At 42.9% G+C, this 58908-nt stretch overlaps 2 protein-coding genes and 1 long non-coding RNA gene across 4 annotated transcripts in view; 2 read left to right on the forward strand and 1 right to left on the reverse strand.

Annotated features, from left to right (window-relative positions):
• gtf2h3 (general transcription factor IIH, polypeptide 3) overlaps positions 1-10886 on the forward strand; it is a 24542-nt gene extending 13656 nt beyond the window's left edge. Inside the window, exons 9-13 of the mRNA XM_068006248.1 lie at positions 2037-2090; positions 8430-8498; positions 10109-10244; positions 10337-10373; positions 10470-10886. Of these exons, the coding sequence (XP_067862349.1) occupies positions 2037-2090; positions 8430-8498; positions 10109-10244; positions 10337-10373; positions 10470-10557 (384 nt within the window). The 3' untranslated portion in view covers positions 10558-10886. The remainder of the gene's footprint in view (positions 1-2036; positions 2091-8429; positions 8499-10108; positions 10245-10336; positions 10374-10469) is intronic.
• A 1085-nt stretch (positions 10887-11971) lies between these two features.
• On the reverse strand, positions 11972-15808 carry LOC137342420 (uncharacterized). Its single transcript, XR_010967258.1, has 3 exons — positions 15472-15808; positions 13183-13467; positions 11972-12471 (listed from the first exon to the last, which is right to left on the reverse strand). It is a non-coding gene; the product is annotated as an uncharacterized lncRNA (long non-coding RNA).
• A 2546-nt stretch (positions 15809-18354) lies between these two features.
• On the forward strand, positions 18355-54651 carry tctn2 (tectonic family member 2). 2 transcript variants are annotated; one of them, XM_068006249.1, is made up of 18 exons: positions 18355-18473; positions 20845-20955; positions 21827-21897; positions 22267-22477; positions 24887-24987; positions 32268-32464; positions 33915-34035; positions 36725-36866; positions 38488-38625; positions 40564-40713; positions 40913-40996; positions 42383-42466; positions 43341-43458; positions 45611-45717; positions 47062-47212; positions 48066-48209; positions 49304-49392; positions 54009-54651. In XM_068006249.1, the coding sequence occupies exons 1-18, from the start codon at positions 18392-18394 to the stop codon at positions 54131-54133; spliced, it is 2226 nt and encodes a 741-aa protein (XP_067862350.1). In that variant the 5' UTR covers positions 18355-18391; the 3' UTR covers positions 54134-54651. The 2 variants fall into 2 exon arrangements, with proteins under 2 accessions (XP_067862350.1, XP_067862351.1); XM_068006250.1 differs by having other exon boundaries at positions 33918-34035.
• The last annotated feature ends 4257 nt before the right edge of the window (positions 54652-58908 follow it).

Genomic DNA, 58908 nt, shown 5'->3' on the forward strand with positions numbered 1-58908 from the left:
TTGAAGGATAAATACTAAGCCAGGACACTTTGAATAGTGCCACTGGATCTTTCACATCCACCTGGGAGGGCAGACGGGGCCCCGGTTTAACGACACATTTGAAAGATGGCGCCTCCGACAGTGCAGCACTCCCTCAGTACTGTACTGAGAGTGTCAGCCTAGATTATGTGGTCAAGTCTCTGTAGTGGGGCTCAAACCCTCAATCTTCTGACTCAGAGACGAGAGTGCTACCCATTGAGCAAGGGCTGACACCCAGTAAATAGACAAGATTTGCTTTTGTTACTTACAAAAATGAATCAAACATTTGCAGATTATTTTCACCCTCCTGCTGTGCTTAGGGAAGCAGGAGGAAGTCGTAGAGGTGCAGCTCAAACATAAATTCTCTCAGCACAGACTAGGAATCCAACACAGGAAGCTGCTGGTCGTGTAGATCAGTACCACAGTGCCTGGTGCATTTACACATTCAGCCCCCAAGGGGAATTTACAAGCTCTGTTTTATAGCTAATTACCGCCGTTGGAAACATTAGCTGTTATTATGTTTTTAAAAAAAAAACATAATTCCTTTTTTTCGTTGCAGACCCCTTGTTAATTATACCTCAGAAAACCCCAGTAAACAATGAATGACTTCCTGTTTTGGGTGGGGGCTTCTCCTGGGTACTAATAACGCGATGTACACCAGCCCATGGGTACCATGCTGTTCTCCCTTATTTATACAATTGACCTGTAGAGTTTGTACCTCAGACTGTGGAGTGCATTCTTTCTTTCTTTATTCATTCATATAATAAAATATGAATAGCTAGCATTTATTGCCCATCCCTAATTTTACATTTTATTTGTGTGATGTAATGAGTGTGAATAAATGAGATCAGATATATGGACAAATTGCTTATTCTATCTTTAGTGTTGTTTTATTTATCATACCCCCACCCACACTTTTAAAAATCCCCTTCCAGTTATGCTTAAATCCTACAAATCATACTTGGATAGAATTTTAAATGCTCAAGGCTTCACTCAGGGGCAGCAGAACAAAGTGCAGACTATGAATGGAGAGAAGTTAAGCTTAGTATCTTCATTGAAAAGGGAGGTGGAGATTATCAAGTGGAGTCTTATGATGTTTAGGGAGAGCCCGTTGCTCCTGCACATACTGTTCATGCTGGTTGGGGGAGGGAGTGTTTAGTGCAGGATAGTGCCTCGATTCCCCCTGGGCTCTAACAACAAAAGCAACACTCTCCACCTCTTACTTTTCTTTCCTGGTTTGAGCTGGTGTCTTATTTCAGTTGAGTGTATGAGGGAGGGGGAGGGCTGGAAACCAAAGAGATGGCTTTGTCCTTGTGGTCATTTTTACTCTTTTCATTCCCATGATTACAAGTCCCTCCTCCCCCAAGGTAGCTCCTTACTCAGTGTTTATTTGAATGGGTTATAAGATTCTGATTTTAAGTTTTTGTTCTCCTTATTCTCACCAATTGAGAAGGTGGTGGTGAGCCACCTTCTTGAACCGCTGCAGTCCGTGTGGTGAACTGAACTGAATGGAACCTCTTTATCCGAAAGGAGGCTTGAATGACATCCCTATGAATCTGAGACACTGTTTCGGTGCTGAAGTCACTTTCACTTTTAGGTCGATAATCTGACCCATTCCTTGTTGCCCTTGAGAAGGTGGTGGTGAGCCGCCTTGTCGAACCGCTGCAGTCCGTGTGGTGAAGGTTCTCCCACAGTGCTGTTAGGAAGGGAGTTCCAGGATTTTGACTCTGCGACGATGAAGGAACGGCGATATATTTCCAAGTCGGGATGGTGTGTGACTTGGAGGGGAACGTGCAGGTGGTGTTGTTCCCATGCACCTGCTGCCCTTCTCCTTCTAGGTGGTAGAGGTCGCGGATTTGGGAGGTGCTGCCAATGAAGTCTTGGCGAGTTGCTGCAGTGCATCCTGCAGATGGAACACACTGCAGCCACGGTGCGCTGGTGGTGGAGGGAGTGGATAGTTAGGTTAGTGTATATTCCTGTAATATTGCAATATGAAATATTTGGTCACTTTTTTTCAGAACATTCTGATTGACGCATGTGTTTTGGACTCTGATTCTGGGTTACTGCAGCAAGTAAGTAATCACGCACATCACTAGACTAAAAGCTTTCTGCATCACAGCACGACATATAAACACCAATAGTCATTTCATTTATGTACACTTGGAAAAATGCCGTTCCTCATTTGTGTCAACAGTAACTGATTGAATAATCTAACAGTTGTATCAGAACAGTCTGTCAAGGCATTTTTATGTTTGACATGCAGTGCTGGGTACTCTCAAACGGAGACTCGTGTTCTCACTGCGCTGCTCTCCCCCATTCAATGCTGCTGTTTCTGAAAAAGTCTTAGTATTGAAAGTTAAGTGGAGATAGGCAGCAACTCGCAGGACTCATCGATTGTGGATCTCTGTTGGCTTGGGATCTCTGGACATCGCCAGCTTCACGCGGAGCCAGCCTTAGGCTAAATGTTAGCATTCCCACCTCAGATCAGAAGGTGCCGGGTACGCACCCTCACTCCGGGCGGTCCCGGCGCGCGGAGGCCGGAGCTCCGGACCTGAATTCTCGGTGGACGTCCAGCGGGATACTTGTGTGAGTCGTATGGATTGTGGGTGCCCACAAATGACTTAACCCCCTTATCGGCTGGTACAAAGATGGTAATGGCCATGGAAGGAATGTTCACATAGAATCATAGAACGGTTAAGGCATGGAAGGAGGCCATTCGGCCCGTTGAGTCCATGCCGGCTCTAAGCAAGAGCAATCCAGCTAGTCCCACTCCCTCGCCGTTTTCCCGTTGCCCTGCAAATTATTTCCCTTCAGTTATTTATCCAATTCCCTTTTGAAAGCCATGATTGAATCTGTCTCCACCACCCCCTCAGGCAGCGCATTCCAGATCTTAACCTCTGGCAGTGTAAAAGGTTTTTCCTCATATCGCCTTTGGTTCTTTTGCCAATCACCTTAAATCTGTCCTCTGGTTCTTGACCATTCCGCCAATGGGAACAGTTTCTCTCTATCTACCCAGCAACTATAGGCCAGCCAGTTTAACCTCCGTGGTGGGGAAACCTTTAGAAACGATAATCCGGGACAGAATTAACAGTCACTTGGACAGTGTGGATTGATTAGGGAAAGCCAGCACGGATTTGTTAAAGGCAAGTTGTGTTTAACTAACTTGATAGAATTTTTTGATGAGGTAACAGAGAGGGTCGATGAGGGCAATGCAGTTGATGTGGTGTATATGGACTTTCATAAAGTGCCGCACAATAGGCTTATCATCAAGATTGAAGCCCATGGAATAAAGGGGCAGTAGCAGCATGGATACAGAATTGGCTAAGGGACAGGAAACAGAGAGTAGTGGTGAACGGTTGTTTTTCGGACTGGAGGGAGGTGTACAGTGGTGTTCCCCGGGGGTCGGTGCTGGCACCACTGCTTTTCTTGATATATATTAATGACTTGGATTTGGGTGTACAGGGCACAATTTCCAAATTTGCAGATGACACAAAATTTGGAAGTGTAGTAAACAGTGAGGAGGACAGTGATAGACTTCAAGGGGATATAGACAGGCTGGTGGCATGGGCGGACACCTGGCAGATGAAATTTAATGCAAAAAATGCAACGTGATACGTTTTGACAGGAAGAACGAGGAGAGGCAATATAAACTAGAGGGCACAATTCTAAAGGGAGTACAGGAACAGAGAGATCTAGGGGTATATGTGCACAATCACTGAAGGTGGCAGGGCAGGTTGAGAAAGTGGTTAAAAAAGCATACGGGATCCTGGGCTTTATAAATAGAGGCATAGAGTACAAAAGCAAGGAAGTCATGATGAACCTTTATAAAACACTGGTTCGGCCACAACTGGAGTATTGTGTCCAGTTCTGGGCACCGCACTTTAGGAAAGATGTGAAGGCCTTAGAGAGGGTGCAGAAGTGATTTACTGGAATGATTCCAGGGATGAGGGACTTTAGTTACGTGGATAGACTGGAGAAGCTGGGATTGTTCTCCTTGGAACAGAGAAGGTTGAGAGGAGATTTGATAGAATTATAGAATCATAGAAAGTTATGGCACAGAAGGCCATTCGGCCCATCGTGTCTGGCGGCCAAAAAAAAGCTTTCCAGCTTAATCCCACTTTCCAACACTTGGTCCGTAGCCCTGTAGGTTACGGCACTTCAAGTACACATCCAAGTACTTTTTAAATGTAATGAAGGTTTCTGCCTCTGCCACCCTCTCAGGCAGCGAGTTCCAGACCCCCACCACCCTCTGGGTGAAAAAATTTCTCTTCAGCTTCCCTCTAATCCTTCTACCAATTACTTTAAATCTATGCCCCCTGATCACTGACCCCTCTGCTAAGGGAAATAGGTCCTCCCTTCCACTGTATCTAGTCCTGTCATAATTTTATATACCTCAACTAAATCTCCCCTGAGCCTCATGTTCCAAAGAAAACAACCCCAGCCTATCCAATCTTTTCTCATAGCTAAAATTCTCCAGCCCTGGCAACATCCTCGTAAATCTCCTCTGCACCCTCTAGTACAATCACACCTTTCCTGTAATGGAGTTTAGAAGAATGAGAAGTGATCTCATTGAAACATAAAAGATTATTAGAGGACTTGACAGGTAGATGCTGAGAGATTGTTTCCCTTAGGTAGACAGTCTAGAACGAGGGGGCATAGTCGCAGGATAAGGGGTCGGCCATTCAAGACTGAGATGAGGAGGAATTTCTTCACTCAGAGGGTTGTGAATCTTTGGAATTCTCTACCCCAGAGGGCTGTGGATGCTGAGTAGTTGAGTATATTCAAGGCTGCGATGGATAGATTTTTGGACTCTAGGGGAATCGAGGGATATGGGGATCGGGCGGGAAAGTGGAGTTGAGGTCGAAGATCAGCCATGATCTGATTGAATGGCGGAGCAGGCTCGAGGGGCCATGTGGCCTACTCCTGCTCCTATTTCTTAATTTGGTGTCCAGAACTGTATGCAGTACTCGAGCTGTGCTTCTAGCATAACCTCCCTGCTCTTATATTCAATGCCTCGGCTAATAAGGGAAAGTATCCCGTATGCCTTTTTAACCACCTTATCTACCTGTCCTGCTACCTTCAGGGATCTGTGGACATGCACTCCAAGGTCCCTTTGTTCCTCTACACCTCTCAGTATCCTCACATTTATTGTGTTCTCTCTTGCCTTATTTGCCCTCCCCAAATGCATTACCTCACATTTCTCTGGATTGAATTCCATTTGCCACTTTTCTGCCCACCTGACCAGTCCTTTGATACCTTCCTGCAGTCTACAGCTTTCCTCCTCGCTATTAACTACACAGCCAATTTTTGTATAATCTGCAAACTTCTTGATCAAGCCCCCCCACATTCAAGTCCAGATCATTAATATATACCACAAAAAGCAAGGGACCTGGTACTGAGCCTTGCGGAACCCCACTGGAAACAGCCTTCCAGTCGCAAAAACAACAGTCAACCATTACCTTTTACTTCCTGCCACTGAGCCAATTTTGGATCCAACAAGCCACTTTCCCTTGGATCCCATGGGCTTTCACTTTTTTGACCAGTCGGCCATGTGGGACCTTGTCAAAAGCCTTGCTAAAATCCATGCATACTTCATCAAACACGTTACCCTCATCGACCCTCCTTGTTACCTCCTCAAAAAATTCAATCAAGTTAGTCAGACACGACCTTCCCTTAACAAATTCATGCTGACTGTCCTTTATTAATCCGTGCCTTTCTAAATGATGATTTATGCTGTCCCTCAGAATTGATTCCAATAATTTGCCCACCACTGAGGTTAGACTGACTGGCCTGTAATTACTCGGTCTATCCCTTTCTCCGTTTTTAGACAACGGTACAATGTTAGCTGTCCTCCAATCTACTTATCGACTTTCAAAGCTAGAGGTATTCAAAATCATGAAGGGTCTGGACAGAGTAGATAGAGAGAAACTGTTCCCAATGGTGGAAGGGTGAAGAACCAGAGGACACAGATTTAAGGTGATTGGCAAAAGAACCAAAGGTAATATGAGGAAAAACTTTTTTACACAGCGAGTGGTTAGGATCTGGAATGCACTGCCCGAGGGGGTGGTGGAGGCAGATTCAATCATGGCCTTCAAAAGGGAACTGGATAAGAACTTGAAAGTAAAAAATTTGCAGGGGGATGGGGTGGGGTGGGGGAGTGGGACTAGCTGGATTGCTCTTGCACAGAGCCAGCGCGGACTTGATGGGCCGAATGGCCTCCTTCCGTGCTGTAACCTTTCTATGATTCAATGATATTCTGTCTAGACCCTTCATGATTTTGAATACCTCTATCACATCTCCTCTCAACCTTCTCTGTTCCAAGGAGAACAACCCCAGCTTCTCCAGTCTATCCACGTAACTAAAGTTCCTCATCCCTGCAATCATTCTAGTAAGTCTTTTCTGCACCCTCTCTAAGGCCTTCACATCTTTCCTAACGTGCGGTGCCCAGAACTGGTCACAATACTCCAGTTGTGGCCGAACCAGTGTTTTATAAAGGTTCATCATGACTTCCATACTTTTGTACTCTGTGCCTCTATTTATAAAGCCCAGGATCCCATTTGCTTTTTTAACCGCTTTCTCAACCTGCCCTGCCACCTTCAACGATTTGTGTACATGTACCCCCAGATCTCTCTGTTTCTATATACCCCTTTTAGAATTGTGCCCTTCAGTTATATTGTCTCTCCACGTTCTTCCTACCGAACTGTATCACTTTGCAATTTTTGGTTAAATTTCATCTGTCACGTGTCTGCCCGTTCCACCAGCCTCCTCACTGTTCACTACACTTCCAAGTTTTGTGTCATCTGCAAATTTGGAAATTGTGCCCTGTACACCCAAGTCCAAGTCATTAATATATATCAAGAAAAGCAATGGTCTTAATACCGACCCCTGAGGAACACCACTGTATATCTACTTCCAGTCCGAAAAACAACCGTTCATCACTATTCTCTGTTTCCTGTTACTTTGCCAGTTTTGTATCCATGCTGTCACTGCCCCTTTTATTCAACTTTGATGACAAGCCTGTCATGCGGCACTTTATCAAATACACCATGTCAACCGCATTGCCCTCATCAACCCCCTCTGTTACTTCATCAAAAAACTCAATCAAGTTAGTTAAACACTATTTGCCTTTAAAAAATCCCGTGCTGGCTTTCCTTAATTAATCCACACTTGTCCAATTGACTGTTAATTTTGTCCCGGATTGTCGTTCCTAAAAGTTTTCCCACCACCGAGGTTAAACTGACTGGCCTGTAGTTGCTGGGTTTATCCGTACACCCTTTTTTGAACAAGGGTGTAACATTTGCAATTCTCCAGACCTCTGGCACCATCCCCGTATCTAAGGATGGTTAGAAGATTATGGCCAGTACCTCTGCAATTTCCACCCTTGCTTCCCTCAGCAACCTCGGATGCATCCCATCCGGACCGGGTGATTTATCTACTTTAAGTACAGCCTGCCTTTCTAATACCTCCTCATTATCAATTTTTGGCCCATCCAGTATCTCAACTACCTCCTCTTTACTGTCATGGCCTGTCAGACTGTTAATCAGCCTGTGAATCCTTCACACTGTTCTCCAAGGGAAGAGCGTAAAGACAAGAAAACAATAACAGCCAAGCAAAGCATGCGCCTATTGTTAATGGCTCTCTTTAAGATTGTTTAAGTTGCTTCTTTCCTTCATCTAGTGGGTTTACAACCAGATCTACAGTTGTGAATCATCACTTGGTCACTGCCTGTGTTTGTGTAACTTTGAAGTAATTATTCACAGATTAAGCTTGCTCAACTGATTGTGTTAAAATTGGTCGTGCTTGTGACTTAACCAGGAAGAAACATTTTTACTGTGTTTCACTAATAACTAACTGGTAATAGTATATTTTTTAAAATATAAGGCTAGGTTCTGCCATTTCAGTCAGTGAATGGAAAATCTGGCTCATTCATACTTGTTAGTTGTTCTACAATTGATGTATAAACGTAAAATGCTGTAAATACACAGCAGGCCTGATAGCATCTGAAAAGGCAGGTTAACATTTCATCGAAACAAAGCTACAGACTCTGCCACAGCCGAAACATTACCCTGTCTTCTCTTTCTAATGCTGACACATCTGTGTATTTCTAGCATTTTCTGTTTTGATTTCAGATTTTCAGTTTTTTTTATCTCTGCTACAACTGATCAAATCTAAAGTCCATAAAAACTGGCCTCAAATTACATCCAGGGTTTGCAATCTGTAACCAAAATGACCATTTAGCTGCTCCAGTTACTGTTTCTGAGAGGTTGTGTACCATCAATACTGAATGCTGGAATCTGGTTTGATACAGATCAATCTGGAATATAATAATGCAGTAACTGGGATGTGCAGGCATCAGGGTTTTTTAAACCTTTTATTGAACAGTTTTATTGTTCTCCTGTTTTTGTCTACAGGCTTGTGATATAACTGGAGGATTATATTTAAAAATACCACATATGCTATCACTTGCACAATATCTGCTGGTAAGTTATAGCCACTTAAAAACAGTATTTGCTTCTTTATGATTTGTTTAGAGCTGCTGTACATGGATAGGTGAGGGGATAGGACACCTGAACATTTTGCTATTTAGGACTCCCAACATTGAAAATAAAATATCTAGATTGCAAGAATCGTTGTGACTTCCTCAGGACATTGGGCCAAATCTCGCTGGAAAAATAACGGTGTGTTAACAACGCACGGCGTCATTAATCCGCAAACCGGCCAGCGAGTTCAGGGGAAGAAGAGACACACCGTGAGTTGTGACTCTACAGAACCTGCTGGTCGATTTTCGCCGCTCAAACGGCATCTCACCCTCAACCTCCCTGTTACTTTGAAGAACTTGCTGGATTTGTACGTTAGTTGTTCCATTAAACTCGCCACAGAAAGTCGGAGCTGGTACTTAACCGCATAAATACCCTTTTAACGATGTGATAATTTTTAATGCAATGTCAAGCAACCTCTCTGGCCCAGAAAGGGAACAGTTTAAACTGTGGAGCCTCATTCCTGCGGGTGGAAAATTGTTGTTACAGATTTTAAAAAATTTTACATTTTTAATTCTTTTTCCTTCTTTTCCTTTCTGTTTTTTTCTCTCTCTTAATCCAACCTTTCTTTCCCTCTCTTTATTTCTCTTTCTGTACCTGATTTGACTCTAATTTACCCTCCTTCTCCGCTGTTCCACTGTTTCTTTCTTGATCCTTAAATCTCATTGGTTAAGGAGATAGACTGTTGGTCCTGTTGTTCACTAAGCCTCCGTTGCCCTCGCCGAGCCATTTTCAGCTCTCACTTCCAGCAAGTTAAAGGGCAAAAAACTTTTGAGCCGAAGGGTGCAGGAAAAAGTCTAACTAACGGGGTAGGTCGCGAGATGCCCCACTCCAGCAAATTCTGGGCCAATCTTTTTGTGATTCCTCCTTACGTCAGCATCCGATGCCTCCACATTGTGTCAATTTGTTCTAGAGTAGCTGACCCATTTAGGGGCCGTTAGACTGCCTGTCTGGGTGGATCACAGGGAGTAAGGTGGTGTGGTGGTGAAAGTCCTGGACCAGTAACCCAGAGGCTGAGAGTTCAAATCCCACCAAAGCCAGTTGTGAATTTGAACTTAATAAACCTGGAAAAATATCCCACAGACCCACACTCAGACCCCCACCATTGCACTTACTCGGAGCCATTGGGTTTGGGGTGGCAATAGGATTGTTCAGAATCTGAGTATTATGTTTGTGCCAATTGAATTAAAGCTGAGGTTAGTTGATGGGCCTGAGTCAGTTTTGTGACGCCTGATGAAAAAACGTTGGTCCCAAATGAAACTTTGTGTGCACAGCTGTACCTCCTACAGCATTTTGTGTGTAATTTGATGAACATAGGAACAGGAGGAAGCTATTCAGCCCTTCGAGCCTGTTCCACCATTCAATTAGATCATGGCTGATCTGTATCTCAATTCCATTTTCCCCACCTATGATCCATTTTCCTTTATATTCTTACCCAACAAAAATCTAATGACGTTGTGAAGGCTTCATTGTCTCACTTTTAAGTGAGGTTTTTGCGGGCTTTTAAAAATTGTAATCTTCGAACTGTTCAGACTATTTGTTTTTCCCCTCAGTGGGTGTTTTTACCAGACCCAGAGCAGAGGTGCCAGTTGGTCCTCCCACCTCCGGTTCATGTTGATTACAGAGCCGCCTGCTTCTGCCACCGGAATCTGATTGAAATCGGTTACGTTTGTTCAGTCTGTTTATCAAGTGAGTTTCACTACAGCTTCTCGGTTTTGATTTTTAAAAAATTTTGATTGCCCAGTGATTAGTTTTTAATGAATTTCTCTTTTAATTATCAGTATTTTGCAACTTTAGCCCCATCTGCACCACGTGCGAGTGAGTAATATTCAATGTTCAGTTGCTCAATTCTTTTTGAATGCTTGCTCATTATGATTTATATGATTTCGTGATGATGTTTTGTTTTAAATTCAGGACTGCTTTCAGAATTGCTTTGCCACCTGTCCTGAAAGCCAAGAAGAAGAAGCCAAAACTCCCACCACTGAACTACTTGACGAGCTGACACCAACTTGTGAACAGGAATCATTCAGTGGGACCTTTTTCCATTGGAATCTCTTCCTCTTACCTGCCTCAGGCTTCCACTGGAATCGCTGCAATAATCGAGATGCTGGTGAGAAAATTCACACTTTTTTCTTCTGCAGCCAATCTAAGGGCACGAGGAGCGAGTTCAGACAGGAGCAGGGTGTTAAACTCTTTATGTATTGCGCTGTGGTTGAAATATGCACAGATTTGGAAAATATTTTTTTTATATCAAAGTTCTTTGACAGATTTGTTGTATCACTTTTTGTAAATACTCACATTGGTTTGAGAATAAACACACAGTGCCGTTAATGCTCTGGAAAATCCGTTATTTGAATCAGAAATCCACAGCTCCCACATCATGGTTCAGAATTATTTCTGTTCCCTGTTTCAGCTCCTTCCCCAGCTTGTTTTTTAAAAAATACATTCTTTTAGATTTTCCCCTGTGCCACAAACTAGAGAGGGAGCAGGAATCTCACCCCCTGAAGCTTGCTGAGGCTGTGCAGCAGTGAGATGCTAAGTGACTAGGGATCCTCTCTCTGTCCAGCATCACTTCCCAACTCAAACTGGCACTTTGAGGTGTGGGTATTTGAACCTGGTTTCGTTTGTTTTCTTTTGGGAAATTTCTGTCCCCTCGTGTTAGGAACTGAAGAGAGAGAATTCTAAGCTACCATGTATTTTATTAAAGTTCTGGATCCAGGTGCTGAGTGCTGTTCCATTTAATGGTTAATAGATCAGTTTACAGCCATAATTCACCATTCACAAGCTCTTGCATCATAGGTGAGAGGAAAGGAGCTGCCCAATGGAGGCAATGTGTAAATAGTCCCCCACCGCACACCTCCCAGCCTCTCCACTCTCATCCAGGGAATGGTGTCTGGCACAGGAAGAATCTTAAAAACAGGGAGAAAAAGAATGGGAAAGAGGAAAGATATTAACTGCAGATGTTAAGAAAATCCTTTTGGACTGAATTGGGAACGTCCTTCACTGAGTTCCATTAGCATTTTTTTTTTTAAAAAGCCGGATAGATAGAGGGTCAAACTGAACAGGTGCAGAAAGAAACTGGTTATAAACTTCCAGTGAAGCTATTGTATCCAGTCATTTCCTAAACAGAAGTGGAGTTCATCACGTGACTTTAGTTTGGTCTCTCCAGTGTTGAATACTGCTGGACAAGTCCAGATCTTATTGCAGTGTTGTCCAATAGGAATCGCTGACTAGTCACAGGTGTTGCTATGGCGACACTGTTTCAGCCCCATGCACTAATTTTAGTCGATTACGCCGTACACACAATCCAGGTAAATGTACTTCACATCTGTATTTACTGAACAAACCTCTGCCACCATTCAGTAGCCAAGGAAGTAAAACACTCGACGATCAAAAATCACTCTCACACACTCTGCTTTACGTCTCACCTTTTTACTAACAAAATGCACAAAAAAGTTCACATGCGTACACCGTGTGAATATGAGTATTGAGATCACAGGCCCAATGACTGTCAATTTCTCATTTTTTATTTACCAATCAGGAATGCAATTAGTCACATCTGGATTCCCAATTAGACACAATTAACAACACTGTCTCAGTGTCGCAGAAACAACCTGGATATTGTGTCGTGAACTTTATTAACCCTTTGGATTCCCGCACTAAAATCAGAAATGTGTGAAGCCAACAACTTTCAACTCATTCCCAAATTACCATTTTCTTTTTGTGCTTTTACATGAAGTGAAAAGGGTGCAATTTTTCCTCAAAAAAAGTCTTCCAGTGTTTTGTGTTAAACATCAGAATCAGAGACTGCAAACCGGAGATCTGGGAGAGAGTTTGCTCTTCTTTTCAGAAGCTTTTTCCGCGAGCAGGTGCAGACATTCTCCGTCACTGTCGCAGTAAAGTAAGCTTGTGATACCTGAAATAAAAATTAACGAGGCTTCATTTCAGATATCCAGCTCTAGACAAAGAGTAAAACTTTCCAAAACATGTAGGCTTTGCATTTCACAAACTCGTCTTAAGAATGAAAGTCTCCATTTTTTTTTCCTTCTGATTGGAAAGGATATTGGGTTGCAGTTGTAGTTAGCTATCAGTCTGCCATATCTAGCTGATTTTTTTTTTCCATTCTTGACTTTCTCAGGACAATTAGGGATGGGCAATAAATGCCGGCCTTGCCAGCGCGCCCACATCCCCAGAATGAATGATTTTTTTAAAAAAAACTCATTCTATTCTATAATTTCAGAAAATACTCATGTAGGTCTGTAACGTATGGTATTTTGGCAAAATACCAGTGTTTTAATTTGAACTGAGGCTGTTCTCATGGAACCTTTCTGTGGTCTGCCCGTGTGTTGCAGTGGAGAAACGTAGCCTGTGTGTTTAAATCCACCCTGGCTACTGAAAGAGCTGTTGAGCAGAGCCCAGCTATTTATACATACAGTGAATGGGGTCGCTGTTCCACAGCTGTTTACTCGTTACAGAATCCTCTGAAATGGTTGCTCTCCCAACTGGGGGAGGATTTGTGGGTGGAAGGGAAATCCAGATAAAGCGAAAAAGTGGGAGTGAAGAATAACTTTGTTTGCAAAGCTGCGCGAAACTATAACATCAGTTTCTATTTAGATTTTACACTTGCCTTTAAGAGTTTGGATTTAGTATCGGTGACCTCTGACCTGACATCAGATGGGCATTTAATCTGAAGTTCTGTTCTTGTGCCTTTGCCGCCAGCGGGAGCAGAGAAGTTTACGGCCGAATAAGTTGCCCTCAGGGGTTTTTTGGGAGGGCAGCGTGAGTGTGGAGGAGAAGCCCATCTGTTGATTCTGGGAGCCAGTTTTCTTTTCATTAGAAGAGCGAAATGGTGCCTTTCTTCAGTGAGCTGCCTCATTCTAGTTATTTTTTGGTACTCCAGCCTCCTTAAGTTCTAAAATGGAGACCAAACTGTTAATTTACTCAACTTACTTACTTGGGGGATGAGTTTCAGACCCTGGACTTGATTACTCCAATGCTCCCCTTGCTAGCCTCCCATCCTCCACCCTCCATGAAGTCCAGTTTGTCCAAAATTCTGCTGTCCACATCCTATCCCACACCAAGTCCTGCTCACCATCACTACTATCCTTGTTGATCTACATTGGACCCCAGTGCTTGAAGCGTAAAATTCTTGTCCTTTGACATAATCCCCTATCTCGGTAACATCCTCCAGCTCTACAATCCTTGCCCCCGCCCACCAAACTCTCCATTCCTCTGACTTACCTGGTGCATTACATTCTCCTTCCCTTCACCTAAGCATCTCAACCGTTCTCCTTAAAACCCACCTCTATCCCCTCCTAATCTCTCCTTTAGGTGAGAGTAAAAGATCCTGTGGCACTATTCGAAGAGCAGGGAGTTCACCTGGTGGCCAATATTCCTCCCTCCCTCGCCCAAAACCCCCCCCCCCACCAAATTAATTGGTCTTTTATCTCATTTGTTGCCTCCAGGACCTCGCTGTGTGTTGATTGACTGCAAAACAGTGACCTAATATCGAACGTAACTCAATGGTTGGAAAGCACTTTGGGATATCCTGAGGATGTGATAAGGCGCTATATAAATGCAAATTCTTTCTTACCTGCCCTCCAAAATTAGCGTGGGTGTAGAAGTTACAAAACCCAAACAGAAAACACTGCACATACCCAGCAGGGGAGTCAGCACCTGCAGTGAAAGGACAAGTTAACCTTCATCAGAACTGCAAACTAAGAGATTAGCAAACGTTTTAGTGAAGCTGGAGAACAAGGGAAGGGGAAGAATCAACATGTTCCAATTGTTGAGAGGGAGTTAGTGGGGTGAATAACCTGCCGTCTGCTTCATAGAAAACTGCTACAGGATATAAAACAATCATCAGTGAGGCAATAGAAAATCAAAAGAATGTGTAAATAGGTCAGAAAGTGTAAAACACAAGCGAGGCTGACACAAATGAAAAGATGAGCAAGTGTGGGAAAGGGGAGAAAGAGGCAGAAAAGACAAAAAAAACCCTGCAAATACAGGTCTGAAATGAAAATAGGAAATGCGAACGAACATAATTGCTGGATGAAAAAAGCCGAAGGTCCATCTCGTTCACCTTCTCCCATCCTGGTAGTCAAATGATACGACAATAATGGAGTTGTTGACTAATCATAGCAATCAATCTCTATCAATGAGTCTACAACAGACCCAGACATGAGGTGAGGGAAACCCCCAGTGGTGGAGAGATTTGGGAACCCTATGTTTGAAGCAGTGCGACCAATCCTGAAAAAGAATCAGACAAAAAGAAAACCTTGCATTTATATAGCGCCTTTCACGACCTCAGGACGTCCCAAAGCGCTTTACAGCCAATGAAGTACTTTTTAAGTGCAGTCACTGTTGTAATGTACAAAACACGCAAGCCAATTTGCGCACAGCAAGATCCCACTAACTGCAATGAGATAACGACCAGATCATCTGATTTAGTGATGTTGGTTGAGGGATGAATATTGGCCAGGACACCGGGGAGAACTCCCCTGCTCTTCTTCGAAATAGTGGCCATGGAATCTCTTACATCCACCTGTGAGGGCAGATGGGGTTTCGTTTTAATGTCTCATCTGAAAGACGGTACCTTTGACAGTGCAGCAGTCCCTCAGTACTGCACTGGGAGTGTCAGCCTAGATTTTTGTACTCAAGTCTCTTCTGACTCAGAGGCGAGAGTGTTACCACTGACCCACAGCTAACACCTTACAGATCAACATTCAAGACCAACACCAAGGACCTCTCCCCCAGCATAATTTATACTTTGATTAGAGATAAGTGAGTTTTAAGAACTCCCCATTTATAGTTACAGGGTAAGCAATACTGCTTTAGTGACTGCATCTGTAAATCTAATAATTATTGGTGTTTATACTAACATCTGAAATAAACTATAGGAAACAATCACATTTACCTCCATTAGGGCCCTCTGGTCCTTAATAAACTGGTTATGAACAGACTGGGGTGCTGCCATTATATCAGCAACGCAAAGAGAATAGACTGGATCGTTTCTGCATAAGAACGACAAAGACAGTCGAATGCTGGTTTCTAAATCAGTTGCTATCCTTGGAACAGGACCCAAAGTATGTTTTAACTCACGATCCATGGGTACACAGTGCTCTCTCAACATCCAAAGGGAATGAAGCAAGGTAAGACTTTGGGCAGACTGAGATACTGATTCAGTGGGACGGAAGTAAGGGAGCAGGAATTTATCAGCAGGAAATCGGTCGGTTAAAATGGTGGACTAAACTGGATTTAACATGCACCTAACCAATTCAGAAGTTTATGTCAATGTGTTAGCATTTTTTTTATTGGCGTTAAACATTACCCAAAGGATTAACAAGTAACAGCGTGTTCACTTTATTCACAGTGCGAGTTCAGGGGATATCTGCTTTTATCGTCGAGAGGAGTTTTAGCATTTTATTGTGAATCCAATGGATACTTTGATCTTTCTCTCTGATCTTCCTCATCCAAACAAATGAAATAAAAACTGCACAACGTTTACTGTTTGATCAAATTATTTATATATATTTATTTCACTGGCGATGTTCCCAGTTCATTGAGTATAATAGGCGGTCTGAATCATCATCCTTCTGTCTGGAATAGCTGGTGTCCTCTGTTAATGTCCCAGTGTTCAGACTGGGGACACAACAGGAAACCAGTCAACTCACTGATGTCATCGCAAGGTTCAAACCTTAACAGTGAAATAAACACATTGAGAAAAATGCTTTAGTATAATCAAAAATAAAGTAAGTGATACGAAAGGATGTGATCTGAGCGCTGGAACTGGCTGCAGGCCTGGTGGATTAAATATTAATCGAGATTCCCAGCAGTGGTATTATCCCCAGCCGAGAACCACACAGAAAGTTACACAATAACCGGATCTCTTTGGAGCTTGAAGAATTGTAATTATCTGGATTCCTTTCTTACTCTCTTTTGGTGTCACATCAGAAAAACACAAGATAATTACAGATGAGGAGGTCAGGCAGCCCAACTTTGTTCAACCATCCACACAGACCTGAACATACCCCCTCTCCCCACCAATTATTTCTTAAATTATTCCAGGATTTTTTGCTTCCATTACTCCAGTGTTGTCCAATAGAAATTGCTGACTACTCAGATGTGGCTACAGCGATACCATTTTAGCCACATGCACTAATTATGGTGGACAACTCCTTACCAACACACACAATGCAGGTACATGTAATCCACATGTGTATATTTACTTAAACAAACAATTAGGAGGGTCGGTGACCAGAGGACTATGTTATCTGTAAAACTACTTACTTTCCATATGATGTGATCTCTGCCCCAGTCCAGAACTGGTTCAGCTCCCCCTTGAAGGCAGAGAGTTAGCACCCAGCGCACAGCTGGAAGCTCATTCTAGAGGCTCACTATTCTGGGAAAAGGAAAGCTGCCGAACATCCAGCTTATTCCTACTTTAGTGTAAACAATTTTACAACACCAAGTTATAGTCCAGCAATTTTATTTTAAATTCACAAGCTTTCGGAGGCTACCTCCTTCCTCAGGTGATGAAGGAGCAAAGCTCCGAAAGCTTGTGAATTTAAAATAAAATTGCTGGACTATAACTTGGTGTTGTAAAATTGTTTACAATTGTCAACCCCAGTCCATCACCGGCATCTCCACATCATGACTACTTTAGTGTAGGTCTGGTACCCTGGCCCTCCCCAATCTATCAAACTGAAAAGAACTTCACAGACAATTATTTTGAAGCATATTCTTACGTAGGCAAATAAACAACCATTCTGCACATGGCAAGATTTAACAAACGGTTAATGAACGACCAGTTAATTGGTTCCTGAGTCGGCCAGGACACAAAGAGAACTCTACTCTTCCCTGAGTAGTGCAGTGGGATCTTTAACTTCCACCTGATGGGACCTCAGTTATCCAAAGAACAACACCGTGACAATGCAGCACTCCCTCAGTACTGCACTAGAGTGTCGGCCTGGATTATGTGCTCAAACCCTGGAATGGGGTTTGAACCCATGATCTGCTGACTCAGAGGTGAGAGTGTTGGATTGAGCTCAGTTCTGTCATTGCAATTAGTTTATCATTGGCTGTAAGAAGAAACAAAATTATATAGACTGACTTGCATTTATTCAGCACCTTTCACAAACTCAGGATGTCCCAAAGCACTTTACAGCCAATTAAGTACTTTTGAAGTGTAGTTACTGTTGTAATGTAGGAATTTTAGCAGCCAATTTGTGCACAGCAAGCTCCCACAAACAGCAATTTGATAGTGACCAGATAATCTATTTCTGGCGATGTTAGTTGAGGGATAAATATTGGCCCCAGGACACTTGGGAGAACTTCCCTGCTCTTCTTCAAATAAGGCCGTGCGATCTTTTACATCCACCTGAGGTTTAATGTCTCATCTGAAAGACGGCACCTCCGACAGTGCGGCGCTCCCTCAGCACTGCACTGGGAGTGTCGGTGTGGATTTTGTGCTCAAGTCTCTGGAGTGGGGCTCCAACCCACGACCTTCTGACCCTGAGGTGAGAGTGTTACCCACTGAACCACAGCTGACATCTAAGTATATAAAATAACGCTAAAGTGAACCGTTTGAAATGTGTTTGGAATTATCTAACTGAATAATTAGCTGATTGTGTCTGACACACACTGAGCCTGTGATGGGCGGTGGTCCTCCGCGCCGCCAGAGGGCGCTCCATAGCAACCGGCTGTCGCCGCGCCGTTGGGACGAGGCGATTCATTGTGACTGCTGATTGGCTTGTAGTTGCTGGGCGACCCGGAAGGGCCAATGGCAGCGCGGCTTGTTGCCGGAGTGGGCGGCGGGCCCCCCGAGTCTCGGTGCGATGGGCCGCGGGCCGCCGGCAGCGCTCGCCTGGGTCATCCGGCAGGTCTGCCTCGGCCTCCTGCTCACTGAGGCCAGTGTGGGTCAGTTGTGTTTATAGCAAGTGGCTGGGCCTCGGGCTGAGTGTGGGGGTTTGGAGGGGGGAATTTGGGGGAGGTTTGGAGGTGAGGGGGCTAGAGGGGTGAGGGGGCTGGTTTGGAGGGGTGAGGGGGTTGGGGGGGGGCTGGTTTGGAGGGGAGAGGGTTGAGGGGGCTAGAGGGTAGGGGTTTAGGGGGGTGAGGGGTTTGGAGGTGAGGGCGGGTTTGGAGGTGAGGGCGGGTTTAGGGGGGTGAGGGAGTTGGGGTGAAGAATGGGGATGGTGCTGGGTTTGTGGGGCTGGGGTTGAATTGTGGGCGGGATGGGATTCTTGCTGCTCGGTACCAGTAACACTAAGAGCCAGTGCGCTGATGGGTAGAGTCTGCTTTGACAGGCCATGGGCAGTGTCCCGGTGCGTTGCCCAGTGTTTGTTGGTTAAACTCCAGCATTACCTCCTGTGCAACTTTGGGGTCCCTAAATTTTTGCTGTTGACAATTTTCACCTAAGCTCACTAGACGTGGGTTTTTGGGATATGTAAAGCCCCTCCTTTGCCCTGAATTCTCTCCTGTCTCCCCTCATGCCCTTTCCAGGCTCACCTTGATCATGAGATCCACCCCTGCTCCCTTGAACCTATACCCACCAAACTGCTGACCACCCAATTTTCCTTCCTGGCCCCCATGTTAGCTGATATTGTTAACGGTTCCTTCTCAGGTACCGTCCTCCCCTTCAAATCTACCGTCATCAACCCCTCCTCAAAAAATCCACCTTGACCCCACTGTCCTTGCAAACTACCGCCCCATTTTCACCTTCCCTTTCCTCTCAAGTCCTTGAATGCATTGTCGCCTCCCAAATCCTTGCCCGTCTAGAATCATAGAATGATTACAGCGCAGAAGGAGGCCATTCGGTCCCTCGAGCCCATATTGGCTCTTCGTAGGAGCAATCCAGTTAGTCCCAATCCCCCTGCTCTTTCCTTGTAGCCCTGCAAATTTTTTCTCTCCAAATATTTATCCAATTCCTTTTGAAAGCCACGATTGAATCTGCTTCCACCATCCTTTCAGGCAGCGTATTCCAGATCATAACTACTCGCTGTGTAAAAAAGTTTATCCTCTCGTCGCCTTTGGTTCTTTTGCCAGTTGCCTTAAATCTGTGTCCTGTGGTTCTCGACCTTTCTGACGATGGGAACGGTTTCTCTTTATTTACTTTATCTAAACCCTTCATGATTTTAAACACTGCTATCAAATCTCTTCTCAACCTTCTCTGCTCTAAGGAGAACAACCCCAGCTTCTCCAGTCTGTCCACGTAACTGCAGTCCTTCATCCCTGGAATCATTCTAGTAAATCTTTTCTGCACCCTCTCTATCCATGTCCATCTTTCCTACAACTCCATGTTTGAATCCTTCCAATCAGGTTTCCACCCCTGCCACAGTACTGTAACAGCCCTTATCAAAGTCACAAATGACATCCTATGTGACTGTGACCGTGGTAAACTATCCCTCCTCATCCTTCCTGACTTGTCTGCAGCCTTTGACATGGTTGATCACACCATCCTCCTCCAACGCCTCTCCTCTGTCGTCCAGCTGGGTGGGACTGCTCTCGCCTGACTCCATTCTTATCTATCAAGTCGTACCCAAACAATCTCCTGCAATGGCTTCTCTTCCTGCTCCTGCACTGTTACCTCTGGAGTCCCCCAAGGATCTATTCTTGGCCCCCCCTCCTATTTCTCATCTACATTCTGCCCCTCGGCGACATCATCCAAAGACATGAGGTCAGGTTCCACATGTATGCTGACGACAGCCAGTTCTACCTCACCGCCACCTCCCTCGGCCCCTACACTACCTCTGATTTGTCACACTGCTTGCCCGACATCCAGTACTGGATGAGCAAAAATTTCCTCCAATTAAACATTGGGAAGACTGAAGCCATTGTGTTTGGTTCCTGCCACAAACTCACCACCGACTCTATCCCTCTACCTGGCAACTGCCTCGGGCTGAGCCTGACGTGTCTTCAGCCATCCAGGCCCTAAGCTCTGAAACCCCTTCCCTACACCTCTCCATCTCTTCACTTCCCCCTCCTTTTTTAAGACCCCCACCCCCGGCCTTAAAACCTACCTCTGACTAAGCTTTCAGTCACCTGTTCTAATATTTCCTCCTTTGGCTTGATGTCAATTTTTGCTGCTTCTACGCTTCTGTGAAGCGCCTCGTACTTGAAGAAGAAAAATTTGTGGGGCAATGGGGAAAGATCGAAGGAGCGGGACTAAGGGGAGAGCTTTTTCAAAGAGCCAGCACAGGCGCGATGGGCTGAATGACTTCCTGTACAGTGTGATTCTATGATTCTTAGCAGCTGATGACATAATGATGTAACTATTCTACTTTCCATTCAGTATTCCAGCCACCTTTCATGATTGCATCAGGACCTGAAGTAAATGTATACTTGGTGGGAGAGGACATCTCCATTGTTACACTCGGTGTGGAAACAGTTGCTGCCACTGATGGTACGACTCCCTTATAGGTTAAATTTACGGGTACATAAATTTCAGAAGTAGGATACTTGGTGAATAGAAGCTGTAATTAGGTATAAGTAACATTATGAAAGTAACATCCTTTATGAAAGTTCAAGTCGGAACTATATGCCTAATAAATATGCTTTTTGCACTCTTCCTCTTTCAATTCCTTCTTTATATTCCCTTGAGCTTAGAAGACTGAGGGGTGATCTAATTGAGGTGTTTAGAATAATTAAGGGAATCGAGAGGTTACGGAGAAATTATTTTCTCTGACGGGGGAATTCAGAACAAGGGGGCATAATAAAATTAGAGCTAGGCCATTTAGGATTGAAATTAGGGAGCATTTCTTCACACAAAGGGCAGTAGAAATCTGGAACTTTCTCCCCCATGGATGCTAGGTCAAATGAAATTTTCAAGACAGAGATCATTAGATTTTTGTTGGGTAAGGGAATCAAGGGATATGGAACTAAGGCAGGTAAATGGAGTTTAGGTACAGATCAGTCAATTGACCCCCAGCCTTAACAGCTTTTTGGGGGGGTGGTGCGGGCAGGGGAAGGATGGAGAGAGTTCCAGAGTTCCACCACGTGTATGGGAATTCTGGTTGTAGCGAATGATTCCGACATCCACTTATGTGCAACGTCCCTTTGCTGTAAAAATAACGCATGCTTACTGCTGTAAATGTTGGATCTGTTTTCTTGTTCTTTGCCCATTCATCAACTGAGGACAGTGTTTTTGTAACTATATTGCTAATAACTGCTCCCTCACTGTGGTGATTTGGAGATTAGAGACTGCTAAGGGCACATGCTGCCGATTTGAAATGAGATAACTGAATTTCATTACTTTTGATTTGTTCTCTATTTAGATTTGTCCCAGTCTGACTGTGTGGAGACAAATGCCACTGATCAGTGGGTACTGACTAGTTCTCTTGATGAGGTTAGTACTTCAAAAAAAAAACTTTCTCATGTTTCTCTTTATGGGAGCTCCTATTTGTGATAGAACTTCCTTCAACCAGATTGCTGGAATGTTAAACTTGTCTAACATCAAAAAGACACCAAAGGAGGACCCATGTCAGTAGGCTAAACGGGGGTGGGGGGGACTGCGCAGGTATCTGATTTAAGTTTCTACAAGTCATATTATAAATTGTTAGCTGTGTAGTTAACTGGCTGAAGAAAGAAGGTGGTTTTAATTATTTTGTTTTATTGGCGGCTGTGCATTGACTGCTGATTCCTGATTGATGGAAAATATATTATCTATCCTGTGTCCAACTGCTGAAATGTCAGTTCTGTATTAATTTTATCATAGACAGATCGGTCCACTCTAAATGTGCTGTTGACCCTGAAACGACTGCTAGTACTTTGTGAAAATGTATCAAATGAAACCAACTGCTGCTTGGAACCTCTGTGCATCGTTGAAACTCTGCGTGTGACTGCTTGTCTGAACGGCAATGTTTCAGCGACTCTGTTCATTCAAGTTCTGATATACGTGAACTCTACCTTCCGCGGGACTGTAAACGGTAAGTGCGGATGCGGACGAGAAATACTAACCTAAAATGAGAAACTATTTGAGCTGTGACTACTTTACCAGAACCAATCAGCGAGGCTGCCAAGCCCCACTCCCATTAATTGCTTTCTGCTGCTGGTTATTTTCCAAGGACTGTTTTTCTTCAGCAAGCATTGAATTAACTTTTATTGTCTGTTTATAACCACCACGAGACACACTAGTATCTTACAATTGTTTTTCTACCCACCAGAGACGTGGGAAGCAATTGCTAACCACTAAATCGTACGTCATTCCGCCTTTTTTGAGTATGATGTTTCAAGTAAGGCTGATCTAGGAGTATAATTATAATAGCACGGATTTGTTAAAGGCAAATCATATCTGACAAACTTGATGGAGTTCTTTAATGAAGTAACAGAGAGGGTTGATGTTGTGTATGTGGACTTTCAAAAAGCGTTTGATAAAGTACCACATAATAGACTTGTTAACAAAATTGAAGACCGTGGTATTATAGGGGCAGTGGCAGCGTGGATACAAAATTGGCTAAGGGACAGAAAACAGAGAATAGTGGTGACCGGTTTTTTTTCAGACTGGAGGGAAGTATACAATGGTGTTCCCAGGGGTCAGTATTAGGACCACTGCTCTTTTTGATATATATTAATGACCTGGACTTGGGTATACAGGGTATAATTTCAAAGTTTGCAGATGACACAGAGCTTGGAAATGTAGTAAACAATGAGGAGGACAGAGACTAGTGAAATGGGCAGACATGTGGCAGATAACATTTAATGCAGAGAGGTTTGAAGTGATGCATTTTGGAAGGAAGAATGAGAAGAGACAATATAAACTAAATGGTACAATTTTAAAGGACATAGATTTAAGGTAAGTGGCAAAAGAACCAGAAGGGAGATTTTTTTTACTCAGTGAGTTGTTATGATTTGGAATGCACTGCCTGAAAGAGTGGTGGAATCAGATTCAATAGTAATTTTCAAAAGGGAATATGATAAATACATAAGAACATCAGTAGTAGGAGGAGTAGGCCATACGACCCCACGAGCCTGCTGCACCATTCAGTAAGATCATGGCTGATCTTCGACCTCGACTCCACTTTCCTGCCCATTCCCTGTATTCCTGACTTGAAGGGGAAAAATTTGCAGAGCTATGGGGAAAGAGCAGAAAGAGCTATGGGACTAATTGGATCGCTCTTTTAAAGAGCCAGTACAGACACGATGGACCGAATGGCCGCCTCCTGTATTCTGTGATTCTATAATTGGAGGTTTAATTTAATTTGTTTTAGCAATTAAGAGGAAAGAAAACCTGTGGGCGTGTTGGCAGAATCAGTATCTCTGTTTAAGGACCTGTATAGTTCCATTTGAGTCCCCAGCTTGGAATATTGCTTTGAAGCTAGTTTATCTAGAAACATGTCCTTGCTTTCAGTTGAGTCCCCTTTGTAAAATGATGGTGGTTGTAGCAGTGACTGGGCCTATAATGGCTCCCCATTAAATGCACCTTTATTTCCGTGAGCAGGTTGTCTGAAAAATGTTTGTCAGTCAGTCTCAATAGTGGAAATTTAATAAAAAAAAATAAAAAGGAAGCATTGTGTATTATCTGACCGTCTTACTATTTGGTGGGGGATGGGCATTAAATTTAACTTATAAAGTTTTAAATCAGTTGCCAATGATTAAGGCCTTGTGATGCAGCAATTGTAAAACTTCCAGTCCACTTGAGTTTGTAATAAATGTAATGGTTGGGAGGAGAGCTTTACTTTCAAAACTACGAGCTACTGTCCTGAATGTCTAATTGAGATTTTCTGAACAAGTTAGTGTTGTAAAATATGTTGTGTAAAAATGGCACTTCATTCATATCTGTGGTCACATTTTATCCAGTTCTTTGTGTTTAAACTATAAATGTATCTTTCTGTTTGTCAGATTCATAAATGGTTAGTTTTTATTTGATGCGTTACAAGCTCCCCCCTCCCCCCCCACCGCCTCTGAATTTCTCACATTCTAATGTTCTCTAGAAGGCAGTGTCTTCTTCGTTGGGTAAGGTTCCACAAGTACTGGTGCCCTTTAGTACCTTGCCCAAGTGCCCATTCTTCCCTTGTAAGCCTGGGTGGCTGACTGTAGTGTCCTCACGGCCACTGTCCCTAACTGATGTCCACACATGCACTTCCTGCAGGAGTCATTGGTTAATGATCAAGAGCAGGGCACTCCAACTAATAATCCCCTGACCCCCTCTAGTGTGAGGGTGCTCAGGCCAGTTACAGCAACTTCGCCAATGTCCTGGTTGAGATTGGCTAACTCAGCACAAACTGGGGGTCCCCAGTGGGACCTTGCTGCTCTGAATGGCTGTGCCATCCCACTTGTTGCAGTTTTTGAGTAATGATTGTTCCGCTAATTATTGAACGTTGTTTTTATTTCAATAGAAAACAAGATGCTGATTCCGCAACAAAAATACCAACCCCTCGGCCCCTGCCCATGCAACTTAACAGCGCGAGCCTGTGACGTACGGTGCTGCTGCGATGAGGTATTTCTATATTTTGAATAATATGTTGCCTTATACAGATTTTTAATTGTTTTATACGGAGTGTGAAATTTAAACATTTTACTGTGTTGAGTAAATAGGACTGCGAGTAGAATTGACTATTTAAATAGAGACAGTATTTGCATTGTATGGCGTAACTGGGTCTGTCTCTTATTCCACTTTTCAGTGTTCAGTGTCTCTTCAGTGATGGATTGAGGAGATATGAATTAATTACTGGACTCATGGGTAACACTGGTCCAGTTTTGTGGCTTTACTGAAAACTAGTGTTTATGATACTTGCATTTCACTGACAGTTGAAATCTTTGTGGGAAACTAGCCCATAGTAGTTACTGAGTGAAGAATCCTTTTTGTGCTATTTATAATGAAATTCCAAATACCTTAGCACATAGAGCAACTCTTTCCCCCATTACACTCTGGATCAGAGTATGCCAGAGAGCATTGTCAGGGATGGATTGGTGGAGGTGTGTTGCCTTAGATCTCTGGAAACAGAAGATATTTTACACATTGCTACTGTGCACCCTACAACTGGAGGGAGCAGTGGGCATGGAGCACCGTTGTTTAATTTCCTTCCATGACCCCATGTAGTTTCCTGTACTGATCGGCAATCAGGAAGCATCATTCAACTGGGCCAGGTTGACGGAGGCTGTTTTGCAAGGAACAGATTTGGCACTCAGCACCCCAAAGCCTTGGTGCTGTGTCGTGCCTTGCCACAGTGCAGTATTAATGAGATTTCTGTAGCGTAATTTCCCAGAGAGACATTTCTGCAGAGTAAAAAGCTAAGGGTGAGTCTACTCATCACTTTTACGGTATCTGGTTCAGGCAGGTCACGGAAGGGCCTGCGAGTAGGTTATCTTTCTGGCCTCTGCCAAAAATATAGCATGGCATGGGATTGGTAGGAAGGAAGAGAAACAAGTAGTAGAGAAAATATAAAAATGAGGAGAGGCTTTAAGAACAATTGGTACATCTTTTTAAAATAATGTAAAAAGTGTTTTTTTTTAGTAGCAATCTTTTAAAATCATGTATTCAACTCTTGCTTAGAATTTCTGATCAGCGTTAAACTGAAGCCTTCCTAGTCTATGGTTCAGTGCTATTCCATGGGAAACTAAAAGCCATCAGAGGAGTATCATTTATTTGGTCTGTCCTGTTCTTCCCCAGCACTCTGTTCATTTAACTGAGAAAGATTTGAGCAAAGTCACAGAATTCCAGACTAAATTAATTTATTTCTGTCACGAGTAGACATAAAATCAAATAAATACTTTCTAAATACTATCCAATCCCTATTTAAATGATACAGTCTTGGTCTCAACAACCACTTGTAGCATAGCATTCCATATTCTCATAACCGTCTGTGTGAAAAATGTCCAACTTTCCCCCCTGTCTTGTTCTTTTAGTGGTGATCCTTGGTCTATGCCCCCCTTTTACCAATTCATCAACCAGTGGAAACTATTGCTATTCACCCTCTCAAAACCCCCTTATCCTTCTTTGTTCCATTGAAAAGCCCATGTGTTTTGGGCCTTTCTTCATAATCTATAAACTAATTTTTTGCTATCATTTTAGTAAATCCCCACTGTTCCCGTTCCATAGCTCTAATCTGCTTATAATTGGGTGTCCAGAGCTGCCTGCAATACTCCAAATGAGGTCCTGGTGCAGATCCCTGGGGAGCACGTCTGCCCAAATCCTGCCAATTCTGAGAAACATCCATTTACCCTACGCTTTGCTTTCTCTCGCTAGTCATACCTCTAACTATGCTGTTGCACACTCTCTTGTGGCACTTTATCAAATGCTGATCACTTACTGCACTGTAATAATTGTTGTGTGAAGCACTAAGCTGCCACCTGCAAGTTATTAACATTTGTGTATATGTTACATCATCAGGAACTCTATAGTGAGAAATTGTATCTGCGTGGAAAGATTAAAAAATGACTTTAATTTATATAGCGCTTTTCATGACCTCAGGACGTCCCACAGTGCTTTACAGCCAATTAAATATTTTTGAAGTGTAGTTACTGTTGTAATGTAGGAAACGCGACAGACAATTTGTGCACAGCAAGGTCCCACAAACAGCAATTTGATAATGACCAGATAATCTGTTTTAGTTATGTTGGTTGAGGGATAAATATTGGCCAGGTCAGCGGAGAGAACTTCTCTGCTCTTCAAAATAGTGCCGTGGGATCTTTTACGTCCAGCTGAGAGGGCAGACAGGGCCTTGGTTTAACGTCTCACCTGAAAGATGGCACCTCCAACAATGCAGTACTCCCCCAGTACTGCACTGGAATGTCAGCCTAGATTTTTTTTTTGTGCTTAAGTCTCTTGTATAGTGCCTCATCAAGTTACTCAAACAGCCCAAAATGCTTCACATACAATACACTTACTGAAGTGCAGTCATTTGTTATGTAGGCAAATGCTGCAACCAATTTTCACATAGCAAGATCCCACAACAGCAATGAGATAAATGACTAGTTGATCTGTTTTTGATAGTGGTTTAGGAGGAGATATTGGCCATGATGCTAGGAGAGCTCACTACTCGTTGAATAATGCCATGAGATTTTTAACGTCTGTTTGAATAGATGGGAGTAGAGATATTGGATAGGAGGTGCTAAATAGGTTGGCATCACTCAAAGTTAACAAGTCACCTGGACCAGATGGGATGCATCCTAGGTTGCTGAGGGAGGTAAGGGTGGAGATAGCAGAAGCTCTGTCCACAGTCTTTCAATCCTCCTTGGATATGGGAATGATGCCACTGGAGGATTGCAAATGTTACACCCCTATTCGAGAAAGGAGAGAGGGATGAACTTGGTAACTACAGGCCAGTCAGTCTAACGTCAGTGGTGGGAAAACTACTAGAGGCTATTGTCAAGGACAAAATAAATTCTCACTTGGAGAATCTTGGGTTAATAAGGGACAGCCAGCATTAATCTGTTAAAGGTAAACCGTGTGTGACTAACCTGATTGAGTTCTTTTGAAGTATCATGGAGAGGGTTGATGAAGGTAGTGCAGTAGTTGTCTATATGGACTTTCAAAAGGCATTTGATAAAGTACCACATAACAGACTTATTCGGGAAATTGAAACACATTGGATTAAAGGGACGGTGGTAACTTGGGTACATAATTGGCTAAGGGATAGGAGGCAGAGAGTAGTGGTGAATGGATGTTTTTCTGACTGGAGAGAAGTATGCAGTGGGGTCCCCCAGGGGTCATTGTTAGGACCATTGCTTTTCTTGTTACGTATAAATAACCTGGACTTGGGTATGGGGAGTATAATTTCAAAGTTTGCAGCTGATACAAAACTTGGCAATGTAGTAAATAGTGAGGAGGATAGTAGCAGACTTCAGGAGGACAGAGACTGACTGGTGAAATGGGCAGACATGTGGCAGATGCAATTTAATGCAGATAATTGTGAAGTGATGCACTTTGGGAGGAACAACATGGAGATGCAAAATAATCTAAATGGTCCTATTTTGAGGGGGTGCAAGAGCAGAGGGACCTGGGGGTTGCATATTCACAAATTGTTGAAGGTGGCAGGACAAGTTGATAAGGTGGTTAAGAAAGCGTATGGGATACTTGGCTTTGTAAATAGGGGCATTGAATACAAAAACAAGGTAGTCATGCTAAACCTTTACAAATCACTGATTAGGCCTCAATTGAAGAATTGTGTACAATTCTGGGCATCACACTTTAGGAAGGATGTCAAGGCCTTGGAGAGGGTGCAGAGGAGATTTATCAGGGATGAGGGTCTTTAGTTACGTGGATAGACTGGAGAAGATGGGGTTGTTTTCCTTGGAACAGAGGTGATTGCGAGGAGATTTGATCGAGGTATTCAAAATCATGAAGGGTCTGGACAGAGTAGATAGAGAGAAACTGTTTCCATTGGCGGAAGGGTCAAGAACCAGAGGACATAGATTTAAGGTGATTGGCAAAAGAACCACAGGTGACATGAGGAAAAACTTTTTTACACAGCGAGTGGTTAGGATCTGGAATGCTCTGCCCGAGGGGGTGGTGGAGGCAGATTCAATCATGGCCTTCAAAAGGGAACTGGATAAGTACATGAAAGGAAAAAAATTGCTGGGCTACGGGGTTAGGGCGGGGGAGCGGGACTAGCTGGATTGCTCTTGCATAGAGCCGGCACGGACTCGATGGGCCGAATGGCCTCCTTCCATGCTGTAACCATTCTGTGATTCTATTCTCCTCAGAAGGTTAAGGGGAGACCTAATAGTGGTATTCAAAATTGAGGGGTTTTGATAGAGCAAGTAGGGAGAAACCGTTTCCTCTGGCAAGAGGTGGATCTGTAACCAGAGGTGGTAGATTTAAAATAATTGGCAAAAGAAGTAGAGGGGAAATGAGGAGAAAGGGCAATGGAAGCAGATTCCATTAGAACTTTCAAAAGGCAATTGGACATGTACTTGAAGAGGACTAATTTGCAGGGTTATGGGGAAAAAGCTGCGTAGTGGCATTAAATTGGACAGGTCTTCCAAAGAGCCGGCACAGGCATGACTGGTCGAATGGCTGCCTCCTATGATGTACAATTCTGCATAGAATCAGAAGTTTACAACATGGAAACAGGCCCTTCGGCCCAACATGTCCATGTCGCCCAGTTTATACCACTCAGCTAGTCCCAATTGCCTGCACTTGGCCCATATCCCTCTATACCCAAATGCTTTTTAAAAGACAAAATTGTACCCGCCTCTACTACTGCCTCTGGCAGCTCGTTCCAGACACTCACCACCTTTGAGTGAAAAAATTGCCCCTCTGGACCCTTTTGTATCTCTCCCTTCTCACCTTAAATCTATGCCCCCTCGTTATAGACTCCCCTACCTTTGGGAAAAGATTTTGACTGTCTACCTTATCTATGTCCCTCATTATTTTATAGACTTCTATACGATCACCCCTAAACCTCCTACTCTCCAGGGAAAAAAGTCTCAGTCTATCCAACCTCTCCCTATAAGTCAAACCATCAAGTCCCGGTAGCATCCTAGTAAATCTTTTCTGCACTCTTTCTAGTTTAATAATATCCTTTCTATAATAGGGTGACCAGAACTGTACACAGTCTTCCAAGTGTGGCCTTACTAATGTCTTGTACAACTTCAACAAGACATCCCAACTCCTGTATTCAGTGTTCTGACCAATGAAACCAAGCATGCTGAATGCCTTCTTCACCACCCTATCCACCTGTGACTCCACTTTCAAGGAGCTATGAACCTGTACTCCGAGATCTCTTTGTTCTATAACTCTCCCCAACGCCCTACCATTAACGGAGTAGGTCCTGGCCCGATTCAATCTGCCAAAATGCATCACCTCACATTTATCTAAATTAAACTCCATCTGCCATTCATCGGCCCACTGGCCCAATTTATCAAGATCCCGTTGCAATCCTAGATAACCTTCTTCACTATCCACAATGCCACCAATCTTGGTGTCATCTGCAAACTTACTAACCATGCCTCCTAAATTCTCATCCAAATCATTAATATAAATAACAAATAACAGCGGACCCAGCACCGATCCCTGAGGCACACAGCTGGTCACAGGCCTCCAGTTTGAAAAACAACCCTCTACAACCACCCTCTGTCTTCTGTCGTCAATCCAATTTTGTATCCAATTGGCTACCTCACCTTGGATCCCGTGAGATTTAACCTTATGTAACAACCTACCATGCGGTACCTTGTCAAAGGCTTTGCTAAAGTTCATGTAGACCACGTCTACTGCACAGCCCTCATTTATCTTCTTGGTTACCCCTTCAAAAAACTCAATCAAATTCGTGAGACATGATTTTCCTCTCACAAAACCATGCTGACTGTTCCTAATCAGTCCCTGCCTCTCCAAATGCCTGTAGATCCTGTCTCTCAGAATACCCTCTAACAACTTACCCACTACAGATGTCAGGCTCACTAGTCTGTAGTTCCCAGGCTTTTCCCTGCTGCCCTTCTTAAACAAAGGCACAACATTTGTTACCCTCCAATCTTCAGGCACCTCACCTGTAGCTGTCGATGATTTAAATATCTCTGCTAGGGGACCCGCAATTTCCTCCCTAACCTTCCATAACGTCCTGGGATACATTTCATCAGGTCCCGGAGATTTATCTACCTTGATGCGCGTTAAGACTTCCAGCACCTCCCTCTCTGTAATATGTACACTCCTCAAGACATCACTATTTATTTCCCCAAGTTCCCTAACATCCATGCCTTTCTCAACCGTAAATACCGATCTGAAATATTCATTCAGGATCTCACCCATCTCTTGTGGTTCCGCACATAGATGACCTTGTTGATCCTTAAGAGGCCCTACTCTCTCCCTAGTTACTCTTTTGCCTGGAACAGGCAGACAGGCCCTACTTTAATGACTCAACCTCTGACAGTGTAGCACTTCCCCAGTACTGCACTGGAGTGTTCCAAGATCTGGAGTGGGACTTGAACCTTCTGACTCTGAGTTGAGTGCTGTCAGTGAGTTAATCTGATGGTGCTAGTGTGGTGGATTAATGATGGGTAGGTTAGCAGCAGCATTGGTTTGATAAAGGCAGCGGTGACCTCTGAGAGGCAGTATCTGTTTACATACAGGTCTGAATGGGAGAGAGTTCAACTATACTAATTCTAATCTGATTTGTATCAGCTGTTTCCTGATTCGTTTGTCATGAGACTATTTCATTAACTAACAGTTTAGGAATACTGAATTGACTTAATCAAAATTGTTGGCATCCTGTTGACCCAGAGTTGCTCTTAAACCCAGATCCTATCCATCACAAAAGCCGCTTACTTCCACGTCTGCAGCATTGCCTGCTGCTGCCTTTCCCCCCTCCCCCGTGGCTGCTGAAACGCTTTATCGCCTCTATAACAACAACTTGCATTCATATAGTTCCCTTAATGTAAAAACAACATCCTAAGGTTCAATTTCTCCAGTATCCTCCTTGGCCTCTCATCCTCCACCCTTCATCAACTTCTTCAAAACTTAAGCTGTCCGTATCCTGCTCTGCTTGCCTGTTATTACACAAAGTTACATGTAAAGTTTGTGTTGCCTGGTTTAGGAAATACAAATTGGGAAAACTGATTTATTTCTCTCAGGGTTTGTCTCGGATTAGGTGCTTTATTTTTTGCCCAGCCATACTCTGGTGTTTTTCACCAGTTTGTAAGAGAAATTAAAATGATTTTTCGCCAAAGTGTATTTGTACGCTCTGTGATGCTGCATATATAACTGCTGGTCTGTTAGTATAATTTATTTGATCTCGTGTTCTGAAATAGGCAACATATTAAGTAAATTTCCTTTTTTTTCAGGAATGCACACCCAACATGATCCAGCTGTTTAATTCTTACTGCTTTACAGGAGTATTTGGTGGGAATGTGTCCGTACCCTTTGACCAGTTATGCTCTGTTCAGACGGTAGATAATCCTGACTGGTTTCCTTTCCTCTGTGTGCAGTCTTCTCTTGTTAACTCGCCATATTTGGGGCTGTTCTATGATGGCAATACTGTGTAAGTTTGTATAACTGGGGATAAAGCATCTCTAATTACAATGAAATGAATGAGTCCATATAATCTGTTGTTCCTTACCTCTGGTGTTCATCTTCAATGACTGGACTGATTTCTCTCTCCTTGAAGCTTTATAGTACTGCACAACACTCTAGATTTAACCATGTTCCCTGCTACCGCAATCATCCTTGTGTTGCATCCTATCTTTGAATTTGTATTGGAATATGTATCTGTACTTTAATATGTTAAAAAGATGCACAGCTGCCACACTATATACAGGTACCGAGCAACTGAGAAATGCTGCAGTTTCTGATCTTCACCCCTAACCTCCAGCCTAAACCTAATCAGCACAGTTACCCAACCAAACAATTAAACTCTGAATTAAAACAAAAAGTAAGAGATAATGATGGAACTAGAAAGGGTCTTGCACCCAAAATGTTAATCTGTATTTTCTCTCTACAGGTGCTGTCTGACCTCCTGTATGTTTCCATCATTTCTCTTATTTTAAATGAGCAGCTTATTTTCTCGCTTTTTTTCCCTCTTTTTTGAATTAAACTCTGACTTGAACCTCTCTTTACTTAGCAGGTAGACTTTGGTAGCCTAAAGAGTCACAGCTCCTTAACAGAATAGTACGTTGTGCATTGCTTAGTATAACACTCCTGTCCTCATAGTGTACAATTCGATTTACCATGAACAAACTCACAGGATATCTGCAAATAGTGCTACCTCCCTTCTCTCTTTCCCCACAACCCCCCCCATTCAAAAAAAAAGCTTATTTCAGTCTGCCAGCTATCAAGGTAGAACTCTGGGCTTCCACTTAGAAGATCTGTGGTTCCTTTGTTCTCATGCTACTGAATTGATGTCAGTGAAGACTGTCGCAAAGCCAGGGTTTGTCTATGATCGGATGATGCTAATTCGGCTAACTGGCACAGGTGGCTTGGCAACCCTTCCAGGCCACTCCTCCAGTAATGTCACCATTTAGCAGTCACCATTTAAAAGGAAGCATCAGTAGGGATGGAGTGAATGAAGAATGTGGAAAGCTATCTGTAATTGATTGTTGAAGATGATATTACATTGAATTTACAGCACAGAAACAGGCCATTCGGCCCAACTGGTCTATGCTGGTGTTTATGCTCCGCATGAATTCCTCCCACTCTATTTACTTCATCAACATACCCTTCTATTTCTTTCTCCCTCTTGTACTTATCTAGCTTCCCTTTAAATACATCTATGCTATTCGCTTAAACCGCTCCATGTGGTAGCGAGTTCCATATTTAATTCCATATTGATGCTAATACTAATACTGCCTTTTTGAAATCTGTGCTCTGATACTAAATACTTGTGCATTTGACTTCATCCCCTTCATCCTTGCCTGTATTGCCTGCTAAGGAATGTGATAAATTATTATTGCACTGGAACTTCATCTCCCTCCTTTGAACTTGCCTTTCAACAGCAGCGTTTCTCAAGACTTCTCCTTTGAGGTATCCGAATTTGCAGTGGTAAATGTACCTATTGGCTACCATCAAGGAGATCCTATTGTTAGAAAAGATAATGAATACTTTGCTATTCCACAGGTAAGAATAACAGTGCACCCTCACTATAACATTATTTTCAAGGAAGACAAAAAGTATATTATACTCTGGGTAAAATTGCAAGTGAGCTTCATAGCCTTCAATGGAGCAACAATCTAACTTAGCCCTAGTCTAGCTGGACAGTGTGTAAATTAAGTTTAACTTCTAAAATCTAATGCTCCTATGAGAGCTGGAAACAATGAATGTGTATTTACATGGTGCCATATCACCACCTCAGACCATCTCCAAGTGCTTCAGATCCAGAGAGGTACTTCTGTTTGAAGTGTGGTCATTATTATGTAGACAAGCACAACATCCTGCTTATGCACAGCACAATGGACAATTCAATGTACTGTGAATTAACAAAGGATATTGGAGGAATGGGGCAAAAATCACGTGGTGTTTGATGGGGTGGGATTTGGTGGAGGTGTATTTCTGAAAGGAGTCCAGATAATGTGCAGTTTATTAAAGTGGTTTTGTACAGGTCCAGGCTTTAGATTGTTAAACTACTTTCCCTTTCCACCCCTGCCCCATTTAATCTCTCCTTTTTATCTTGCTGGTGGGGAGCGAGCTTCTTCCAGACCTCTGCTGGTGCTGCTTCCAATCCGAGTGAGGGCCGGCCAATGATTTCCTTCCTCCTGAAGTCAAAGTGTCTCTGGTGCTTCTCCACAGCAGCATTTGTGAGATTGGGCCATCAGCGCTGTGGGGTTTCAGCGTGAACCCATGCATCACTAATTCTTTTCAGTTTTCCAGTTTTCTCCCTTTCCCGTCCCTCATGAAGGCACGGAATCCTTGCTGGTGTGCAGTTCTACAGGCGCCAGTTGTCCCCTGGTATCGCACCCATTATTGCTGTGTGAGTCTTGACAGTGAGTGTCCACACCAGGTATACAGGAGAGCCAGGCCTCGATGGGATAGGTGGAGTGTATGCGATAAACTATTAGGTATCGTGGATGCTGTTCAACTGGGCTGACCTAGTAGTTCAGGAGCAACAAAATTGTGCATGAGTTATGGCCAGAGAACAAAGTGGGATATGAACTATATTCCAAAACTCTTAATCAAATATTTTGTTTATACCATGTTAGGAAAATGAGTAAATACTAACCTTACATGCAAACTGTACTGATGTGTGTGTTGTCAATGATGCCAGTGACATCACTGTGAAACTTTCTCAATACAGATTGTTTTTAGGTATGACATCTCTCAAATATTTAAATGAGACAATATCACGTGTAGTGTAATAAGTTTTAATGCAACTACTTCACCTAGTTTTTTTTGAAGGTTAAAAAAAATTTTCTATTGCAGCTTAAGTGACATACAGCAGTGTGCACGTCACATCTGTCACAATCTCAGTACCTGAGAACTGCCACAGTCTAGATAACCTTACTTGCAGATGATCCCTGGTTGAGTCTGTCAGATTGCTGGTGCATTACCCAATTAATACATAATTTTAAAAGAGAACTTCTGGTGAAAAGCATCTTTTGAACTTCTTTAAATTTGATCAAATAACAAACAATTTTATTCCATTTTAAAAGTATATGGTGAAAATCAGGTTAGTCTGGTGCAAAGTACAAATGGCTATTTGCTGCCACCAGCATGAGCATTCTCTTTAATTTCTAAAATGATAGATAAAGAAAGAAAAACTTGCATTTATATAGCGCCTTTCACGACCTCGGGACGTCCCAAAGTGCTTCACAGCCAGTGAAGTACTTTTGAAGTGTAGTCACTGTTATAATGTAGGAAACACAACAGCCAATTTGCCCACAGCAAAGTCCCACAAACTGCAATGTGATAATGACCAAATAATTTTTTTTAAGGAGTTGGTTGAGGGGATAAATATTGGCCAGGACACCGGGGAGAACTCCCCTGTTCTTCTTTGAAATAGTGCCAGGGGATCTTTTACGTCCATCTGAAGGGGTAAACGGGGCCTTTTTTTTTATATTCATTCATGGGAGCTGCGCGTCGCTGGCGAGGCCAGCATTTATTGCCCATCCCTAATTGCCCTTGAGAAGGTGGTGGTGAGCCGCCTTCTTGAACCGCTACAGTCCGTGTGGCGAAGGTTCTCCCACAGTGTTGTTAGGTACGGAGTTCCAGGATTTTGACCCAGCGACGATGAAATATTTCCAAGTCGGGATGGTGTGTGACTTGGAGGGGAACGTGCAGGTGGTGTTGTTCCATGTGCCTGCTACCCTTTTCCTTCGGTGGTAGAGGTCACGGGTTGGGAGGTGCTGTCGAAGAAGCCTTGGCAAGTTGCTGCAGTGCATCCTGTAGATGGTACACACTGCAGCCACAGTGCGCCGGTGATGAAGGGAGTGAATGTTTAGGGTGGTGGATGGGGTACCAATCAAGATTTAACGTTTCATCCAAAAGACGGCACCTTCAACAGTACAGCACCCCCTTAGTACTGCACTGAAGCATCAGCCTAGATTTTGTGCTTAAGTCACAACCCTCTGTCTCAGAGGTGAGAGTGCTACCCACTGCGCATGGCTGTGGTCAAAGCTATGGATGAGTAATATTAAGTTTCAGGTTTCTAATGACAATGTGTTTGTGTTGTCGGTGGTTGAGAAGTCAAAGGGAAAATGACTCCAAAAATTGTGGAAACCTTGAATGTTTATGAAGTGATGATTTGTTAAACCGGATAAGGAAGAAAGCTGTTTAATCTGTTTTACTTTTTATCTGTACGTTTGTGCTGTAGAGATCCTTGAGTGGCCAATGCTTGAGGAAGGCACCTGTGGCTTACCTTGAAGATTTTGACACACGCTGTGTGACTCCACTGACTGCTGCTGCTTGTACAGATAGCCCTAGGATTGGTGAAGGTATCAACAATGGCCAGGGAGGTACGTTCGATGTGTGTAGGCAAGAAATGGCACTGTTGATTTGAACCTTTTTGTTTGCTTTATTTGAATAAATTGAGAGGTTTTGATAGGGAGAAAGTGTTTCCACTGGCAGGAGGGTCATAGGGCACAGATTTAAGATAATTGGCAAAAGAACCAGAGGAGATGAGAATTTTTTGTATGCAGCAAGTTGTAATGATCTGGAATGCGCTGCCTGAAAGGGAGGTGGAAGCAGGTTCAATAGTAACTTTCAAAAGAGAATTGTTTAAATACTTGAAGGGGGAAAGATTTGCAGGGCTATGGGAAAAGATCAGGGGAATGGAACTAATTGGATAGCTCTTTCGGCACAGGCCGATGGGCCGAATGGTGGCCTCCTGTGCTCTATGATAAGGATATGATCCTGTTTTTGGTATTCAGCTGTTCAAAGTGAAGGAATCTGAATGGGGAAACACTGAGGTCCCTAAGGATTAAGGAAATAGTTCAGGATAAGATGGCTACAATGGCTCTATCTTCTAGGATTCATGCAAAAATACCACTTTCTGTAAAAGAAACACAAATGCCTATCTCAAAGCTTGCCGCACCATGGGTCTTTGCCAATCTTGCTATTTTCAAAGCGGAGGTGCTTAATTATGACCTTTTTGAGTTCTGCCCATGTTCCCTCATTGCCCTGCTGCTCCTCTGAAAGCAGTAGGGATTTCATGAAGCACCCGTTGAGTGTAGAAATGTCAGTGTTGTAGCCTTGGGAGCAGAAAGAAGTTGGCCAAGGACTGACTATTATGTGCTAAGTTACATTCTGGAATCTCTCTTGGTTTAGGGTATTTTTCTTCCCTTTCCCAGGGGGAGGGTGGGAGGGTTCCTGCTGTGTGCTGACTCTAGCCGAGCAGCTCTCTGACCTCTGACACTGCCACTTGAAATCTGGTATGGGAGCAGCCCTGGGGGGCTCTTCCTCTGCCCCCCGCCCACTCTCATCTCCCAGTTGGAGCCACCTAACTTCCACCCAGGATTCTTCTAAAGCAGCACATCTGGAGAAGGGACTTCATCATGTGGAGGATTGTGGGGGTGTACCAGCCAGCTGCCACTTCATGATCAGCACATGGGCTATATCACACTGCTCTACTTATGTAACAATTTAAAAATACATCAAGTATTTTTGTTGAACAATTTATATAATTGTACAGCTGTACAATGTATTGAAGTTATGAAGTAACAAGTGGGCACTGAACAGAATGCACTAAAGTTGGAAGGACAGCTAGTAGTAATTTGGTGCTAATTGAAAACCCATAGAAATAGCTGGTGTGGGCAATGGTAATGTTGCATTAGGGGAGCTGAGGCATGTTTTTGGGACAAAATAGAGGGTCATTTACTTCACAATATAACCTGCACTATACTTGCCTGGAACTGTTTCATCCTTTATGATGAGTACCGTATTCGTTCTCCTAAGCATGTATATCTTAAATTGTTCAAAAATACTACCATCTTCAAATTTCAGCAATATTCATTGAAAAGACTGTGATTTTCTACTAAGATAGCAAAGTTTAGAAGCTAAATAAAGTTGATATGTTTATTTTAAACAGAAGTGGAATGAGACAGCAGGAATAATTGGACTGCCTCTTCTTCCATGTAGATTTGGTAATGCCTGATATAACCTACCAAAACACCACCGACCTCAGCAACTTCATTACAGCAGCCTCTTCAACTGTAGAGTCAAGTCCTACAGATCCGTCCTTGTTTCCTGAGCAGCAGAATGTTACGGCTTCTTTAGGTATGAGCTCCCGGCCTGAAGTTTGTTCATTTTTTTTTTACTATGTTTTAAATTAATTTTCATTTCAGGTGGCTATGATAAGTACCTCAATAGCTACAGTGCTAAAATGTTGGAATCCCAAATTTGATTCCCAGTTTCTGTCGAGATTTATATTTGGAATTCCCTAGAAGATGAAGTTCAGTTTTGCCCAGATCACCTTGGGGAAATAGATGCCAGGAAGGGCCCCTTTTGTGCACTGCTTAAACTTTTAGTTATGCCTACAAGGAGTGATGTCAATGCTAACCCCAAACTGATGTGATGCTGGACTGGATCTGAATATCTCAAGATGGACAGTTGGAGTAGGCCCTTCAGCCCATTTAATCTCATCTCGTTTTCCAGAATATTAACCCTCCCGTCTTCCCATTCCAATATCTAGTAGTTAAATGAGTCCAGTGTCTCTCCTCAACCACTCTTCCTGGTTCTGAGAATCCCTACGTGGTCAGTTTTCGGTAAAATATTAAAATGCCCACGTGGCAAAGAAGCAGAATGCAAAATGGTTAGAAAGGGTTAATTAGTTAGTAACTGAGATTGATACAAGTGGCCTGGCCCTCCTGCTGGGCCATATGTTTGCGTAGTCAGCAGGCCTGCATTGTCTTAGCAATGTAGAGGCTTTGATGTGAGTCAAGGACTGGTCTGAATGTCTCCATGTTTATGGCAGATCAATATAGGGAACGAGCTTAGCCAAAGTTGAAAGACATTCCAGGTTGGGAGATAAGGAACAGAAGGAACAGGGAAGAACATTCCAAGTTGGAAAGTGAGGAAGTTATCCCCTTTGATGTCTAACAGCAGCATGGTCAGCACATGGATTGTTTATGATTGGTCGGAAATAATGTAACCTCGCATGGCAACCTATGCCCGGCTTATAATTGGTGTTGACCCTCGTTAAGTATGTTCCAACCCTATTGATTTGTATAAAAACGTGTGGATTTCTGTATGTTTTTGTTCTTGCTCTGCCAGCATAGAGGGACTCTATCAGGAGTCCAAATCAATGCTGCAGACTAAGAACCCTGCTATTAAAGATGTGTTGAACTTTAAAATGTATTCGACTTCAGTTATTACTGAACCAGACTGAGGGGAAAGAATCCGGATCGTCAGTTCCAACTGTTCATCACCCACAGTGTAAAGAACTACTGATTGGTCTCTGCCCCAAACACGCTCCTCACACCCTGACCCTATGCCCTTCTGCTCCAGTGCACCTGAAAGTATTGTTTTGGGTTTACTTTCTATGTCCCCTTAAGTATCTTGTACCTCCATAAGGTCCCTCTGAAATGTGTCTTTTTGAGGATGAAGATCTCCATCTTATCAAGTGGTTCCTGGTAATTCTTCCCTCTGACACCAGGGATTAGCTCTCCTCTGCACTGACACTAGGGTCTGAGTGCCCCCTTACTCTGTGACCAGACAGTACACAATACTCCAGGTGCAGCCTGACCTGGGCCAGGTACAGTTTCAGCATGAACTCTGGAGAGCTGACCTTTATTGCCGCCTCGCACTTTTGGGAGATGGTGAGCAACGAGTCAGCTAACACTTCTGGGGGTCTCTGTTTCTCGCTTGGCTACTTCTATTCCACCCACGTTTACTGTCTGGTCATCAGAGTACAAGTGCCTCGTATTGTCTACTGCCAATATGTAGTAATAATTTGTCTGTATTAAACTTAATTTGTCACTGATCTGCTCAGGTGCAAATCCTGTTCAGCTCTCCGCCGCGCTCACTGTGCTCCCCCCTCCCCTTCAAGATTGGTGTCATCTGCATGTTTACAGTCGAACCGTAGAAGTTTATAGCACGGTAGGAGGCCACTGGTCCCATCGTGTATGCCGGCTCTTTGCTAGAACCATTCAAAACTAATCCACTGACTTGGGGTTAACTAGTGATGTGATTGTTTGTTTGTTTTCTTCAATACAGAACTGGTTAATCAATCAGATCCCAAACTTCTAGAGGGAATGTGCGAAAATATGATTTTGGGGGCTGAGTATGTCTTCTTCTGGAAAGGAACTACGATATCTAAAGTCACTTTGCTCGTCACAGTGGGAAATGTTCCCTTGGATTCACCAGGTACGAGCGTTCGTCCATTTGTTTGCAATAACTATTGTACCTGCAGTGTTTTTAATCATAAATTTCTATTTGGTGACTCAATGATGGCCAGTTTTACACTTGTCTCACTGATGAAATTTAATGCCTGAATACACTACAGTCAGTGTTTGCCTGCCTCATCTCCATCTTCATCTCAATCTCCCACTGTCTTACTTTCCAGCTATTTTGACCCAAAGATTCAGTGCAACTTTCATTAACTCAATAAATGATCAGCTGCCCAATGTGACTCGGTCTGGAAACCCAGGTGAGACTGCAGGTTATTGCACCTTGCTTCGTATTCTGAGAAAGATTTATCAATGACAGTTTGGAGAGCGTGCACTTATATAGTTGTCTCATGCTGAGGTTAATTACAAGTTAATTTCTGTTGCTGCTGGATGTTTGCGGAGCGACCTAGAGCTGGAAATTTATCAGCACCTGGCAATCTGCTAACTTCTCTCAGTAAAAGCAAAGCGTTTAACCTGTAATTGGCCTCAGGACCTATTTAGACTACTTCCTCATTTGGGGGGTGGGGGGGGTTATCTGAGCAGCGACCTTTAAGGGGACAAACTAGCAGCTAAATGTTACAACCTTGCTTCAGACCCGTGGCTACCCATGAACAGGACTCTTCTGGTTCATTCCTTTTACATTGCTCGAGGATTTCGGAGCTTTCCTGGGGAGAGGAGGTGGGACAGAGTTTGGCCTGTCCAGCAGTGTTTGCAGGTCCATCAGAGCTATTCACATGAGGAGGAAGGGGGCGTTCCTGGGCTTCTGCCTCCATTATTGGACTCCTGCCTCCGTTGCTGGATTTGAGCACCAGCTGAGTGCAGGGGTGCTCAGTGACAAGTGGGGCTCCCGGGGAGAGAAAGGAATGGCCCACGCGAGTCGCCTATTACTCCTACTGTTGTTGAAAAGTGTCCAGGCTGCCAATCTTCAGGCCCCGTGGGTGAAAGACTAGAATGCAGGCAGTAGCTGCACTCTCGTTCCTTGACCCTTCCGCCAGCACTAGACCTTGCCGTGGTCAGCCCTGCACCCACCGGGGTACCTCAGGCCATTGGAAGGCTCTGGGCAGGAAATCCCAGCACTCCTCGCCCTGGGCAGGGGCAGCCCCCTCGGGTGCACTACACCTGTCCAGCCGGGTCGGAGGGTGGGCCAGGGGTAGCCCCCTCGGGTACACTACACCTGTCCAGCCGGGTCGGAGGGTGGGGCAGGGATAGCCCCACCGGGTACACTACACCTGTCCAGCCGGGTCGGAGGGTGGGGCAGGGATAGCCCCCTCGGGTACACTACACCTGTCCAGCCGGGGCGGAGGGTGGGCCAGGGGAGCCCCCTCGGGTACACTACACCTGTCCAGCCGGGGCGGAGGGTGGGCCAGGGGAGCCCCCTCGGGTGCACTACACCTGTCCAGCCGGGGCGGAGGGTGGGCCAGGGGAGCCCCCTCGGGTACACTACACCTGTTCAGCCGGGTCGGAGGGTGGGGCAGGAAAACCCTTCCGTTGATCTTATCGGAGTTGACCTTGAGAGCTAAATTATTGCAAGTTTATTATGGTCTTGAAACATTACTTGCAGACTGCAAATTATAGCTTGCGTGTTCATTTCAAACATATGTGACCATCTGTCAAATACACAGAATGATGGTGTCTGTTGTTTTCAGGTTACCAGACTGGCAAACCCGTTTTAGCTGCAAGTATAAGTGGCAAGACCTTGCAAAAGGCTCCCTTAAGCATATGGCGACCAGGTGATACATTTTCTTATGGACGTTAGAATAACAAACACTTTCCACTCATTTCCTTTCCGGGGAGGTGGGGGGGGGCAGGAAGACTACAAATTCCAATACTGTTGTTTCCCTTCTATCAGTTGATGGGCAGTCTTTCTGTCAAATAGAAACTGGAGGAATAAAATTACATATAAGGAGGTAAAATAAAGAAATAGAAAGCTAGTATTGTTTCAAAATAGGAATGAGTTAACACTTGTACTGAGGTGTTCATCTGAGCGGCATGTCCCATCAGCTGAAGTGCAAAGATTGCAATTTTCTTATTTCTGACTCAGTCTCACTTCATCCTCCTATTAATTAGTTGTTCTGAGATTTTAAAATATAATACTAAGTTTGTGCAGTATTGATACACTGTCACTAGTGCACTACTGCATCAGCATTCTGTCATCGCATGCCACTAGTGCACGATTACATCATGCTGTCATCATACATCACTGGTGCACGATTACACTATGCTGCCATCACACATCACTAGTGCATGATCACACAGTGCTACTAGTGCACTATTATACCATGCTGCCATCGCATGTCACTGGTTTTATCGCTACTTGAGCACTGAAGTAGGTCTGCCTACAGTTTCAGGAGACCTGATTGTCAGGTGACCTGACCACAAAAAACCGAATGACTCCTGACCCTCGTGTTGAGGTGAGCAGAGACTGGCCTCCATCCCACTCAGTGCGAGTACCAGTACCAAATCCTAGAGCACTGGCTCTGTATGATTCAGACCCCGAGTATAAAGGGGGTTTAACAGCATTAGCAAAATGACAGCAACTTTAGTGAAATAAAATTTCTGCTTGTATATTTTCTTAAAATTCTATTTTCACCCCTTTTTTTGTAGTTGGAAATGGATTGTGCTCATCAGCTCACACAACATCAGTCTTGTTTGGAGAGGACTCGACCTCTGGCTGTCTGTTAAGGCTCAGCAGTGATAACTTTAGAAACTGTACTGATCTCAGGTGTGTAACCTGCCCATGTATGGTTCTCTTAAACATAAAACTTCAACATTTATTGGGTAGAAACCTAGAATACCTGTGGAATCTTCAGGCTGTCGAAAACTTAATTACCTATTATATACAATGCATTAACTCCAAACACTTATTTTCAGACAAGTAAGAATTTTAATTAAAAGAAACTTGAGCTCAAGGGAAGATCTGCTCTAAACAATGGTCAGAACAACCTCTTCTCTGAACAAAGGACACAGTTCACATTTATACAGTTTAATTAGTAATGTCTGTCTATCATAGAATATGGGCGTACATGTACATTCTTTATTAGTTCAAGTGGTTAGTCAATCAAGTAGTGAGCCTGCCTCCTCTGGACATCCATAGCTCATTCCTGTTTTGGCACGTAGGCCTGAGAGCACTACCTCCCTAAAATTCCGAAGCTGGCTTATCAGTAGGGCTGAAGTCAGAATCAAGGCCACATGGCCTCTCAAGAAACTGTATTCTCATTATATTTTATAGCCAGCAATACCCTTATCTGCACGGGGGGAGGGCCAGACAGTACCAAGCAGCTGGACAGCCAACTTAATTATCAACGTACCAAGGACAATTGTGTCTTTCTGTGTGTGTGTGTGAAATTGTAACTACCCCATGTATGGGAGTCAAGGAGTCAAGGAGTTAACATTGGTCAAATACCCATCATGCTTTTCTTTTTTATGGTCAAGTAACTGTTCACGTATTTCTACATTAATGTGGTCTGTATGGTTTTCCACAAGGCTGTGTAACTGTCGGAGTTAGTCACAATTATGGTGTCCGACTACATTTTGGTCTTGCTGTTTTAAAAACGAACCTGTAACGGACAAGACTGTACACATGCATCCAAGTGATCAAATAATTCGCTTCAGAAAGTGAAAATGGAGGAGCCAAGGCGGGTATGTTGGTGGTACGACAGATTGGTGGGATGTGAGTGCTTCACGTCACTGGGTTAAGGAGACCGGGTACCTTTACTATGCCGTAGATGTCCGAGACAATCTGAGCATGAGTTGTCGCACACTACCTCGCAGTTGGCCCTAGAATGGCTTATACGGAGACCTGGGAGAAGGTAATCTGTTGACCCTTCCCAGCAGTAGAGGAGGGATGTGCCTTCACTGTTTTAAAATAAATAAATAAATAAATAAATGATATGATCAGGAAAGAACTTAGATTTAAATAGCGCCTTTCATGAACCCAATGAAGTACTTTAGAAGTAAAAACAGAAAATGCTGGAGAAGCTCAGCAAGTCGGGCAGCATCTGTGGAGAAAGAAACAAAGTTAACGTTTCAGGTCGATGTCCTTTCGTCAGAACGGACTTTAGAAGTGTAGTCACTGTTGTAATGTAGGGAATTAAAATGAAAAGCAAGCTGTATGGAGCACGTTACCATATTAAGCCAGCGGCACCAGCTCAGAAATGTACGGGCTGCAAAATTCAGACCCCCTGTAGCCATTTATAACTTTTCTCTGACTTCCAGTTACGTGTTGCTTGGAATTTTTGTCTAAATTGTAATTTGCATAACATACTTCAGATTGCCCTTCCCTGGTTGCCTCCTCTGCTTTCTATTTCAGCCAAGCCATGGTCTCGATCGTTGTAATACAAATAAAAAGAAATGCATAGCAGTTCTGTCATCGTCTGAGAAGAGAGGAGACAGGTTAATGTTTCCCGCGTAGACCCGTTGTTGGAATGTTCTGTTCTGTTCCGCACCTGAAATGTTAGCCAATCTTTTCCTTCTTTACAGATGCTGCTCCAGTTCCCGCATCTTCTATCTTTGTGCCATGTTCGTTGTGGCTGACGGGAGGTGTGGTGTTCTGAATAACTGGTTTTGATAGTTCATTTCACAGATGAGCTCTTTCCTCCTCCCTGCCCAAATGAAAACTCCCTTACGAGTGAATCTAGTGAGCCTGAATGACAGTTGAGGCTGGGATTCTGAGAGTCCATTGCTTTGTTGTAACAGGTATTCCCGAATCACCTTTGAAATAAGATGGGTCTACACTATAACTGCAAAAGTAGTTTCACTGTTTAGGGAATGTGTGGCGGCTACAGGCAGCGTTAAAGCACCACTAATACGTAATGACACTGAATCGTGCATGTGTGTTAGAAATTAAATATTAATACTCTTTTGCTTTATGGCAGGTATATTGTTCATGAAAACCTTCTGAATCTTGTGTCAGCAAATTATGTCGCAAGGAGAGGCAATTCAGACTCTACTGATCTGTCGGAATGGGTGCCGCTATTCAAAGGTATGTTTTTCCTTGCAGCTGCAGTGTGGCGTTTGGTACATTTATTTATTAAGTTACTTCAGAACATTCTGCATAAAACATTGAGCAAATTCCTATTTAACGCCCCTCCACATACCATAATCCATTACCTAAATCCAAGAACATGCAGAAGGAAGGAGCTTGTATTTATAGTTCACGTCCTCACAATGTCCCAACGTATTTCACAGCCAATGAATTACTTTTGAAGTGCAATCACTGTTCTATAGGCAAACGCAGCAACCAATTTCGGCACAGCAAGGTCCCACATTTAGCAATGAGATGAACGACCGGTTAATCTGTTTAGTACTGTTAATTGAGGGATAAATATTGGCCAGGACACCAGAACTGGTTGCTCTTTGATTAGTGCTGAGGGATCTTCTGCATCCACCTGAACAGGAAGGTGGGGCCTCGGGTTTAACATCTCATCCGAAGGGATGCAGCTCTGAATTCAGCACACTCAGTATTGCACTGGAAGCAGTCTGGAAGGACGTTTTCCAGATATGTCCTTTACAAAGAGTCTATTTCACCATTCCACTGCACTGTGCGGAGAACGACTGGGGCACCCTGATGGTGGTTTGTTTGCTTTTGTTCACAAGCTTGCTCTTTCAGACTGAACCAGACAAATTTACCATTCGAGGTGGAAGGTAGATTCTAACATCACCATCACCCCAATTCTCCATCTGATGGTATATTTGTTGAACTGGAAAGATTCAAGTGCTCAATGTTTACAGCTTGGCCTGTTGGAAGTCATTGTGGAATCTAGAAAACCTGCCTTCAGAAGTGGAAGGTATTTGGTCACTTGGCTCAGTGGTAGCACACTTGACCTTGGATCAGAAGGTTGTGAATTCAAGCCCCACTTGAGTACGTAATCTGGGCTGACACTTCAATGCAGTCCTAAGGGAGTGCTGTGCTGTCCGAGCTGCTGCTATTCAATGACTCATTAAACTCCAATTGCCTATTCGAGTGGACATAAGACCCCATGGTACTATTTGAGGAACAGGGAGCGCCCTCGGTGCCTTATTTCTCTCTCAACCAACTCCACTAAAAACAAATTACCTGGTTATGTATCTCATTTGCTGTTTGTGGGACCTTCCTGTGTGTAAATTGATTACTGCATTTGCCTACAGAACAGTGACAACACTTCAAAAGTAATTAATTGGTTGTTGAGCACTTAGGAATGCCCTCAAGACATGATCAAGTACTAAATAAATTCAAGTTCTTTTAATGTTCATTTATCGTCTAAGGCTGTAAATGAGATCCTTTTATTTTCCAAAATGATCAAGGACTGCTGCACTAATTTGTATTTTTTTTAATGTATAAATGCAGTTCCTCCCCAACAATTTAATGATTCAGTTGAAGATGTGTTAAGCGGTTGCTGCACTGAGATTCCTGCCAACTTGAATATTCGTTTCATCACAGCGGTTATTGGTGCAATTGAAGGAGTGCCGCAACGAGAGATACTTGGAGCTGAAGTTAAGTAAGAAGATGGGCATTGAAGTTATATTGACTCGTTGGCATCTCTCAAATTAAATACACTCTCAGGATTTAAATGCTGTACAGAATCTAACTTTTAATGTACAGCAATTAAATTACACGCTGATCAGTTCTGGTTAATTGTGGATGCTATAGGAGAGGTTTTCCCAGTTTTAAAGGGAACGCTTTCATTTTTGGCTGGGGGAAGGGAGGGTACGAGATAAAAGTAATTGGAATTTAAAGAGGTATTCTACACTAGAAGTGAAAACCTGTACACCTGCAGTTTATGAATTCTTTATAAACTACAGATTCACCTCCTATCCATATGTCATTGCAACGGGGCATCTTTATGTACAAAGTGAGGCTCCTCCACTAGCTGTTCTAAACCCTCCAAAAATATCTCTTTCTGGGTAAGCAATTGTGACAGGATTTGATTGGTGACCTTGCTTCCGTTTTCTGTGTGTCCACAACCTTTCATCACAGGTGGTCCAGTTGAAATCTAGTACGCGTCACCCGTGATGTTTTTCATCTGCATAGAAGGAATGCTGGATTATTTATTTCATGGAATCATACAGCACAGAAGGAGGTCATTTGCCCCATCATGCCTGTGCCGGCTCTTTGAAAGAGCTATTCAATTAGTCCCACTCCCCTGCTCTTTCCCCATAGCCCTGCAAATTATTCCTTTTCAAGTATTTATCCAATTCCCTTTTGAAAGTTATTATTGAATCTGCTTCCACCACCTTTTCGGGCAGTGCATTCCAGATCATCATAACTTACTGTATTTAAAAAAAAAAAATTCTCTTCATCTCTCCTCCATTTCCTATTTAAACAAGTTGGGTGAATGGATGTGTGTTCAGTTTTTCCACAGTGCCCTGGCAAATGCAGTGTGGAGGAGGAAACTCAGCTGCCTGTGGGAAGAATTACCTTCTCCAGTCCTTTTCGGTCAGCACGTCAGTTCAGTTTATCCAAATACCAGCACAGCCTGAGCCAATGGAAACCAGGTAGAAGATGTGATTGAAACTGCAGCATGAACTGTATCAGATAGTGTCACACTTTTTTCAAATGAAAGTATTTTATTGAGGATACTTTTATAAATGTTCTTGTATTGGAAATAATAACCATTAGTAACCAAAATTACATAAACATCCAATGAGAGGCCCAGTGATGGTCCAAGATGTCAGACGATGGCTTGTATGACCGGGGTTTGTACCTGCAGAATCCCCACATGGTGATTTCTAAATCTCCACTGTCCGTTAGGACAGGTGCTGAGCAGAAAGGTATCTCCTCGTAGGAAGGAAGGAAAATAAGTAAATGGTTGCTGATCACTAGATAGATACAGACCAGGGAGGCCATTCAGCCCATCTTAGCTCATCGATAAGAATTTTAAAAAACTTTCATCCAATCGTGCAATCTAATTGTTTTGTGAATGAATCTGTGGCATACCTCCAGGTGGCTAAATTAAAATTGGTTCAACAGGCTGCGGAAACAGGTCATTTACCCACCGTCTCAGCCAGGAAATTCATGGCACAACAAGACTTCGAGTGGAGTGAAATAATGTAAAACTATGGATAAAAGAGAATAACATACCAGAGTAAAATCAACCTCTGTGTTTCTGACGTATTCCAAATTAAGCTAAACTCCCTCAGTAGCTGTAGGGTAAAGGTCTCGGACTCTGCGATAGAAAGTCACACAGGTCAACAAGGCCTGGGTCTGAGTCCTAGTAAACACTGAGTTGGCCAGTACTACAATTTGGCTCTGTCGCACTGGGCTAGGGAAGGACTAGGTCAGCATTCTGAATGCTATACAGAAAGTCTTGTCTGCAGTTGTTTGGTGAGAACAGGATTGGGTTTGAATGACCCCTGGACACTTGGTGCTCAGGAATGGCTTCTTGGACAGGATCTGGTGGGCTGTGTCTCTATCAGAGAGGGGCGATATGGGGAATTTATTGGGAGAGGGAAAATGTTAAAACCCAATGGAAAAACTTTAAGGAGCCAGACAATTCAGATTTTTTGTAAAGTGAGCATACTTCCAACTAGCTCGGTTAATGTCTTATAATTGTGATTGAAAATCACTGTGAAATAATTTTGTTGACTAGTTTCCAGATTAATTACGTAGAATATGACTGCTCTCAAAATGACGTTTGCTGGCCTGAGCTTGCTTACCCATTGACAAGACGTTACACAGGTAAAGAATTTGTATTGATCCTAAAGTGCACTTCGTCAACCTGGTTCTATAAGACCATAAGAGATTGGAGCAGGAGTAGACCATTCGGCCCCTCGAGCCTGCTCCGCCATTCAATGAGATCATGGCTGATCTGATTTTTACCTCAACTCCACTTTCCCGTCTTTTCCCCATATCCTTTGACTCCCTTGCTGATCAAAAATTTGTCTAACTCAGCCTTGAATGTATTCAATGACTCAGCCTCCACAGCTTTTTGGGGTAAAGCATTCCAAAGATTCACGACCCTCTGGGAGAAGAAATTCCTCCTCATTTCTGGCTTAAACGGGCGACCCCTTATTCTGAGACTATGCCCCCGAGTTTTAGATTCCCCCATGAGGGGTAACATCCTCTCAGCATCTACCCTATCGAGTCCCCTCAGAACCTTGTGTGCTTCAATAAAATCTCCTCTCATTCTTCTAAACTCCAATGATTATAGACCCAACCTATTCAATCTTTCCTCATTAGACAACCCTTTCATACCCGGAATCAGCCTAGTGAACCTTCTCTAAACTGCCTCCAATGCAAGTATGTCCTTCCTTAAATAAGGGCACCATAACTGTACGCAGTACTCCAGGTGTGGTCTCACCAGCACCCTGTACATTTGTAGCATGACTTCCCTGCTTTTATACTCCATCCCCCTAGAAATAAAGGCCAATATTCCATTTGCCTTCCGGATTACCTGCTGCATCTGTATGTTGACTTTTTGTGTTTTATGTACGAGGACACCCAGATCCCTCTGTACCGCAGCATTTTGTAGTATTTCTCCATTCAAATAATATTTTGCTTTTTTATTTTTCCTCCCAAACTGGATGACTTCACATTTTCCCACATTATATTCCATCTTGCAAATTTTTGCCCATTCCCTTAACCTATCAATATCCTTTTGCAGACACTGTGGCCTCATCGCAACTTGCTTTTCCACCTATCTTTGTATCATCAGCAAATTTGGCCACAAGACACTCTGTTCCTTCATCCAAGTCATTGATATATGTTGTAAATAGTTGAGGCCCCTGCACTGATCCCTGCAGCACCCCACTAGTTACAGATTGCCATTTTGAAAATGACCCTTTTATCCCGACTCTTTGTTTACTGTTAGCTAGCCAATCCTCTATCCATGCCACTATATTACCCCCAACACCATGAGCTGTTATCTTGTGCAGTAATCTTTTATGTGACACCTTATCGAATGCCTTTTGGAAATCCAAATATACTGCATCCATTGGTTCCCCTTTATCCACCCTGTCTGTTCCTTCCTCAAAGAACTCTAATAAATTTGTCAGACGTGATTTCCCCTTCATAAAACCATGTTGACCCTCCTTGATTGTATTATGAGTCTCTAAATGTCCTGCTACTACTTCCTTAATAATGGATTCTAGCATTTTCCCAATGACAGATGTTAGGCTAACTGGTCTATAGTTACCTGCTTTCTGTCTCACTCCCTTCTTGAATAGGGGTGTTACGTTTGCGGTTTTCCAATCCGCTGGGACCTTTCCAGAATCGAGTGAATTCTGGAAGATTACAACCAATGCATCCACTATCTCTGTAGCCACTTCCTTTAAGACCCTCGGATGCAAGCCATCAGGTCCAGGGGGCTTGTCAGCCTTTAGACCCATTAGTTTACCTAGTACTTTTTCTCTAGTGATAGTGATTGTTTTTAGTTCCTCCCTCCCCTTTGCCCCTTGATTTTCTACTATTATCGGTATATTATTAGTGTCTTCTACCGTGAAGACAGATACAAAATATCTGTTGAATTCCTCTGCCATTTCCTTGTTTTCCATTATTATTTCCCCAGTCTCATTCTCTAAGGGACTAATGTTTACTTTAGCTACCCTCTTCCTTTTTATATACTTGTTGAAGCTTTTACTGTCAGTTTTTGTATTTCTTGCTAGTTTACTCTCATAATTTATTTTCTCCCTCTTTGTTATTCTTTGGGAAAACTTTAAAAACCAGCAATCTTCGGGCTTACCAGTAATCTTTGCCATGTTGTATGCTTTTTCTTTTAACCTGATACCATCCTTGACTTCCTTAGTTAGCCATAGTTGGTTCACCCTTTTTGTGGAGTCTTTCCTCCTCACAGGGATATATTTTTGTTGCGAGTCATAAAATATCTTTTTAAATGTTTGCCACTGCTTATCCACCATCATATCATCTAATCTGTTTGCTTAGTCCACTTTATCCAATTCTGCTCTCATTCCTTTATAATTGCCCTTATTTAAGTTTAATACAGTAGTTTCAGACCCAAGATCCTTGCTGTCAAACTGGATGTGAAATTCTATCATGTTATGATCACTGCTTCCCAAGGGATCCTTTACTTTGAGATCATTAATTAATCCTGTTTCGTTACCCATTACCAGATCCAAAATGGCCTGTTCCCTGGTTGGATCCCCAATGTATTGGTCTAAGAAACAGTCCCTCATACACTCTATGAACTCCTCCTCAGGGCTATTTTTGCCAATTTGATTTGTGCAATTTTTGTGGAAGTTAAAATTGCCCATGATTATTGCATTACCTTTTTTACAAGCCCCCCTTATTTCCTGATTAATATTTTGCCCTACAGTGTAGCTACTGTTCGGGGGCCTATATACTACTCCCACCAGTGATTTCTTTCCCTTGCTATTTCTTACCTCCACCTAAATTGATTCGACATCTTGATCTTCTGAGTCAAGATCATTTCTCACTATTATGTCAATTTCATCCTTTATTAACAGAGCTACCCCACCACCTTTACCTTTTTTCCTATCCTTCAGAAATGTTAAATAACCCTGAATATTTAATTCCCAACCTTGATCACCTTGCAACCACGTCTCTGTAATGGCCACGAGATCATACCCATTTGTTTCTATTTCTGCCGTCAATTCATCGATCTTATTACAAATGCTGCGCGCATTCAGATAAAGAACCTTTAATTTTGTCTTTTTCCCATTCTTTCCTACCCCGGCCCCATTTGCTAGTGCACTCTTATGTTTGTACGCTCTGTCCCTTCCTGACACACTCTGTTTATCATTACCCCCATCACTTTCCTGTACTACTTGCTTGTCTTTTCTCTTTATCAATCTAAACTTCGCCCCACCTGAGCCCTCCCCCCCTCTATTTAGTTTAAAGCCTTCTCTACCGCCCTAGTTATTTGGTTTGCCAGAACACTGGTCCAAAACTCTGCTACCTGCTTCCTATCCCGCAGCAAGTCACAATCGCCCCATCACACCCGTCCTCTGACCGACATTGGCTCCCGGTCCCCAACACCTTAAATTTTAAAATTCTCATCCTTGTGTTTAAATCACTCCGTAGCCTCGCCCCTTCCCAATCTCTGTAAACTCCTCCAGTCCTACAAAGCACCCCCTCCCCCCCCCAACCCGAATTCTCCATTTCCCTGACTCTAGTCTCTTATGCATCCCCCTTTGACCCACATTTAGTGACAGTACCTTTTGTTCCCTAGATCCTGCTCTCTGGAATTCCCTTCCTAAACCGCTCTGCCTTACCCACCTCCCTTTCTTTCTTTAAGATCCTTCTTAAAACCCACCTCTTTGACCAAGCTTTTGGTCACCCGTCCTAATTTCTTTTTCTTTGGCTCGGTGTCGATTTTTGTCATCTCTGAAGTGCCTGAGACATTTTTCTGTGTTAAAGGCTCTATATATAAATGCAAGTTTCTGTTGTATTACAGCCAGCAAAACAGACCAGTGGCTGACGTGACTGAGCTGTTGTGATGTGGGTACTGTGCATGTGTGGAAAATAGTCCCTCGTTGTCAGGCCATTTGAGCGTAATATCTGGCTGTGAGCTCATGTGTATGCTCTAGGGGTCTGCAACAGCATCCTGGGGGTCCAGAAGGTTGGCCTGTCACCAGATTTCTAAATTTGGTAACTTGCTACTAATTATTTTCCTTGCTGTAAAGTAACACATGTTTTCTGGAATTAAGTAATTTTTTTTTGAGTAACTGACACTATCTTTCACAAAGAAAAGTGAACTTGCATTTATATAGTGCCTTATTACTGCCTCAGGGTTTCCCAAAGCGCTTCCAACCAATTGATTATTTTCTAAGTGTAGTAACTCTTTTGTAGACAAACATTGCAGTCTTTTGTGCACAGCATGATCTCACAAGCAGTAAATGATTGACCACATAATCTGTGTTTAGTGGTCTTTGAGGAAGGAATATGGGCCAGGACACTGCAAGAACACCTTGCCCTTCAGATAGTGGCAAGGGTGTCTTAATGTCCACCTGAGAGAGCAGACGGGACCTCGGTTTAACATTTTATCTAAAAGACGGCACCCCTGACAGTGTAGGACTCCCTCAGTACTGCACTGGAGTGTCAGCCCAGATTACGGGGCTTGTTTTAGGACAGACAGCCCACAGGATTGTGTCAGTATTTCTGAGAGAGTGTCATTATTTGCAGAGGCCTCTCACAGAATTTGAAAACCTGTATGTAAAGATACTTGATTTTATTTGCTTTTAAATGATAAAAATACAGACCCAGTCGACTTCTTTCATTTATTCATAACGGGAAAATTTGAACCTCCTCCTACCGGTTAAAGGGATCAAAACATTTAAAAGTCCAAAATAACTTGTGATTTCTGTGTTCTTTACCAGGTGAAGCATACTCTCAGTCGATTGCTCAGGGAATGGTGCTGGTGTTCCTCTTCCTAGTGACGGCAATATTGGGAAGCCCCTGGAACACAATCCGCAAAGCTTGGAATAGTGCCACGTTTTATTAGACCACTGCAGCAAATGCATTCCACAAATATTTCATTGCATTCTATTTATTCCTTTTTACTGAATAACTTGTGCTGCAAAAAGGTTCACAAGACACATGAGGGACTAGAAATGCCATTTAGCTCATCCATTCAGAGTAAAACCTACAGTCCCGCCTCACCTTCATCGCAATGCCCAGCTGCTTCTTAAATGGTTCCAAGGTTTTTGCCTCTCAGTCCACAAGTTGATCACTCGTTTGGTGAAGACTGTTCTGGCGTGAGTCCTAAAGTTGCCTTTTACAAGGATTGCTGCTTTAAATTTTTTTTACATCTCTCCCTCTCTCACAAACACATTAAAATATCCCTTTGCATCTGTTCTTATTTACAATATTGTATATATTTGGAATGTAAAATTTCAGTAACTTTAACATAGCGCTAACTTTTTATATGTAAAAGATTTTACTACATATTTATGTAGTTGTGTTGAGATGCAGGTGAATATGTAAAAGCTGATTTTTGAATAAATGTTATTTTATACTTAATTTTGGGCAGTGCATTGTATTTTGGTTCTATGCACTAACTTTGGGATTTTGCCATATGCTGCAGCAAGTTAAAACATCAGACGTACCTGTAGTGATGAAAGCTCATTGCAGATTGAAGGGGAATTCTGTTGTGTGCTGAATGAAATAAAGCTGTGTATCTCTACTTTTTGTGGGAAATGGAGAGACAAAAAATGGCTGTGTGCACATTTATGAAGCTTTATCAACAGTACAATTTGTGTGTTGTACCTTTTAAGCTTGCTGGACCTACGTAATGAACTTAACGTATGTGCCTTGAAAGGGACACTTAAGATTGCCAGAGGAGGGAGATGAGACAGGACAGCTGTACATCATCTGAGATAATAGTGCATTCTGATGTGAACTACACAGTGTGTGAACTAACAATAACTTGCATTTATATAGCACCTTTTAATGTAGTCAAATGTCCCAAGGTGCCTGGAAAGAGAGAGCCTTCAGACATTGGTCTACAATGAAGACTTAAATGTTGGAAACACACAGTGGCCATCAGTTTCACAAGGAGAAAAATATTTAAGATTAAGAAAGCTGATGTTTAACAATGTGGATTTTTTTAAGATGAAAGTCATTTTTACAGAACTCCATTTATTTCTGCTAACTTGCTATGAAACATATACCTCTCTGTAAACATACAAAAGTCACAGATGGGGGACGATGCCCCTCATTTAATGGTGATTTGACTCTAATAGATATAAAGTTAGTGAGAGAAAAGTCAAGTACTCCATAATATAATTGAAATTGTTATGAGAGGTACTCCTGGGGACCTTGCTATGTCAGAAAGAAAGAAGAATTTCCATTTATATCGCACCTGTGATATCCTCAGGATGTCCCGAAACGCTTCACGGGCAATTAACTACTTTTGAAAAGTAGTCACGTACACAAACGCAGCAGCCAGTTTGCGCACAGCAAGAAGATAATGACCAGTTAGTCTGTTCTGGTGTTGATTGAGGGATAATGTTGGCTAAGTCACTGGGAGGAGAACTCTGCTCTTCATCGAATACTGCCATGGGATCTTTTACATCTACCCGAACGGTTTAACATCTCATCCAAAAGATGTTGCCTCCAACAGTGCAGTACTAGATTCTACATTCAAGGCCTGGAGTGCAGCCGGAGCCCACACCCTTCAGGTGTGACAGCTCCCACTGATGGTGTCAGGCCAGCTCAATGAACATAAGCTGCAAGCTCACATTAGTCACAGGAAGCTTGTAGCTTCTTGTATCCCTCTGCAATGAGATACTTAAAGGTCTTGCTCCTCTTCCCCAACCAGCCCCAAAATCTGCCAATCTAACTTAGAAAAAGCAAAGCTTTCACATTTTGTTGTAACGTTAATGACTTAAAATAATTGTTGTCTTACTCTCCATTAGTTCTATAGAAATAAACCAGCTTATCAGTATCAGTAATTTAAAAAAAAATAATTGTGACAAAACAGAAATTGCAGTTCAACGTATATGAGTGAATCTAATGGCTTTGCTCACGATTGGTCAGACTAAATAGTATGTATTGTCGGGCTGAAGTTTAAAGACAGTTGCAGGTGTGTCGCTTGCTGAGAGATGGCAGGTGCCAACCATGTAAACAAGGCTCTGAACGATAAGGTGTTAGAATATACATCTTGTTAGATGTTAACTTTTCACGCTCACGCTGGTCAGTAAATTGTTCAGAGGTAACGAGAAGAGACTGAGTTACTGCCAATTCATCGGTGGAGGGCACAGCTTTGTTGTGGCCACGTCAGGCTCTTTTGATCATGCTGCTGGATGCCCAGTCAGAAAGAGATTCTTGGCCAGTTCAGCAGCTCCTCTTGTTCTATTGTACAGGTGGCCTTATGAAATCTCCTGAGACTTCCCCTGAAATATAAGCTTTGTGTTGAGAGCACTGGTCCAGGTTGAGTGTTATTAGAAGAGTTAGTAAAGTTTGTGAATGGTGGAGCTGCAAGTTAAATGTTGGAATCAAGTGAAATCTGCAGTGTTGATCTCTTGCTGTTTAATTTTTACTTTAATAAGCCTAAACTACAGCCTAAGCCCCTTTCTGACTGTTATCTAAACACTTGGGGGACATGAGAGAGCATGTGTCATTTATAGGAACAGGAGTAGGCCATTTAGTCCCTCGAGTCTGCTCTGCCATTCAGTGAGATCATGGCTGATCTGTGACCTAACTCCATATACCCACCTAGCCCCATATCCCCTAATACTTTTTGGTTTACAAAAATCTCTCAATCTCAGATTTAAAATTAACGATTTGAGCTAGCATCAACTGCCATTTGCAGAAGAGAGTTCCAAACTTCTAGCACCCTTTGCGTATAGAAGTGTTTCCTAAATTCACTCTTGAATGTCCTACTCTAATTTTTAGGCTATGTCCCCTAGTCCTAGACTCCCCAACCAGTGGAAATAGTTTCTCTCTATCTACCCTATCAGTTTCCCCTTAGTATCTTGAAAACTTCGATCAAATCTCCACCTAATCTTCTAAATTCTAGGGAATACAATCCTAGTTTGTGTAATCTTGGAGTCCAGATATCATTCTAGTAAATCTATGCTGCACTCCTTCCAAGGCCAATATGTCCTTCCTAAGGTGCGGAGCCCAGAACTGAACACAGTACTCCAGGTGTGGTCTAACCAGGGCTTTGTATAGCTGCAGCATAACTTCTACCCCCTTGTATTCTAGTCCTCTAGGTATAAAGGCCAGCATTCCATTAGCCTTTTTGATTATCTTCTGTACCTGTCCGTGACATTTTAATGATCTATGTACGTGGACAGGTACTAAGTCTCTTTGGGCCGCCACTGTTTCGAGCTTTTCACCGTTTAGAAATCCTTTTTAGGTCCAAAGTGGATGACCTCACACTTGCCTACATTGAAATTCATTTGCCACAGTTTCACCCATTCACTTAATCTATTAATATCTCTGTAATTTTATGCATCCATTTACAATGCTGCGTATCTTTGTGTCATTGATAAACTTGGATATGTGGTTCTCTTTCCTGTCATCTAAATCATTAATGAATACAGTGAATAGTCACATCCTGCCAATTTGAGTACTTGCCCATTATCCCTACTCTTTGTCTCCTGCCACTCAGCCAATTTCCTAACCAGGTCAATAATTTGCCCTCAATTCCATGAGCTTCAACTTTAGCTAACAGTCTCTTATGAGGGACTTTATCAAATACCTTCTGGAAGTCCAAATAAACAACATCCATAGACATTCCCCGTCCGTTACTTTGAATTTTTTTTTTAAAGAAATGACTAATCAGGTTCATCGGGCATGACCTACCCTTTACAAATCCATGCTGGCTCTCTCTGGTCAGCTGAAAATTTTCAAGGTGTTCAGTCACTCGATCCTTGATTTATGGACTCTAGCAATTTCCTGACAACAGATGTTAGGCTAACTGGTCAATAATTCCCTGATTTCCCCACTTATCTTTCTTAAATAGTGGAGTGACGTGCAATTTTCCAATCTAAAGGAACTGTTCCTGAATCGAGAGAACATTGGAAGATTATAGTTAGCACATCTGAAATGTTCTCACCTACTTCCTTTAAAATTCTGGAATGGAAACCATCTAGTCCTGGGGATTTGTCACTTTTTAGTGCCATTATTTTCTTCATTACTGTTAATTTGCTTATGTTAATTATAGTGAGTCCCCATCCCTGATTCAAAATTAGTTTCCTTGGGGTGTCCAGCATGCTATCCTCTTCCTCTACTGCAAATACTGACACACAGTAATTATTTAATATATCTGCCATTTCCTTATTTTCATTTACAATATTACCATTACCAGTTATTAAGGGGCCCATATTTCTCTTGACCACCCTCTTTTTCCTAATATAAATGTAAATATTTTTTGAGTTGATTTTCTCTCTTCATTTTCTCTTGCTATCCTTCTTGTCGCTCTGTGTTCTTTGTATCTCTCCTAGTTGCCAGGACCTGTGCTCTTTTTTTGCATTTTTGTATGCTTTTTCTTTTAGTTTTATGTTGTCCCTTTCCTCTTGTTACAAGGGTGTTCTATTTAACCCTGATTAGCGCTACATTGCCAGATATAGCGGCTATATGGTCACATCAGTTCATAGTGAATGAGGAGTCGCCTATCGGACTGGTTCTTGGTACTAAGCCAGAGACAAACCTCTGTTAAAGCCTGTCATAATATCCAGGTTGATGCATTTGTTTTTAACATATTTGGTGTGTTTTTATTTGCAGTAAAAATTTCAGTCGAATAAGAAATACATAGAAGTTACAAAGCAG

This window comes from Heptranchias perlo, chromosome 25 (genome assembly GCF_035084215.1).
Source record: "Heptranchias perlo isolate sHepPer1 chromosome 25, sHepPer1.hap1, whole genome shotgun sequence".
Classification (NCBI taxonomy): domain Eukaryota; kingdom Metazoa; phylum Chordata; class Chondrichthyes; order Hexanchiformes; family Hexanchidae; genus Heptranchias; species Heptranchias perlo.

What these genes read in the sequence shown, in the direction of transcription:
- tctn2 (XM_068006249.1), top strand. Translation starts at nt 18,392, where the DNA reads ATGGGCCGCGGGCCGCCGGCAGCGCTCGCCTGGGTCATCCGGCAGGTC. An exon ending in TATCAACAATGGCCAGGGAG is followed by an intron (nt 36,867 to 38,487) that starts GTACGTTCGATG and finishes TCTTCCATGTAG; the next exon opens with ATTTGGTAATGCCTGATATA. An exon ending in GAATGTTACGGCTTCTTTAG is followed by an intron (nt 38,626 to 40,563) that starts GTATGAGCTCCC and finishes TCTTCAATACAG; the next exon opens with AACTGGTTAATCAATCAGAT.